This window comes from Salmo salar, chromosome 06 (assembly GCF_965601325.2).
Source record: "Salmo salar chromosome 06, fSalSal1, whole genome shotgun sequence".
NCBI classification, from domain to species: Eukaryota; Metazoa; Chordata; class Actinopteri; order Salmoniformes; family Salmonidae; genus Salmo; species Salmo salar.
In genome coordinates this window covers 49,097,835-49,168,151 of record NC_138296.1, presented here as the reverse complement: position 1 = coordinate 49,168,151, position 70,317 = coordinate 49,097,835, and the positions used below count along the sequence as shown (strand labels likewise).

Sequence of the window (70,317 nt, the reverse complement as noted above, 5' to 3'; positions counted from 1 at the left end):
GAGTGAGAGATGATGATTTAATATGATCTCGTTCTGTTTGCATCTTCTGTCTTTAATCCCATTCATGTCTATACATTTGAAATAAAATGTTGATTATAACTGATGATTAGATAGACATCAACCAGCATTTTATGACGTCTGTTTCTGAATAGTCAGGCTAACATTAACATTTGACAATTTAATACTTACGAGAGACTAAATAAACCAATGTGCTAAGGTGTTGTGATAACATTATCGTAGGCAAATACATAAATCCTAATTCCTAATAACACTACACTTCATCGTCTTGGATATGCTTTGTTAAAGGGGCAATTTATGTGATTGCCACATCCATAAATGAATGATAAACAGCCCACCTATTGATTCTTGAAGAATATATCACTTTTAAAGGCCTCATGAGCTCAGTCCACCTGTCTTACCTCAACAGAACCCAAAATGTACTTTTTATGACATTGTTTGAAACAATATATATACATCTAACAAACACTTTACAACTCTAAAATGTAGTTGAAACTATTAAGTTGATCTCATGGATGGTCATTACTTTAATCAATAGATCTCTTACAGTGGTTACTTTTCTCGAACACCATCCCTCATCTATTTACCAGAATAGTGGCTGAGTGAATACTATGGTGTTGTTTTGAACTGTAGATTCCCTATAAACAAATGAATGCAGGAAAGACTGAATGGATGAATAAATGGATGACTGAATACATGAATGAATGGGAAAAACAATATGATAATAGATGCATGTATTACGTCATTTAATTGTGTTATAAATAAATACATAGCCTTCACATATAAATCAGTCAGTAAAAATATCATCCATCAATCTATTAGCCAGCCTCAGGGACATGTCACATGTCTCCAATGATGGTTATGTGGTTGTCCAACAGACCGCTCTTTCCTTACCGCTTGACTCTGAGGTCGACTTCGTCACAGCTTGACCATGGTGTCGAGGAATTTTTAAAACTGCACCAGTTTGTAGCGAAGCTCCGCTCCCACGATCTCACATGCGCATGCGCTGTCTTCCTGGAGCGCAAACAATTACATGCATGTTTCAGTCAACTCAACCACAACAGGTGCTGCGCCAACGCATCCGACGACACAAGAAACGGCGCTTGGAAGTTCCAAGTTTCAGCGAAATTCATCCGATTTGTGGTGATCTAGAACTTGATATTGGATCCACCTTCTGTTTCAAGATGGTGTTCAGCTTGTTGAAATACGGTTCAGAGACCCTTTGCCTGAAGTAACTGACCCTCCATCTCCAGAGGATGCCCCAACACCACACCCGAGCTGTAGACAATATAAAATGGTGGTGAGTGAATTAGTTCCGTCTTAAGAAATATAACTTAGGCTACAACATGAAGGGTCATACTTACGCATCCCTCCAATTTCTTAACTAGTTCACCTGTTTTTGAACAGGTTCAGTGTTTCTTTGTTCCATGTGACAGGAGTCAGGCTGTTAAATAACTGGGCCATTTATTCTAAAGCCTCTAATGCAACCACTGAGACGTCCTCCTCCTGTATAAAAGAAAACAAGGTTTTAGGCCTTAGGAAGTCTCATAAATTCTATGGTTAAACTTCCAATTTATCATTTTGAAATTGCAATAAAATCATACACTCTAGTTTATTCTATCCAAATCTTGCTACATGATACATTTCAGTATGTTACCTGTGTGTTCTTGTAAACATGCTCTGGAAACATGCGCTCGACATTTCTTTTAGACACAGAACTAGAAATTGTCCACCCTGAAATAAAGTCATATCAATATCAAAAAGTGAACTGTATTGGAATAGTATCCATAAATGAAACATTGGTGTACAGAGAGTGAAAGCATGGGTTATATAAAACGTCGTATAATAACATAAAATAAATGTAGGTCTAATAATTAGATATATTGAGCATCAAATTGTGCACACCAAATGGCGGACAGGTGCAAAAAAATGCGCACTAGTGCATAAACTGCGTCCACCCGCACTGATCAGAATCGGAGGTGTATGAGCAGAACAGAGTCAGGTAGATACTCAACCATTTCAATCTAGCATGAATATTTGAATATTTCGTCGTTCGGAGAGAAGAGCAGGCCTATAAGAATAAACCAATTTGCCAATGTGTTGTGATAACATTATCGTAGGTTTATTAGGAAATGACCTAAATCAGAATTCCTAATACTATAACATTTCACCATCATGGACATGCTACGTTAAAGGGGCAATTTCTAGGATTGCTACATCCATTTTTTGACTTGATACACAGGCTACCCAATGATTCTTGAAGAATATATCAATTTTAAAATCCTCATGAGTTTAGTTCAACTACTGTCTTACCTCATCAGAACCCCAAGTTACAAATATTTATGCCATTGTTTGATACCATGTAAATGTAAAAAAACACACTGTATAGCTTCCAAATGTAGTTCAAACTAACCCATAACTTTAATCTCATAGATGGACATTCCTTTCATCCTTAGCTCTACGACAGTGATTACTTTTCTCCAACCCCAATCCTCAGCTATTTAGAAAAATAGTGGTTCAGTGACCGCTTTGGTGTTGTTTGAACAGCAGATTGCTCCTTTAAAAACGTCAGTCTATAAACAAATGAATGAATGAAATGATGAATAACTGAATATATAAATGAATTAATAAAAATGATGAGAGAATAATTATTTGATTTTATTGTAAAGGAATAAATACATGGCCTTCACATATAAATGTCAGTCAACCAATGTTAATAAATAAATCATTCATTCAGTAAATGTATCAGCTATCAATCTATTAGCCGGGCTCAGAAACATGTCACATGTCTCCAATGATGATTATGTGGTTCTCCAACAGACCTCTTCTTCCTCATGGCTTGACTCTGCTGTCGAGGAATTTCTTGAACTGCACCAGGTTGTCGCGAACCTCCAATCGCGTGATCTCCCATGTGCATGTGCTGTGTTCCTGGATAGCACACAATGCATATATATATATTTTTCTCACTCAACTCAACCACAGCAGGTGCTGTGCCAACGCGTCCTATGACACCACAACGACGCTTGGAAGTTCCCAGTTTCATATGTGAATTGTGGCAGTGAAATGCATCCTATTTGTGGTGATGTAGAATTTGCTCAGATGAATTTATCCTCTATTCGAGAGCATTTGATATTAGACCCACACAGTGGCGACTGGTTTTCCGAGCGTGCCCCACCTGCTTAACCACAACAACAAAAAAGTAAACATTTGTTTAACCTTTTTTGTTGTTGCTTGTTTTACTTGTTTTTTTGGCATCAATAAGTTTCACATATCAGTTTGCATACAATGTAAAAAAACAACAACAATCATTCAGTTAATAAAGCTGCATACAAACATGGTGTCTTTTTTGCTTTCTTGAGTAAGACAAGTCATCATCGATTATTGTAAGAGCTTTCATTGTCTTCTTATATGCCCCGTTTTTTAATCATTCGGTTCTGGTTAGGTGTACAGGGAAAACCCTGTGAAGAATTCTCTTGATAAGCCCCCATTTTCAGTGGGTGATTCTTAATTATGCAATTTTTTTACCTTTATTTAACTAGGCAAGTCAGTTAAGAACAAATTCTTATTTTCAATGACAGCCTAGGAACAGTGGGTTAACTGCCTTGTTCAGGGGCAGAACGACAGATTTTAACCTTGTCAGCTCGGGGATTCGAACTTGCAACTTTTCGGTTACTAGTCCAACGCTCTAATCACTAGGCTACCCTGCCGAATCAGAAAAACTTAATGAAAGTGAACAGTTTTCATACCTGTCTATGCAAAGAATTACATTGGATTAATGCATTTCATGATAACAGTAAGCAATTATTCAGCAGGAAATATTGAATATCAAAAACAAATAAGTCTATAATATAATGGTGCAGGGCTCTGTCTTATTAAATGAGGGCCATGTTCAATATAACTATGTTCAAAGTGTGGACATTTCACACCACACTTGCAGATTCTGTGTAGGGTTAACCAAAAACGTTTTTTGAAGAACCATTGTTTCAATAGGTGTTTCACAGAGACCACATTTTCCTCACAGATTTCGTCTGTAGTTAATCAGGCACTGTAATTTGAAACATATGGCTGTTCAGCGTTTACATTGCACATCCTTGAAATAAAAATAGATGTCATTAATAGAGAGACTGATAGTGTTGAATGAAGTCTAAAGTTCGGCCATTTTACCTCACTGCTTGTATTTGTATGTGTTATGGATCCCCATTAGCAAGAGTAGGGGTAAAATGAAGGCAGGTCTGGTTGCTCCTCATTACACATCACGAACCAACAAATATGATTTAAATCAACAACATAGGAATCGCTACAAATCTTATTGTATGACCTGTTAAGCACTATATTAGGCCCAGCCTTTAGATCTTTTGGTTTTCCTAAATATGGCTCCTATATTGTGATCACAACGTCCGATGGATTTGGAAACTGCTTTTAAACACATTTCTGCAGTATTAGTAAAGATGTGATCAATACATGATGATGATTTCATTCCTGTGCTGTTTGTAACTACCCGGGTAGGTTGATTGATAACCTGAACCAGGTTCCAGGCACTAGTTACCAGTTTGAAGCTTTCTCTTGAGTGGGCAGTCTGATGAAAGCCAGTCAATATTTAAATTATCTAGAAAATATACCTCTCTATTGATATCACATACATTGTCAAGCATTTCATACAAGTTATCCAGATACTGACTGTTAGCACTTGGTGTTCTATAGCAGCTTCCCACCAGAATGGGCTTCATGTGAGGCAGATGAACCTGTAGCCATATTACTTCAACAGCATTGAACATGAGATCCTCTCTAAGCTTTACAGGAATGTGGTTCTGAATATTAACAGCCACACATCCACCTTTGGCATTTCTGTCATCTCTGTAGGTCTAATAACCATGTATTGCTACCACTGTGTCATCAAAGATATTATCTAAGTGAGTGTCAGAGAGTATCAGATTATGAATGTCCTCCGTTACAAGCAAATTATTGATTTCGGAAACCAAGTTTCTTATACTACAAAGTTAACGTGGGCTATTTGTAACACTTTTCTGTGATGCTTGATTGTTTTTCTTGCTTTACTGGGAAGCTTGGCAGAGGTAGACATGCTTGTGTTATGTATGTTAGTGCAGGGTGAGCTGCACACGGTTGACTTCCTGCTAGGGTACACCACCTCAGTGCTAACAGTAGAACTCTGGTACATAGGAATATTATTACTGCATACAATAGCTGTAGGATCATTCAGGGCAGTAAGAGGGACATACTTACATGTTGTCTTCCAATGCCCCTGAGATAATGTACATTTGCTGAAGCATTATGGCAACTCAGCAACAGAATGGTAGGGATTAAATGAGCTGGGCCTGGGTAAGTCAATTCACTGTGCACCTTTTTAGTCTATTCTGCTAATATTGCTCCTATTACGTTGTTGATTGTGGAACGCAGTTTCATAGATGGGTTGGAACCATAGAATTAGGAATTCTAATAATGTAATAGTATCTCCATGGTAGGAATGGAAGTTGTACAGGTGCTCAAAATACACTGTTCAACACAGGCCAGCCCTGTCCAGTGATAAAACACACTTCATTGAAAAAATGCATTTGAATATAACAACATTTTCAGAAGATACATTTTACTTGTTTTAATGGCTTTCCTCTATAGATTAGTAGGCTATAAGACTAATTCCATTCCTACCATGGAGATACTATGACGGATCACCAGCTCAAGCTGAACCTCGGCAAGACGGAGCTGCTCTTCCTCCCGGGGAAGGACTGCCCTTTCCATGATCTCGCCATCACGGTGGACAACTCCATTGTGTCCTCCTCCCAGAGTGCTAAGAGCATCTGCCTCTAACCCTAGGAAGCTCTTTGCCACCTTCTCCTCCCTCCTGAATCCTCCTCCCCCCCCCCCCCCCTCTCTGCGAATGACTTCGTCAACCATTTTGAAAAGAAGGTCGACGACATCCGATCCTCGTTTGTTAAGTCAAACGACACCGCTGGTCCTGCTCACACTGCCCTACCCTGTGCTTTGACCTCTTTCTCCCCTCTCTCTCCAGATGAAATCTCGCGTCTTGTGACGGCCGGCCGCCCAACAACCTGCCCGCTTGACCCTATCCCCTCCTCTCTTCTCCAGACCATTTCCGGAGACCTTCTCCCTTACCTCACCTCGCTCATCAACTCATCCTTGACCGCTGGCTACGTCCCTTCCGTCTTCAAGAGAGCGAGAGTTGCACCCCTTCTGAAAAAACCTACACTCGATCCCTCCGATGTCAACAACTACAGACCAGTATATCTTCTTTCTTTTCTCTCCAAAACTCTTGAACGTGCCGTCCTTGGCCAGCTCTCTTGCTATCTCTCTCAGAATGACCTTCTTGATCCAAATCAGTCAGGTTTCAAGACTGGTCACTCAACTGAGACTGCTCTTCTCTTTGTCACGGAGGCTCTCCGCACTGCTAAAGCTAACTCTCTCTCCTCTGCTCTCATCCTTCTAGACCTATCTGCTGCCTTTGATACTGTGAACCACCAGATCCTCCTCTCCACCCTCTCCGAGTTGGGCATCTCCGGCGCGGCCCACGCTTGGATTGCGTCCTACCTGACAGGTCGCTCCTACCAGATGGCGTGGCGAGAATCTGTCTCCGCACCACGTGCTCTCACCACTGGTGTCCCCCAGGGCTCTGTTCTAGGCCCTCTCCTAGTCTCGCTATACACCAAGTCACTTGGCTCTGTCATATCCTCACATGGTCTCTCCTATCATTGCTATGCAGACGACACACAATTAATCTTCTCCTTTCCCCCTTCTGATAACCAGGTGGCGAATCGCATCTCTGCATGTCTGGCAGACATATCAGTGTGGATGACGGATTACCACCTCAAGCTGAACCTCGGCAAGACGGAGCTGCTTTTCCTCCCAGGGAAGGACAGCCCGTTCCATGATCTCGCCATCACGGTTGACAACTCCATTGTGTCCTCCTCCCAGAGTGCTAAGTACCTTGGCGTGACCCCGGACAACACCCTGTCGTTCTCCACTAACATCAAGGCGGTGACCCTATCCTGTAGGTTCATGCTCTACAACATTCGCAGAGTACGACCCTGCCTTACACAGGAAGCGGCGCAGGTCCTAATCCAGGCACTTGTCATCTCCCGTCTGGGTTGCTGCAACTCCCTGTTGGCGGGGCTCCCTGCCTGTGCCATTGAACCCCTACAACTCATCCAGAACGCCGCAGCCCGTCTGGTGTTCAACCTTCCCAAGTTCTCTCACGTCACCCCGCTCCTCCGCACACTCCACTGGCTTCCAGTTGAAGCTCGCATCTGTTACAAGACCATGGTGCTTGCCTACGGAGCTGTGAGGGGAACGGCACCTCCGTACCTTCAGGCTCTGATCAGGCCCTACACCCAAACAAGGGCACTGCGTTCATCCACCTCTGTCCTGCTAGCCCCCCTACCTCTGCGGAAGCACAGTTCCCGCTCAGCCCAGTCAAAACTGTTCGCTGCTCTGGCACCCCAATGGTGGAACAAGCTCCCTCAGGACAGCGGAGTCAATCACCACCTTCCGTAGACACCTGAAACCCCACCTCTTTAAGGAATACCTGGGATAGGATATAGTAATCCTTCTAACCCCCCCCCCCCTCCAAAAAAAAGGATATAGATGTACTATTGTAAAGTGGTTGTTCCACTGGATATCATAAGGTGAATGCACCAATTTGTAAGTCGCTCTGGATAAGAGCGTCTGCTAAATGACGTAAATGTAAAAATGTAAATGTTGTACTGCCATGTGACAAAATTTCCTGAGCATGTTTAATACAAATCTTAATGTCCACTATGGTGTTGCCACAAGGTTCAATTCTCGGGCCGACTCTTTTCTCTGTATATATCAATGATTTCGCACTTGCTGCTGGTGATTCTATGATCCACCTCTACGCAGACGACACCATTCTGTAGACATCTGGCCCGTCTATGGACACTTTGCTAACAAACATCCAAATGAGCTTCAACGCCATACAACACTCCTTCCGTGGCCTCCAACTGCTTTTAATTGCTAGTAAAACTAAGTGCATGCTCTTCAACCGATTGCTGCCGCATCTTACTGCTCGACTTGCAGCACTACGCTGGACGGGTCTGACTTAGAATACGTGGACAACAGGTATCCTAGTGGTTAGAGTGATGGACTAGTAATCGAAAGGTTGCAAGATTGAATCCCCGAGCTGACAAGGTAAAAATCTGTTCTGAGGCTCTCATTGAAAATAAGAATTTGTTCTTAACTTACTTGCCTAGTTAAATAAAGGTTAAAAAAAAATACAAATACCTAAGTGTCTGGTTAGACTCTAAACTCTCCTTCCACACTCACATTAAGCATCTCCAATCCAAAATGAAATCTAGAATTGGCTTCCTATTTCACAACAAAGCTTCTTTCACTCATGCTGCCAAACATACCCTTGTAAAACTGACTATCCTACTGATCCTTGACTTCGGGGATGTCATTTACAAAATAGCCTCCAACACTCGACTCAACAAATTGGATGCAGTCTATCACAGTGCCATCTGTTTTGTCACCAAAGTCCCATATACTACCCACCACTGCGACCTGTGTGCTCTCGTTGGCTGGCCCTTGCTACATATTCGTCGCCAAACCCACTGGCTCCAGGTCATTTATAAGTCTTTGCAAGGTAAAGCCCCGCCTTATCTCAGCTCACTGGTCACCATTGCAACACCCACCCGTAGCGTGCCCTCCAGCAGGTATATTTCACTGGTCATACCCAAAGCCAACACTTAATTTGGTCGCCTTTCCTTCCAGTTCTCTGCTGCAAATGAGGGGAATTATTTCCTAAAATCTCTGAAGCTGGAGTCTTATATCTCCCTCTCTAACTTTAAGCATCAGTTGTCAGAGCAGCTTACCGATCACTGTACCTGTACACAGCCAATCTATAATAGTGAAAAAGATCTGCAAGTTCAAATTCATGTTCTGTTGGACCACAGAAGGCTATCAGAGTTGTGTTTCAGGATGAATTCTAGGGTGTACAGGAGTTCTTTTCGAACCACTTCCCAGGCGCATTCCTTACCCACTTGCTCTTTTGCACCCCAGTGTTCTTTTGCACTCCACTCCAGTGTTAATGTTAAATCGTAATTGTAATTTTTTCGCCTCTATGGCCTGTATATTGCCTTAACTGCCTACTCTTCTACATTTTCACACACTGTACAAAGATTTTTCTATTGTGTTATTGACTGTACGTTTGTTTGTGTAACTCTGTGTTGTTGTTTGTGTCGCACTGCTTTGCTTTATCTTGGCCAGGTAGCAGTTGTAAATGAGAACTTGTTCTCAACAGGCCTACCTGGTTAAATAAAGGTGAAATAAAAAATAAATACATTAAAACACACCGACAGACTTGGATACAGAATGAGCACTCAGATTAACAATATTTAAAAGTATAATTTTTTTATTAACTTAACATTTGATGAAGGTCAACAACAGGAACGATTTTCAAATAGATAAATAAATGAAATCATAAATAGACCTACATAAATAAATAACCTTGATAAATAAATAAATACATGTATAATATTGCTGTTGGACATTGCACATTGTATGATTGTGGAATAGTAGGCTTTTAAAATCAAGCACATTTCTAAAACACAATAGTAAAAAAGATCTGCAAGTTCAAATTCATGTTCTGTTGGACCACAGAAGGCTATCAGAGTTGTGTTTCAGGATGAATTCTAGAGTGTACAGGAATTCTTTTCGAACCACTTCCCAGGCGCAGTAACTGAATTTCTGTGAAAATGAAAATAAACTGTTAGGGCAATGTAGGGTAATATTGTCCTATGTAGAGATATTATCAAAACAATGTGTCTATTTGTTTTCAACCTATATTCTACCTTTTCTTTTAGGACTGCTGCAATGTTCCCAAAGTACGTCTTCAGGCCCTGTGCCCTGATGGGATAATCACTTGTATCCACACTGCTCATCATCTGCCAGAAAGGAAGAAAGAGGCAGGCGATGAATAATAATTAAAATGTATCCATTATAGTGTATTTGCTTGCACCCTACTTTTTATTTTAGGACAGCAGCGATGCTCCTAAAGTATGTATTCAGCGCCTTTTCCCTGACTAGATAATCACGTGTATCCACACTCCCCATCATCTGACACAAGAAGAAAATAATTCAAACGTCACCATACCAGACTTAAACAGTTAAGCTATCTGTATAGGCATAGGTAGGTACTCACACATTTGCTCTCTTCAATCTGACGGTAGACAATGTTCTGAAAATACTCCAACTTCTGTTGGTCCCATATTGTCGGCAGTTCGTCAGTTCCAAACAATGTGTCGATGTTCTTCAATGTCTCATAAATAGCCTTAGCACCACTGCTGCTCAACTGAAAGGGACAACAACAATAATTTCAAATAACATAATTAGCAGTTTAAAGTTTTCTACTTTCTGATCCTAACGGTTGCAAATACGCTTTCATGCTTTAAAGAACACTTGGATATGCTCGCTTGCCCTTACCTGAGGCCCGCCGGAGGTTGCAAATGCGGTGGCTGGGAATTCCATGAAGACATTGACCTGCAGGCACTCCATAGGAAAATGACCCCCCTGAAAGAAAGAGAAAACACATGTTTCACGTTGAGCTATTCAGTTAAACTTCGTTGGATAATACATCTCAAGTCTACAGTAATTTAAAAAATGTACCATGTCTCTCAGTAGGTTGTGTGTTGATCGCACCAGCTGTCCTTGTAGCTGGCAAGGCATGGGCACCGAGAAAACTTGCACGAGGCAGAGGAAGGCGCTCATCCAAATGATCATCTGAATTGCCATTTTTAGGGTAGTTAGATGATCTGCAGCAGATGGTCATTGTTAGTTGAATATAATCCTGAAAATAATTAATTAATTGAAGCCTTAAGCAGTGATCAAATGATAGCATGTTGTTGACTTACCTGTTGCCAGTATATTGCAAAAATCCTCCAGTCAGAATGTGGTTTGTGTTCTGATCCCATATCTGCGGATTAATTTAAATAGTGAGGATTGAAAGGATGTACAAAAAGTGAAAGGGTATCTCGCTAAATTAAGAGTTAAAATGAATGAATTTGGGAAAGTTTTGCCTAGTGAACCGCAAGACCGGATTTCTCTTTTCTTGTGCTCCACTTCCTTCTCATCATGTTTCGAGTTTTCCTTCGTAGGAGGCACATTGTCCTAAGTGGGTTTAAAAAATGTAACTCATAGGCTCAAACGTGAAGGAGAGAGAGAGAGAGAGAGAGAGAGAGAGAGAGAGAGAGAGAGAGAGAGAGGAGAGAGAGAGAGAGAGAGAGAGAATATTGACCCCTTAACTTTACAATGAATGCAGTAGTGCTCTTTATGTCTTTATAAACACCAATATTTAACTAATGGCACTTTTATGGACTAAGGGAAGGCCTACAATGTTTGTTTGTTAATCACAAAACTGCTGTTTGCTTGTTTGTTTGTTTCTCTCCCTCTCTCTCTCTCTCTCTCTCTCTCTCTCTCTCTCTCTCTCTCTCTCCCTCTCTCTCTCCCTCTCTCCTCTCTCTCTCTCTCTCTCTCTCTCTCTCTCTCTCCCCTCTCTCTCTCTCTCTCTCTCTCTCTCTCTCTCTCTCTCTCTCTCTCTCTCTCCCTCTCTCTCTCTGTGTGTCTGCGTGCGTGCGTGTGTCTGTGAGAGGGAGTGAGAGATGAGGATTTAATATGATCTCGTTCTGTTGGCATCTTCTGTCTTTAATCCCATTCATGTCTATACATTTGAATTAAAATGTTGATTATAACTGATATAGATAGAAATCAACCAGCATTTTATGACGTCTGTATCTGAATAGTCAGGCTAACATTAACATTTGACTATTTATTACTTACGAGAGACTAAATAAACCAATGTGCTAAGGTGTTGTGATAACATTATCGTAGGCAAATACCTAAATCCTAATGAATGATAAACAGCCCACCTATTGATTCTTGAAGAATATATCACTTTTAAAGGCCTCATGAGCTCAGTCCACCTGTCTTACCTCAACAGAACCCCAAATGTACTTTTTATGACATTGTTTGAAACAATATACATCTAAACAAACACTTTACAGCTTGAAAATGTAGTAAACTATAATGTTGATCTCTTGGATGGTCATTACTTTAATCAATAGATCTCCGACAGCGGTTACTTTTCTCGAACCACATCCCTCATCTATTTACCAGAATAGTGGTTGAGTGACCACTATGGTGTTGTTTTGAACTGTAGATTCCCTATAAACAAATGAATGCATGAAAGACTGAATGGATGAATTAATGGAAGACTGAATACATGAATGAATGAGAAAAACAATATGTTAATAGATGCATGTATTTTGTCATTTAGTTGTGTTATAAATAAAATAAATACATAGCCTTCACATATAAATCAGTCAGTAAAAATATCATCCATCAATCTATTTGCCAGCCTCAGGGACATGTCACATGTCTCCAATGATGGTTATGTGGTTGTCCAACAGACCGCTCTTTCCTCACCGCTTGACTCTGAGGTCGACTTCGTCACAGCTTGACCATGGTGTCGAGGAATTTTTAAAACTGCACCAGTTTGTAGCGAAGCTCCGCTCCCACGATCTCACATGCGCATGCGCTGTGTTCCTGGAGCGCAAACAATTACATGCATGTTTTCAGTCAACTCAACCACAAAAGGGGCAGCGCCAACGCATCCGACGACACAAGAAACGGCGCTTGGAAGTTCCAAGTTTCAGCGAAATTCATCCGATTTGTGGTGATCTAGAACTTTTCCTCTGATTAATTTAGCCTATTTTCGAGTGCATTTGATATTGGATCCACCTTCTGTTTCAAGATGGTGTTCAGCTTGTTGAAATACGGTTCAGAGACCCTTTGCCTGAAGTAACTGACCCTCCATCTCCAGAGGATGCCCCAACACCACACCCGACCTGAAGACAATATCAAATGGTTGTGAGTGAATTCGTTCCGTCTTAATTAAGAAAAGTACTGAAAATTTAAAAAAATATCGCTTAGATTAAATCACAAGTTAAAGACCTATGCCAATTATTGTCTGCCCCCAAAATATAACTTAGGCTACAACATGAGGGATCATACTTACGCATCCCTCCAATTTCTAAACTTAACTAGTTCACCTGTTTTTGAACAGGTTCAGTGTTTCTTTGTTCCATGTGACAGGAGTTAGGCTGTTAAATAACTGGGCCATTTATTCCAAAGCCTCTAATGCAACCACAGAGACGTCCTCGCCCTGTATAAAATAAAACAAGGTTTTAGGCATTAGGAAGTCTCATAAATTCTATGGTTAAACTTCCAATTTATAATTTTGAAATTGCAATAAAATCATACACTCTAGTTTATTCTATCCATATCTTGCTACATGATACATTTCAGTATCTTACCTGTGTGTTCTTGGAAACATGCTCTGGAAACATGCGCTCGACTTTTCTTTTAGACACAAAACTGTAAAATGTCCAACCTGAAATAAAGTCATATCAATATCAAAAAGTGAACTGTTTTGGAATAGTATCCATAAATTAAACATTGTGGTACAGAGAGTGAAAGCATTGGTTACATAAAACATCCTATAATACAATAAAAATAAATGGAGGTCTAATAATGAGATATATTGAGCATCAAATTGTGCACACCAAATAGCGGACAGGTGCAAAAAAGCGCACTAGCGCATAAACTGCGTCCACCCGCACTGATCGGATGCTGGTGTGTATAAGCAGAACAGAACAGAGTCAGGTAGATACTCAACCCTTTCAAGGCTAGCATGAACATTTGAATATTTCGTCGTTCGGAGAGAAGAGCAGGCCTATAAGAATAAACCAATTTGCCAATGTGTTGTGATAACATTATCGTAGGTAAATCAATTTTACAATCCTCATGAGATTAGTTCAACTACTCTCTTACCTCATCAGAACCCCAAATTAGAAATGTTTATGCCATTTTTTGATACCATGTAAATGTTTAAAAAAAACACACACACACTGTATAGCTTCCAAATGTAGTTCAAACTAACCCATAACTTTTATCTCATAGATGGACATTCCTTTCATCCTTAGTTCTTTGACAATGGTTACTTTTCTCCAACCCCAATCCTCAGCTATTGAGAAAAATAGTGGTTCAGTGACCGCTTTGGTGTTGTTTGAACAGCAGATTGCTCCTTTAAAAAAGTCAGTCTATAAACAAACTAATGCATGAATGAATGAATGACTGAATATATAAATGAATTAATAAAAATGATGAGAGAATAATTATTTGATTTTATTGTAAAGGAATAAATACATAGCCTTCACATATAAATGTCAGTCAACCAATGTTTATAAATAAATCATTCATTCAGTAAATGTATGAGCTATCAATCTATAAGCCGGGCTCAGAAACATGTCACATGTCTCCAATGATGATTATGTGGTTCTCCAACAGACCACTTCTTCCTCATGGCTTGACTCTGCTGTCGAGGAATTTCTTGAAGTGCACCAGGTTGTCTCGAACCTCCAATCGCGTGATCTCCCGTGCGCATGCGCTGTGTTCCTGGAGAGCACAGAATATATATATACCAGACCCCGACCTACTGGCTCCCGGTCATCTATAAGTTTCTGTTAGGTAAAGCTCCGCCTTATCTCAGCTCACTGGTCACCATAACAACACCCATCCGTAGCACGCGCTCCAGCAGTTGAAGGCATTAACTTTAATCAAATCGCATTTTAATGGGAAAAAACATTAATTGCTACAGAATGTAGTAATTTCATGTCAAAACGCATATCAAATGAGATTTAGTTTTACTACAATGTAAAAACAATTTAAACTGAGCCATGTTGGTTTAAAAAGCTGACTCTTCCAAATGAAAAATGGATAACTTCGTTCGGAGCCGTTGTGTTGAACACTGTGCGATGTTTAACAGTGAGAGTGGCAGAATGGTGAACTTACTAAATGACTGAGAGTTTGACTGTGTGATATTAGGTTGCTTCTTGTGTAAATCTTTTCCGTCTGGATTTTAATGATTTGTATGTAGAGATAGCAAAAGCTCAGGTTGCCCAGCCCGGCGGAGATACAATCTTCGGCAAAATCATTCGCAAGAAGAATCCTGCAAAAATATTATTTGAAGATGACTGGTCATCCCCAAAACCAACACCTCATTTGGCCGCCTCTCCTTCCAGTTCTCTGCTGCCAGTGACTGGAACAAATTGCAAAAATCGCTGAATCTGGAGACTTATATTTCTCTCATCAGCTATTTGAGCAGCTAACGGATCCCGCCATTTGCACACACTGTATATAGACTTTCTTTTTTTCTATTGTGTTATTGACTGTACGCTTGTTTATTCCATGTGTAAATCTGTGTTGTTGTTTGTGTCGCACTGCTTTGCTTTATCTTGGCCAGGTCGCAGTTGTAAATGAGAACTTGTGCTCAACTAGCTTTCCTGCATGAATAAAGGTGAAATAAAAAATGATGAACCTTTAAAAAACTCTGTGTTGTTGTTTTTGTCGCACTGCTTTGCTTTATCTTGGCCAGTTCGCAGTTGTAAATGATAACTTGTTCTCAACTGTCCTACACGGTTAATAAATAAAGGTGAAATAAAAAATAAATTCATTAAAACACACCGACAGACTTGGATACAGAATGAGCACTCAGATTAACAATATTTAAAATAATATTTTTTTTATTAACTTAACATTTGATGAAGAGCAACAACAGGCACAATTTTCAAATAGATGAATAAATACTTTCAAAAATAGGCCTACATAAATGAATAATCTTGATAAATAAATAAATATAATAAATAAATACATGTATAATATTGCTGTTGGACATTGCACATTGCATGATTGTAGAATAGAAGGCTTTTAAAATCAAGCACAATTGTAAAACACTTTAGTAAAAAAGATCTGCAAGTTCAAATTCATGTTCTGTTGGACCACAGAAGGCTATCAGAGTTGTGTTTCAGGATGAATTCTAGAGTGTACAGGAATTCTTTTCGAACCACTTCCCAGGCGCAGTAACTGAATTTCTGTGAAAATGAAAATAAACTGTTAGGGCAATGTAGGGTAATATTGTCCTATGTAGAGATATTATCAAAACAATGTGTCTATTTGTTTTCAACCTATATTCTACCTTTTCTTTTAGGACTGCTGCAATGTTCCCAAAGTACGTCTTCAGGCCCTGTGCCCTGATGGGATAATCACTTGTATCCACACTGCTCATCATCTGCCAGAAAGGAAGAAAGAGGCAGGCGATGAATAATAATTCAAATGTATCCATTATAGTGTATTTGCTTGCACCCTACTTTTTATTTTAGGACAGCAGCGATGCTCCTAAAGTATGTATTCAGCGCCTTTTCCCTGACTAGATAATCACGTGTATCCACACTCCCCATCATCTGACACAAGAAGAAAATAATTCAAACATCACCATACCAGACTTAAACAGTTAAGCTATCTGTATAGGCATAGGTAGGTACTCACACATTTGCTCTCTTCAATCTGACGGTAGACAATGTTCTGAAAATACTCCAACTTCTGTTGGTCCCACATTGTCGGCAGTTCGTCAGTTCCAAACAATGTGTCGATATTCTTCAATGTCTCATAAATAGCCTTAGCACCACTGCTGCTCAACTGAAAGGGACAACAACAATAATATCAAATAACATAAATGGCAGTTTAAAGTTTTCTACTTTCTGATCCTAACGGTTGCAAATACGCTTTCATGCTGTAAAGAACACTTGGATATGATCGCTTGCCCTTACCTGTGGCCCTCCGGAGGTTGCAAATGCCGTGGCTGGGAATTCCATGAAGACATTGTCCTGCAGGCACTCCATAGGAAAATGACCCCCCTGAAAGAAAGAGAAAACACATGTTTCACGTTGAGCTATTCAGTTAAACTTCGTTGGATAATACATCTCAAGTCTACAGTAATTTAAAAAATGTACCATGTCTCTCAGTAGGTTGTGGGTTGATCGCACCAGCTGTCCTTGTAGCTGGCAAGGCATGGGCACCGAGAAAACTTGCACGAGGCAGAGGAAGGCGCTCATCCAAATGATCATCTGAATTGCCATTTTTAGGGTAGTTAGATGATCTGCAGCAGATGGTCATTGTTAGTTGAATATAATCCTGAAAATAATTAATTCATTGAAGCCTTAAGCAGTGATCAAATGATAGCATGTTGTTGACTTACCTGTTGCCAGTATATTGCAAAAATCCACCAGTCAGAATGTGGTTTGTGTTCTGATCCCATATCTGCGGATTAATTTAAATAGTGAGGATTGAAAGGATGTACAAAAAGTGAAAGGGTATCTCGCTAAATTAAGAGTTAAAATGAATGAATTTGGGAAAGTTTTGCCTAGTGAACCGCAAGACCGGATTTCTCTTTTCTTGTGCTCCACTTTCTTCTCATCATGTTTCGAGTTTTCCTTCGTAGGAGGCACATTGTCCTAAGTGGGTTTAAAAAATGTAACTCATAGGCTCAAACGTGAAGGAGAGAGAGAGAGAGAGAGAGAGAGAGAGAGAGAGAGAGGAGAGAGAGAGAGAGGAGAGAGAGAGAGAGAGAGGGGGGTAGAGAATATTGACCCCTTAACTTTACAATGAATGCAGTAGTGCTCTTTATGTCTTTATAAACACCAATATTTAACTAATGGCACTTTTATGGACTAAGGGAAGGCCTACAATGTTTGTTTGTTAATCACAAAACTGCTGTTTGCTTGTTTGTTTGTTTCTCTCCCTCTCTCTCTCTCTCTCTCTCCTCTCTCTCTCTCCTCTCTCTCTCTCTCTCTCTCTCCTCTCTCTCTCCTCTCTCTCTCTCTCTCTCTCTCTCTCTCTCTCCCTCTCCCCCCCCCCCCCGTGTGTCTGCGTGCGTGCGTGTGTCTGTGAGAGGGGAGTGAGAGATGAGGATTTAATATGATCTCGTTCTGTTGGCATCTTCTGTCTTTAATCCCATTCATGTCTATACATTTGAATTAAAATGTTGATTATAACTGATATAGATAGAAATCAACCAGCATTTTATGACGTCTGTATCTGAATAGTCAGGCTAACATTAACATTTGACTATTTATTACTTACGAGAGACTAAATAAACCAATGTGCTAAGGTGTTGTGATAACATTATCGTAGGCAAATACCTAAATCCTAATTCCTAATAACACTACACTTCATCGTCTTGGATATGCTTTGTTAAAGGGGCATTTTCTGCGATTGCCACATGCATAAATGAATGATAAACAGCCTACCTATTGATTCTTGAAGAATATATCACTTTTAAAGGCCTCATGAGCTCAGTCCAGCTGTCTTACCTCAACAGAACCCAAAATGTACTTTTTATGACATTGTTTGAAACAATATACATCTAAACAAACACTTTACAGCTTGAAAATGTAGTAAACTATAATGTTGATCTCTTGGATGGTCATTACTTTAATCAATAGATCTCCGACAGCGGTTACTTTTCTCGAACCACATCCCTCATCTATTTACCAGAATAGTGGTTGAGTGACCACTATGGTGTTGTTTTGAACTGTAGATTCCCTATAAACAAATGAATGCATGAAAGACTGAATGGATGAATTAATGGATGACTGAATACATGAATGAATGAGAAAAACAATATGATAATAGATGCATGTATTTCGTCATTTAGTTGTGTTATAAATAAAATAAATACATAGCCTTCACATATAAATCAGTCAGTAAAAATATCATCCATCAATCTATTTGCCAGCCTCAGGGACATGTCACATGTCTCCAATGATGGTTATGTGGTTGTCCAACAGACCGCTCTTTCCTCACCGCTTGACTCTGAGGTCGACTTCGTCACAGCTTGACCATGGTGTCGAGGAATTTTTAAAACTGCACCAGTTTGTAGCGAAGCTCCGCTCCCACGATCTCACATGCGCATGCGCTGTGTTCCTGGAGCGCAAACAATTACATGCATGTTTTCAGTCAACTCAACCACAACAGGTGCTGCGCCAACGCATCCGACGACACAAGAAACGGCGCTTGGAAGTTCCAAGTTTCAGCGAAATTCATCCGATTTGTGGTGATCTAGAACTTTTCCTCTGATTAATTTAGCCTATTTTCGAGTGCATTTGATATTGGATCCACCTTCTGTTTCAAGATGGTGTTCAGCTTGTTGAAATACGGTTCAGAGACCCTTTGCCTGAAGTAACTGACCCTCCATCTCCAGAGGATGCCCCAACACCACACCCGACCTGAAGACAATATCAAATGGTTGTGAGTGAATTCGTTCCGTCTTAATTAAGAAAAGTACTGAAAATTTAAAAAAATATCGCTTAGATTAAATCACAAGTTAAAGACCTATGCCAATTATTGTCTGCCCCCAAAATATAACTTAGGCTACAACATGAGGGATCATACTTACGCATCCCTCCAATTTCTAAACTTAACTAGTTCACCTGTTTTTGAACAGGTTCAGTGTTTCTTTGTTCCATGTGACAGGAGTTAGGCTGTTAAATAACTGGGCCATTTATTCCAAAGCCTCTAATGCAACCACAGAGACGTCCTCGCCCTGTATAAAATAAAACAAGGTTTTAGGCATTAGGAAGTCTCATAAATTCTATGGTTAAACTTCCAATTTATAATTTTGAAATTGCAATAAAATCATACACTCTAGTTTATTCTATCCATATCTTGCTACATGATACATTTCAGTATCTTACCTGTGTGTTCTTGGAAACATGCTCTGGAAACATGCGCTCGACTTTTCTTTTAGACACAAAACTGTAAAATGTCCAACCTGAAATAAAGTCATATCAATATCAAAAAGTGAACTGTTTTGGAATAGTATCCATAAATTAAACATTGTGGTACAGAGAGTGAAAGCATTGGTTACATAAAACATCCTATAATACAATAAAAATAAATGGAGGTCTAATAATGAGATATATTGAGCATCAAATTGTGCACACCAAATAGCGGACAGGTGCAAAAAAGCGCACTAGCGCATAAACTGCGTCCACCCGCACTGATCGGATGCTGGTGTGTATAAGCAGAACAGAACAGAGTCAGGTAGATACTCAACCCTTTCAAGGCTAGCATGAACATTTGAATATTTCGTCGTTCGGAGAGAAGAGCAGGCCTATAAGAATAAACCAATTTGCCAATGTGTTGTGATAACATTATCGTAGGTAAATCAATTTTACAATCCTCATGAGATTAGTTCAACTACTCTCTTACCTCATCAGAACCCCAAATTAGAAATGTTTATGCCATTTTTTGATACCATGTAAATGTTTAAAAAAAACACACACACACTGTATAGCTTCCAAATGTAGTTCAAACTAACCCATAACTTTTATCTCATAGATGGACATTCCTTTCATCCTTAGTTCTTTGACAATGGTTACTTTTCTCCAACCCCAATCCTCAGCTATTGAGAAAAATAGTGGTTCAGTGACCGCTTTGGTGTTGTTTGAACAGCAGATTGCTCCTTTAAAAAAGTCAGTCTATAAACAAACTAATGCATGAATGAATGAATGACTGAATATATAAATGAATTAATAAAAATGATGAGAGAATAATTATTTGATTTTATTGTAAAGGAATAAATACATAGCCTTCACATATAAATGTCAGTCAACCAATGTTTATAAATAAATCATTCATTCAGTAAATGTATGAGCTATCAATCTATAAGCCGGGCTCAGAAACATGTCACATGTCTCCAATGATGATTATGTGGTTCTCCAACAGACCACTTCTTCCTCATGGCTTGACTCTGCTGTCGAGGAATTTCTTGAAGTGCACCAGGTTGTCTCGAACCTCCAATCGCGTGATCTCCCGTGCGCATGCGCTGTGTTCCTGGAGAGCACAGAATATATATATACCAGACCCCGACCTACTGGCTCCCGGTCATCTATAAGTTTCTGTTAGGTAAAGCTCCGCCTTATCTCAGCTCACTGGTCACCATAACAACACCCATCCGTAGCACGCGCTCCAGCAGTTGAAGGCATTAACTTTAATCAAATCGCATTTTAATGGGAAAAAACATTAATTGCTACAGAATGTAGTAATTTCATGTCAAAACGCATATCAAATGAGATTTAGTTTTACTACAATGTAAAAACAATTTAAACTGAGCCATGTTGGTTTAAAAAGCTGACTCTTCCAAATGAAAAATGGATAACTTCGTTCGGAGCCGTTGTGTTGAACACTGTGCGATGTTTAACAGTGAGAGTGGCAGAATGGTGAACTTACTAAATGACTGAGAGTTTGACTGTGTGATATTAGGTTGCTTCTTGTGTAAATCTTTTCCGTCTGGATTTTAATGATTTGTATGTAGAGATAGCAAAAGCTCAGGTTGCCCAGCCCGGCGGAGATACAATCTTCGGCAAAATCATTCGCAAGAAGAATCCTGCAAAAATATTATTTGAAGATGACTGGTCATCCCCAAAACCAACACCTCATTTGGCCGCCTCTCCTTCCAGTTCTCTGCTGCCAGTGACTGGAACAAATTGCAAAAATCGCTGAATCTGGAGACTTATATTTCTCTCTTCAGCTATTTGAGCAGCTAACGGATCCCGCCATTTGCATACACTGTATATAGACTTTCTTTTTTTCTATTGTGTTATTGACTGTACGCTTGTTTATTCCATGTGTAAATCTGTGTTGTTGTTTGTGTCGCACTGCTTTGCTTTATCTTGGCCAGGTCGCAGTTGTAAATGAGAACTTGTGCTCAACTAGCTTTCCTGCATAAATAAAGGTGAAATAAAAAATTATGAACGTTTAAAAAACTCTGTGTTGTTGTTTTTGTTGCACTGCTTTGCTTTATCTTGTCCAGTTCGCAGTTGTAAATGATAACTTGTTCTCAACTGGCCTACACGGTTAAATAAAGGTGAAATAAAAAATAAATTCATTAAAACACACCGACAGACTTGGATACAGAATGAGCACTCAGATTAACAATATTTAAAATAATATTTTTTTTATTAACTTAACATTTGATGAAGAGCAACAACAGGCACCATTTTCAAATAGATGAATAAATACTTTCAAAAATAGGCCTACATAAATGAATAATCTTGATAAATAAATAAATATATAAATAAATAAATACATGTATAATATTGCTGTTGGACATTGCACATTGCATGATTGTAGAATAGAAGGCTTTTAAAATCAAGCACAATTGTAAAACACTTTAGTAAAAAACATCTGCAAGTTCAAATTCATGTTCTGTTGGACCACAGAAGGCTATCAGAGTTGTGTTTCAGGATGAATTCTAGAGTGTACAGGAATTCCTTTCGAACCACTTCCCAGGCGCAGTAACTGAATTTCTGTGAAAATGAAAATAAACTGTTAGGGCAATGTAGGGTAATATTGTCCTATGTAGAGATATTATCAAAACAATGTGTCTATTTGTTTTCAACCTATATTCTACCTTTTCTTTTAGGACTGCTGCAATGTTCCCAAAGTACGTCTTCAGGCCCTCTGCCCTGATGGGATAATCACTTGTATCCACACTGCTCATCATCTGCCAGAAAGGAAGAAAGAGGCAGGCGATGAATAATAATTAAAATGTATCCATTATAGTGTATTTGCTTGCACCCTACTTTTTATTTTAGGACAGCAGCGATGCTCCTAAAGTATGTATTCAGCGCCTTTTCCCTGACTAGATAATCACGTGTATCCACACTCCCCATCATCTGACACAAGAAGAAAATAATTCAAACATCACCATACCAGACTTAAACAGTTAAGCTATCTGTATAGGCATAGGTAGGTACTCACACATTTGCTCTCTTCAATCTGACGGTAGACAATGTTCTGAAAATACTCCAACTTCTGTTGGTCCCACATTGTCGGCAGTTCGTCAGTTCCAAACAATGTGTCGATATTCTTCAATGTCTCATAAATAGCCTTAGCACCACTGCTGCTCAACTGAAAGGGACAACAACAATAATTTCAAATAACATAATTAGCAGTTTAAAGTTTTCTACTTTCTGATCCTAACGGTTGCAAATACGCTTTCATGCTGTAATGACCACTTGGATATGATCGCTTGCCCTTACCTGTGGCCCGCCGGAGGTTGCAAATGCCGTGGCTGGGAATTCCATGAAGACATTGTCCTGCAGGCACTCCATAGGAAAATGACCCCCCTGAAAGAAAGAGAAAACACATGTTTCACGTTGAGCTATTCAGTTAAACTTCGTTGGATAATACATCTCAAGTCTACAGTAATTTAAAAAATGTACCATGTCTCTCAGTAGGTTGTGTGTTGATCGCACCAGCTGTCCTTGTAGATGGCAAGGCATGGGCACCGAGAAAACTTGCACGAGGCAGAGGAAGGCGCTCATCCAAATGATCATCTGAATTGCCATTTTTAGGGTAGTTAGATGATCTGCAGCAGATGGTCATTGTTAGTTGAATATAATCCTGAAAATAATTAATTAATTGAAGCCTTAAGCAGTGATCAAATGATAGCATGTTGTTGACTTACCTGTTGCCAGTATATTGCAAAAATCCTCCAGTCAGAATGTGGTTTGTGTTCTGATCCCATATCTGCGGATTAATTTAAATAGTGAACATTGAAAGGATGTACAAAAAGTGAAAGGGTATCTCGCTAAATTAAGAGTTAAAATGAATGAATTTGGGAAAGTTTTGCCTAGTGAACCGCAAGACCGGATTTCTCTTTTCTTGTGCTCCACTTCCTTCTCATCATGTTTCGAGTTTTCCTTCGTAGGAGGCACATTGTCCTAAGTGGGTTTAAAAAATGTAACTCATAGGCTCAAACGTGAAGGAGAGAGAGAGAGAGAGAGAGAGAGAGAGAGAGAGAGAGAGAGAGAGAGAGAGAGAGAGAGAGAGAGAGAGAGAGAGAATATTGACCCCTTAACTTTACAATGAATGCAGTAGTGCTCTTTATGTCTTTATAACACCAATATTTAACTAATGGCACTTTTATGGACTAAGGGAAGGCCTACAATGTTTGTTTGTTAATCACAAAACTGCTGTTTGCTTGTTTGTTTGTTTCTCTCTCTCTCTCTCTCTCTCTCTCTCTCTCTCTCTCTCTCCTCTCTCTCTCTCTCTCTCTCTCTCTCTCCCTCCTCTCTCTCTGTGTGTCTGCGTGCGTGTGTGTGTCTGTGAGAGGGAGTGAGAGATGAGGATTTAATATGATCTCGTTCTGTTGGCATCTTCTGTCTTTAATCCCATTCATGTCAATACATTTGAATTAAAATGTTGATTATAACTGATATAGATAGAAATCAACCAGCATTTTATGACGTCTGTATCTGAATAGTCAGGCTAACATTAACATTTGACTATTTATTACTTACGAGAGACTAAATAAACCAATGTGCTAAGGTGTTGTGATAACATTATCGTAGGCAAATACCTAAATCCTAATTCCTAATAACACTACACTTCATCGTCTTGGATATGGTTTGTTAAAGGGGCATTTTCTGCGATTGCCACATGCATAAATGAATGATAAACAGCCTACCTATTGATTCTTGAAGAATATATCACTTTTAAAGGCCTCATGAGCTCAGTCCACCTGTCTTACCTCAACAGAACCCAAAATGTACTTTTTATGACATTGTTTGAAACAATATACATCTAAACAAACATTTTACAGCTTGAAAATGTAGTAAACTATAATGTTGATCTCTTGGATGGTCATTACTTTAATCAATAGATCTCCGACAGCGGTTACTTTTCTCGAACCACATCCCTCATCTATTTACCAGAATAGTGGTTGAGTGACCACTATGGTGTTGTTTTGAACTGTAGATTCCCTATAAACAAATGAATGCATGAAAGACTGAATGGATGAATTAATGGATGACTGAATACATGAATGAATGAGAAAAACAATATGATAATAGATGCATGTATTTTGTCATTTAGTTGTGTTATAAATAAAATAAATACATAGCCTTCACATATAAATCAGTCAGTAAAAATATCATCCATCAATCTATTTGCCAGCCTCAGGGACATGTCACATGTCTCCAATGATGGTTATGTGGTTGTCCAACAGACCGCTCTTTCCTCACCGCTTGACTCTGAGGTCGACTTCGTCACAGCTTGACCATGGTGTCGAGGAATTTTTAAAACTGCACCAGTTTGTAGCGAAGCTCCGCTCCCACGATCTCACATGCGCATGCGCTGTGTTCCTGGAGCGCAAACAATTACATGCATGTTTTCAGTCAACTCAACCACAACAGGTGCTGCGCCAACGCATCCGACGACACAAGAAACGGCGCTTGGAAGTTCCAAGTTTCAGCGAAATTCATCCGATTTGTGGTGATCTAGAACTTTTCCTCTGATTAATTTAGCCTATTTTCGAGTGCATTTGATATTGGATCCACCTTCTGTTTCAAGATGGTGTTCAGCTTGTTGAAATACGGTTCAGAGACCCTTTGCCTGAAGTAACTGACCCTCCATCTCCAGAGGATGCCCCAACACCACACCCGACCTGAAGACAATATCAAATGGTTGTGAGTGAATTCGTTCCGTCTTAATTAAGAAAAGTACTGAAAATTTTAAAAAATATCGCTTAGATTAAATCACAAGTTAAAGACCTATGCCAATTATTGTCTGCCCCCAAAATATAACTTAGGCTACAACATGAGGGATCATACTTACGCATCCCTCCAATTTCTAAACTTAACTAGTTCACCTGTTTTTGAACAGGTTCAGTGTTTCTTTGTTCCATGTGACAGGAGTTAGGCTGTTAAATAACTGGGCCATTTATTCCAAAGCCTCTAATGCAACCACAGAGACGTCCTCGGCCTGTATAAAAGAAAACAAGGTTTTAGGCATTAGGAAGTCTCATAAATTCTATGGTTAAACTTCCAATTTATAATTTTGAAATTGCAATAAAATCATACACTCTAGTTTATTCTATCCATATCTTGCTACATGATACATTTCAGTATCTTACCTGTGTGTTCTTGGAAACATGCTCTGGAAACATGCGCTCGACTTTTCTTTTAGACACAAAACTGTAAAATGTCCAACCTGAAATAAAGTCATATCAATATCAAAAAGTGAACTGTTTTGGAATAGTATCCATAAATGAAACATTGTGGTACAGAGAGTTAAAGCATTGGTTACATAAAACGTCCTATAATACAATAAAATAAATAGAGGTCTAATAATGAAATATATTGAGCATCAAATTGTGCACACCAAATAGCGGACAGGTGCAAAAAAGCGCACTAGCGCATAAACTGCGTCCACCCGCACTGATCGGATGCTGGTGTGTATAAGCAGAACAGAACAGAGTCATGTAGATACTCAACCATTTCAAGGCTAGCATGAATATTTGAATATTTCGTCGTTCAGAGAGAAGAGCAGGCATATAAGAATAAACCAATTTGCCAATGTGTTGTGATAACATTATCGTAGGTAAATCAATTTTACAATCCTCATGAGTTTAGTTCAACTACTCTCTTACCTCATCAGAACCCCAAATTAGAAATGTTCATGCCATTTTTTGATACCATGTAAATGTAAAAAAAACACACACACTGTATAGCTTCCAAATGTAGTTCAAACTAACCCATAACTTTTATCTCATAGATGGACATTCCTTTCATCCTTAGTTCTTTGACAATGGTTACTTTTCTCCAACCCCAATCCTCAGCTATTGAGAAAAATAGTGGTTCAGTGACCGCTTTGGTGTTGTTTGAACAGCAGATTGCTCCTTTAAAAAAGTCAGTCTATAAACAAACTAATGCACGAATGAATGAATGACTGAATATATAAATGAATTAATAAAAATGATGAGAGAATAATTATTTGATTTTATTGTAAAGGAATAAATACATAGCCTTCACATATAAATGTCAGTCAACCAATGTTTATAAATAAATCATTCATTCAGTAAATGTATGAGCTATCAATCTATAAGCCGGGCTCAGAAACATGTCACATGTCTCCAATGATGATTATGTGGTTCTCCAACAGACCACTTCTTCCTCATGGCTTGACTCTGCTGTCGAGGAATTTCTTGAACTGCACCAGGTTGTCTCGAACCTCCAATCGCGTGATCTCCCGTGCGCATGCGCTGTGTTCCTGGAGAGCACAGAATATATATATACCAGACCCCGACCTACTGGCTCCCGGTCATCTATAAGTTTCTGTTAGGTAAAGCTCCGCCTTATCTCAGCTCACTGGTCACCATAACAACACCCATCCGTAGCACGCGCTCCAGCAGTTGAAGGCATTAACTTTAATCAAATCGCATTTTAATGGGAAAAAACATTAATTGCTACAGAATGTAGTAAATTCATGTCAAAACGCATATCAAATGAGATTTAGTTTTACTACAATGTAAAAACAATTTAAACTGAGCCATGTTGGTTTAAAAAGCTGACTCTTCCAAATGAAAAATGGATAACTTCGTTCGGAGCCGTTGTGTTGAACACTGTGCGATGTTTAACAGTGAGAGTGGCAGAATGGTGAACTTACTAAATGACTGAGAGTTTGACTGTGTGATATTAGGTTGCTTCTTGTGTAAATCTTTTCCGTCTGGATTTTAATGATTTGTATGTAGAGATAGCAAAAGCTCAGGTTGCCCAGCCCGGCGGAGATACAATCTTCGGCAAAATAATTCGCAAGAAGAATCCTGCAAAAATATTATTTGAAGATGACTGGTCATCCCCAAAACCAACACCTCATTTGGCCGCCTCTCCTTCCAGTTCTCTGCTGCCAGTGACTGGAACAAATTGCAAAAATCGCTGAATCTGGAGACTTATATTTCTCTCACTAACTTTAAACATCAGCTATTTGAGCAGCTAACGGATCCCGCCATTTGCACACACTGTATATAGACTTTCTTTTTTTCTATTGTGTTATTGACTGTACGCTTGTTTATTCCATGTGTAAATCTGTGTTGTTGTTTGTGTCGCACTGCTTTGCTTTATCTTGGCCAGGTCGCAGTTGTAAATGAGAACTTGTGCTCAACTAGCTTTCCTGCATGAATAAAGGTGAAATAAAAAATGATGAACCTTTAAAAAACTCTGTGTTGTTGTTTTTGTCGCACTGCTTTGCTTTATCTTGGCCAGTTCGCAGTTGTAAATGATAACTTGTTCTCAACTGTCCTACACGGTTAATAAATAAAGGTGAAATAAAAAATAAATTCATTAAAACACACCGACAGACTTGGATACAGAATGAGCACTCAGATTAACAATATTTCAAATAATATTTTTTTTATTAACTTAACATTTGATGAAGAGCAACAACAGGCACAATTTTCAAATAGATGAATAAATACTTTCAAAAATAGGCCTACATAAATGAATAATCTTGATAAATAAATAAATATATAAATAAATAAATACATGTATAATATTGCTGTTGGACATTGCACATTGCATGATTGTAGAATAGAAGGCTTTTAAAATCAAGCACAATTGTAAAACACTTTAGTAAAAAACATCTGCAAGTTCAAATTCATGTTCTGTTGGACCACAGAAGGCTATCAGAGTTGTGTTTCAGGATGAATTCTAGAGTGTACAGGAATTCTTTTCGAACCACTTCCCAGGCGCAGTAACTGAATTTCTGTGAAAATGAAAATAAACTGTTAGGGCAATGTAGGGTAATATTGTCCTATGTAGAGATATTATCAAAACAATGTGTCTATTTGTTTTCAACCTATATTCTACCTTTTCTTTTAGGACTGCTGCAATGTTCCCAAAGTACGTCTTCAGGCCCTGTGCCCTGATGGGATAATCACTTGTATCCACACTGCTCATCATCTGCCAGAAAGGAAGAAAGAGGCAGGCGATGAATAATAATTCAAATGTATCCATTATAGTGTATTTGCTTGCACCCTACTTTTTATTTTAGGACAGCAGCGATGCTCCTAAAGTATGTATTCAGCGCCTTTTCCCTGACTAGATAATCACGTGTATCCACACTCCCCATCATCTGACACAAGAAGAAAATAATTCAAACATCACCATACCAGACTTAAACAGTTAAGCTATCTGTATAGGCATAGGTAGGTACTCACACATTTGCTCTCTTCAATCTGACGGTAGACAATGTTCTGAAAATACTCCAACTTCTGTTGGTCCCACATTGTCGGCAGTTCGTCAGTTCCAAACAATGTGTCGATATTCTTCAATGTCTCATAAATAGCCTTAGCACCACTGCTGCTCAACTGAAAGGGACAACAACAATAATATCAAATAACATAAATGGCAGTTTAAAGTTTTCTACTTTCTGATCCTAACGGTTGCAAATACGCTTTCATGCTGTAAAGAACACTTGGATATGATCGCTTGCCCTTACCTGTGGCCCTCCGGAGGTTGCAAATGCCGTGGCTGGGAATTCCATGAAGACATTGTCCTGCAGGCACTCCATAGGAAAATGACCCCCCTGAAAGAAAGAGAAAACACATGTTTCACGTTGAGCTATTCAGTTAAACTTCGTTGGATAATACATCTCAAGTCTACAGTAATTTAAAAAATGTACCATGTCTCTCAGTAGGTTGTGTGTTGATCGCACCAGCTGTCCTTGTAGATGGCAAGGCATGGGCATCGAGAAAACTTGCACGAGGCAGAGGAAGGCGCTCATCCAAATGATAATCTGAATTGCCATTCTTAGGGTAGTTAGATGATCTGCAGCAGATGGTCATTGTTAGTTGAATATAATCCTGAAAATAATTAATTCATTGAAGCCTTAAGCAGTGATCAAATGATAGCATGTTGTTGACTTACCTGTTGCCAGTATATTGCAAAAATCCTCCAGTCAGAATGTGGTTTGTGTTCTGATCCCATATCTGCGGATTAATTTAAATAGTGAGGATTGAAAGGATGTAGAAAAAGTGAAAGGGTATCTCGCTAAATTAAGAGTTAAAATGAATGAATTTGGGAAAGTTTTGCCTAGTGAACCGCAAGACCGGATTTCTCTTTTCTTGTGCTCCACTTCCTTCTCATCATGTTTCGAGTTTTCCTTCGTAGGAGGCACATTGTCCTAAGTGGGTTTAAAAAATGTAACTCATAGGCTCAAACGTGAAGGAGAGAGAGAGAGAGAGAGAGAGAGAGAGAGAGAGAGAGAGAGAGAGAGAGAGAGAGAGAGTGAGAGAGAGAGAGAGAGAGAATATTGACCCCTTAACTTTACAATGAATGCAGTAGTGCTCTTTATGTCTTTATAAACACCAATATTTAACTAATGGCACTTTTATGGACTAAGGGAAGGCCTACAATGTTTGTTTGTTAATCACAAAACTGCTGTTTGCTTGTTTGTTTGTTTCTCTCCCTCTCTCTCTCTCTCTCTCTCTCTCTCTCTCTCTCTCTCTCTCTCTCTCTCTCTCTCTCTCTCCCTCTCTCTCTCTCTCTCTCTCTCTCCCTCTCTCTCTCTCCCTCTCTCTCTCTCTCTCTCTCTCTCTGTGTGTCTGCGTGCGTGCGTGTGTCTGTGAGAGGGAGGGATAGATGAGGATTTAATATGATCTCGTTCTGTTGGCATCTTCTGTCTTTAATCCCATTCATGTCTATACATTTGAATTAAAATGTTGATTATAACTGATATAGATAGAAATCAACCAGCATTTTATGACGTCTGTATCTGAATAGTCAGGCTAACATTAACATTTGACTATTTATTACTTACGAGAGACTAAATAAACCAATGTGCTAAGGTGTTGTGATAACATTATCGTAGGCAAATACCTAAATCCTAATTCCTAATAACACTACACTTCATCGTCTTGGATATGCTTTGTTAAAGGGGCATTTTCTGCGATTGCCACATGCATAAATGAATGATAAACAGCCTACCTATTGACTCTTGAAGAATATATCACTTTTAAAGGCCTCATGAGCTCAGTCCACCTGTCTTACCTCAACAGAACCCAAAATGTACTTTTTATGACATTGTTTGAAACAATATACATCTAAACAAACACTTTACAGCTTGAAAATGTAGTAAACTATAATGTTGATCTCTTGGATGGTCATTACTTTAATCAATAGATCTCCGACAGCGGTTACTTTTCTCGAACCACATCCCTCATCTATTTACCAGAATAGTGGTTGAGTGACCACTATGGTGTTGTTTTGAACTGTAGATTCCCTATAAACAAATGAATGCATGAAAGACTGAATTGATGAATTAATGGATGACTGAATACATGAATGAATGAGAAAAACAATATGATAATAGATGCATGTATTTTGTCATTTAGTTGTGTTATAAATAAAATAAATACATAGCCTTCACATATAAATCAGTCAGTAAAAATATCATCCATCAATCTATTTGCCAGCCTCAGGGACATGTCACATGTCTCCAATGATGGTTATGTGGTTGTCCAACAGACCGCTCTTTCCTCACCGCTTGACTCTGAGGTCGACTTCGTCACAGCTTGACCATGGTGTCGAGGAATTTTTAAAACTGCACCAGTTTGTAGCGAAGCTCCGCTCCCACGATCTCACATGCGCATGCGCTGTGTTCCTGGAGCGCAAACAATTACATGCATGTTTTCAGTCAACTCAACCACAACAGGTGCTGCGCCAACGCATCCGACGACACAAGAAACGGCGCTTGGAAGTTCCAAGTTTCAGCGAAATTCATCCGATTTGTGGTGATCTAGAACTTTTCCTCTGATTAATTTAGCCTATTTTCGAGTGCATTTGATATTGGATCCACCTTCTGTTTCAAGATGGTGTTCAGCTTGTTGAAATACGGTTCAGAGACCCTTTGCCTGAAGTAACTGACCCTCCATCTCCAGAGGATGCCCCAACACCACACCCGACCTGAAGACAATATCAAATGGTTGTGAGTGAATTCGTTCCGTCTTAATTAAGAAAAGTACTGAAAATTTAAAAAAATATCGCTTAGATTAAATCACAAGTTAAAGACCTATGCCAATTATTGTCTGCCCCCAAAATATAACTTAGGCTACAACATGAGGGATCATACTTACGCATCCCTCCAATTTCTAAACTTAACTAGTTCACCTGTTTTTGAACAGGTTCAGTGTTTCTTTGTTCCATGTGACAGGAGTTAGGCTGTTAAATAACTGGGCCATTTATTCCAAAGCCTCTAATGCAACCACAGAGACGTCCTCGCCCTGTATAAAATAAAACAAGGTTTTAGGCATTAGGAAGTCTCATAAATTCTATGGTTAAACTTCCAATTTATAATTTTGAAATTGCAATAAAATCATACACTCTAGTTTATTCTATCCATATCTTGCTACATGATACATTTCAGTATCTTACCTGTGTGTTCTTGGAAACATGCTCTGGAAACATGCGCTCGACTTTTCTTTTAGACACAAAACTGTAAAATGTCCAACCTGAAATAAAGTCATATCAATATCAAAAAGTGAACTGTTTTGGAATAGTATCCATAAATGAAACATTGTGGTACAGAGAGTGAAAGCATTGGTTACATAAAACGTCCTATAATACAATAAAATAAATAGAGGTCTAATAATGAAATATATTGAGCATCAAATTGTGCACACCAAATAGCGGACAGGTGCAAAAAAGCGCACTAGCGCATAAACTGCGTCCACCCGCACTGATCGGATGCTGGTGTGTATAAGCAGAACAGAACAGAGTCAGGTAGATACTCAACCATTTCAAGGCTAGCATGAATATTTGAATATTTCGTCGTTCGGAGAGAAGAGCAGGCCTATAAGAATAAACCAATTTGCTAATGTGTTGTGATAACATTATCGTAGGTAAATCAATTTTACAATCCTCATGAGTTTAGTTCAACTACTCTCTTACCTCATCAGAACCCAAAATTAGAAATGTTTATGCCATTTTTTGATACCATGTAAATGTTTAAAAAAAACACACACACTGTATAGCTTCCAAATGTAGTTCAAACTAACCCATAACTTTTATCTCATAGATGGACATTCCTTTCATCCTTAGTTCTTTGACAATGGTTACTTTTCTCCAACCCCAATCCTCAGCTATTGAGAAAAATAGTGGTTCAGTGACCGCTTTGGTGTTGTTTGAACAGCAGATTGCTCCTTTGCAAAAGTCAGTCTATAAACAAATGAATGCATGAAAGAATTAAAGGATGAATGACTGAATATATTAATGAATTAATAAAAATGATGAGAGAATAATTATTTGATTTTATTGTAAAGGAATAAATACATAGCCTTCACATATAAATGTCAGTCAACCAATGTTTATAAATAAATCATTCATTCAGTAAATGTATGAGCTATCAATCTATAAGCCGGGCTCAGAAACATGTCACATGTCTCCAATGATGATTATGTGGTTCTCCAACAGACCACTTCTTCCTCATGGCTTGACTCTGCTGTCGAGGAATTTCTTGAACTGCACCAGGTTGTCTCGAACCTCCAATCGCGTGATCTCCCGTGCGCATGCGCTGTGTTCCTGGAGAGCACAGAATATATATATACCAGACCCCGACCTACTGGCTCCCGGTCATCTATAAGTTTCTGTTAGGTAAAGCTCCGCCTTATCTCAGCTCACTGGTCACCATAACAACACCCATCCGTAGCACGCGCTCCAGCAGTTGAAGGCATTAACTTTAATCAAATCGCATTTTAATGGGAAAAAACATTAATTGCTACAGAATGTAGTAATTTTATGTCAAAACGCATATCAAATGAGATTTAGTTTTACTACAATGTAAAAACAATTTAAACTGAGCCATGTTGGTTTAAAAAGCTGACTCTTCCAAATGAAAAATGGATAACTTCGTTCGGAGCCGTTGTGTTGAACACTGTGCGATGTTTAACAGTGACAGTGGCAGAATGGTGAACTTACTAAATGACTGAGAGTTTGACTGTGTGATATTAGGTTGCTTCTTGTGTAAATCTTTTCCGTCTGGATTTTAATGATTTGTATGTAGAGATAGCAAAAGCTCAGGTTGCCCAGCCCGGCGGAGATACAATCTTCGGCAAAATCATTCGCAAGAAGAATCCTGCAAAAATATTATTTGAAGATGACTGGTCATCCCCAAAACCAACACCTCATTTGGCCGCCTCTCCTTCCAGTTCTCTGCTGCCAGTGACTGGAACAAATTGCAAAAATCGCTGAATCTGGAGACTTATATTTCTCTCACTAACTTTAAACATCAGCTATTTGAGCAGCTAACGGATCCCGCCATTTGCACACACTGTATATAGACTTTCTTTTTTTCTATTGTGTTATTGACTGTACGCTTGTTTATTCCATGTGTAAATCTGTGTTGTTGTTTGTGTCGCACTGCTTTGCTTTATCTTGGCCAGGTCGCAGTTGTAAATGAGAACTTGTGCTCAACTAGCTTTCCTGCATGAATAAAGGTGAAATAAAAAATGATGAACCTTTAAAAAACTCTGTGTTGTTGTTTTTGTCGCACTGCTTTGCTTTATCTTGGCCAGTTCGCAGTTGTAAATGATAACTTGTTCTCAACTGGCCTACACGGTTAATAAATAAAGGTGAAATAAAAAATAAATTCATTAAAACACACCGACAGACTTGGATACAGAATGAGCACTCAGATTAACAATATTTCAAATAATATTTTTTTTATTAACTTAACATTTGATGAAGAGCAACAACAGGCACAATTTTCAAATAGATGAATAAATACTTTCAAAAATAGGCCTACATAAATGAATAATCTTGATAAATAAATAAATATATAAATAAATAAATACATGTATAATATTGCTGTTGGACATTGCACATTGCATGATTGTAGAATAGAAGGCTTTTAAAATCAAGCACAATTGTAAAACACTTTAGTAAAAAACATCTGCAAGTTCAAATTCATGTTCTGTTGGACCACAGAAGGCTATCAGAGTTGTGTTTCAGGATGAATTCTAGAGTGTACAGGAATTCTTTTCGAACCACTTCCCAGGCGCAGTAACTGAATTTCTGTGAAAATGAAAATAAACTGTTAGGGCAATGTAGGGTAATATTGTCCTATGTAGAGATATTATCAAAACAATGTGTCTATTTGTTTTCAACCTATATTCTACCTTTTCTTTTAGGACTGCTGCAATGTTCCCAAAGTACGTCTTCAGGCCCTGTGCCCTGATGGGATAATCACTTGTATCCACACTGCTCATCATCTGCCAGAAAGGAAGAAAGAGGCAGGCGATGAATAATAATTAAAATGTATCCATTATAGTGTATTTGCTTGCACCCTACTTTTTATTTTAGGACAGCAGCGATGCTCCTAAAGTATGTATTCAGCGCCTTTTCCCTGACTAGATAATCACGTGTATCCACACTCCCCATCATCTGACACAAGAAGAAAATAATTCAAACATCACCATACCAGACTTAAACAGTTAAGCTATCTGTATAGGCATAGGTAGGTACTCACACATTTGCTCTCTTCAATCTGACGGTAGACAATGTTCTGAAAATACTCCAACTTCTGTTGGTCCCACATTGTCGGCAGTTCGTCAGTTCCAAACAATGTGTCGATATTCTTCAATGTCTCATAAATAGCCTTAGCACCACTGCTGCTCAACTGAAAGGGACAACAACAATAATTTCAAATAACATAATTAGCAGTTTAAAGTTTTCTACTTTCTTATCCTAACGGTTGCAAATACGCTTTCATGCTGTAATGACCACTTGGATATGATCGCTTGCCCTTACCTGTGGCCCGCCGGAGGTTGCAAATGCCGTGGCTGGGAATTCCATGAAGACATTGTCCTGCAGGCACTCCATAGGAAAATGACCCCCCTGAAAGAAAGAGAAAACACATGTTTCACGTTGAGCTATTCAGTTAAACTTCGTTGGATAATACATCTCAAGTCTACAGTAATTTAAAAAATGTACCATGTCTCTCAGTAGGTTGTGGGTTGATCGCACCAGCTGTCCTTGTAGATGGCAAGGCATGGGCATCGAGAAAACTTGCACGAGGCAGAGGAAGGCGCTCATCCAAATGATCATCTGAATTGCCATTTTTAGGGTAGTTAGATGATCTGCAGCAGATGGTCATTGTTAGTTGAATATAATCCTGAAAATAATTAATTCATTGAAGCCTTAAGCAGTGATCAAATGATAGCATGTTGTTGACTTACCTGTTGCCAGTATATTGCAAAAATCCACCAGTCAGAATGTGGTTTGTGTTCTGATCCCATATCTGCGGATTAATTTAAATAGTGAGGATTGAAAGGATGTAGAAAAAGTGAAAGGGTATCTCGCTAAATTAAGAGTTAAAATGAATGAATTTGGGAAAGTTTTGCCTAGTGAACCGCAAGACCGGATTTCTCTTTTCTTGTGCTCCACTTCCTTCTCATCATGTTTCGAGTTTTCTTTCGTAGGAGGCACATTGTCCTAAGTGGGTTTAAAAAATGTAACTCATAGGCTCAAACGTGAAGGAGAGAGAGAGAGAGAGAGAGAGAGAGAGAGAGAGAGAGAGAGAGAGAGAGAGAGAGAGAGAGAGAGAGAGAGAGAGAATATTGACCCCTTAACTTTACAATGAATGCAGTAGTGCTCTTTATGTCTTTATAAACACCAATATTTAACTAATGGCACTTTTATGGACTAAGGGAAGGCCTACAATGTTTGTTTGTTAATCACAAAACTGCTGTTTGCTTGTTTGTTTCTCTCCCTCTCTCTCTCTCTCTCTCTCTCTCTCTCTCTCCCTCTCTCTCTCTCCTCTCTCTCTCTCTCTCTCTCTCTCTCTCTCTCTCTCTCCCTCTCTCTCTCTGTGTGTCTGCGTGCGTGCGTGTGTCTGTGAGAGGGAGGGAGAGATGAGGATTTAATATGATCTCGTTCTGTTGGCATCTTCTGTCTTTAATCCCATTCATGTCTATACATTTGAATTAAAATGTTGATTATAACTGATATAGATAGAAATCAACCAGCATTTTATGACGTCTGTATCTGAATAGTCAGGCTAACATTAACATTTGACTATTTATTACTTACGAGAGACTAAATAAACCAATGTGCTAAGGTGTTGTGATAACATTATCGTAGGCAAATACCTAAATCCTAATTCCTAATAACACTACACTTCATCGTCTTGGATATGCTTTGTTAAAGGGGCATTTTCTGCGATTGCCACATGCATAAATGAATGATAAACAGCCTACCTATTGATTCTTGAAGAATATATCACTTTTAAAGGCCTCATGAGCTCAGTCCACCTGTCTTACCCCAACAGAACCCAAAATGTACTTTTTATGACATTGTTTGAAACAATATACATCTAAACAAACACTTTACAGCTTGAAAATGTAGTAAACTATAATGTTGATCTCTTGGATGGTCATTACTTTAATCAATAGATCTCCGACAGCGGTTACTTTTCTCGAACCACATCCCTCATCTATTTACCAGAATAGTGGTTGAGTGACCACTATGGTGTTGTTTTGAACAGTAGATTCCCTATAAACAAATGAATGCATGAAAGACTGAATGGATGAATTAATGGATGACTGAATACATGAATGAATGAGAAAAACAATATGATAATAGATGCATGTATTTTGTCATTTAGTTGTGTTATAAATAAAATAAATACATAGCCTTCACATATAAATCAGTCAGTAAAAATATCATCCATCAATCTATTTGCCAGCCTCAGGGACATGTCACATGTCTCCAATGATGGTTATGTGGTTGTCCAACAGACCGCTCTTTCCTCACCGCTTGACTCTGAGGTCGACTTCGTCACAGCTTGACCATGGTGTCGAGGAATTTTTAAAACTGCACCAGTTTGTAGCGAAGCTCCGCTCCCACGATCTCACATGCGCATGCGCTGTGTTCCTGGAGCGCAAACAATTACATGCATGTTTTCAGTCAACTCAACCACAACAGGTGCTGCGCCAACGCATCCGACGACACAAGAAACGGCGCTTGGAAGTTCCAAGTTTCAGCGAAATTCATCCGATTTGTGGTGATCTAGAACTTTTCCTCTGATTAATTTAGCCTATTTTCGAGTGCATTTGATATTGGATCCACCTTCTGTTTCAAGATGGTGTTCAGCTTGTTGAAATACGGTTCAGAGACCCTTTGCCTGAAGTAACTGACCCTCCATCTCCAGAGGATGCCCCAACACCACACCCGACCTGAAGACAATATCAAATGGTTGTGAGTGAATTCGTTCCGTCTTAATTAAGAAAAGTACTGAAAATTTAAAAAAATATCGCTTAGATTAAATCACAAGTTAAAGACCTATGCCAATTATTGTCTGCCCCCAAAATATAACTTAGGCTACAACATGAGGGATCATACTTACGCATCCCTCCAATTTCTAAACTTAACTAGTTCACCTGTTTTTGAACAGGTTCAGTGTTTCTTTGTTCCATGTGACAGGAGTTAGGCTGTTAAATAACTGGGCCATTTATTCCAAAGCCTCTAATGCAACCACAGAGACGTCCTCGCCCTGTATAAAATAAAACAAGGTTTTAGGCATTAGGAAGTCTCATAAATTCTATGGTTAAACTTCCAATTTATAATTTTGAAATTGCAATAAAATCATACACTCTAGTTTATTCTATCCATATCTTGCTACATGATACATTTCAGTATCTTACCTGTGTGTTCTTGGAAACATGCTCTGGAAACATGCGCTCGACTTTTCTTTTAGACACAAAACTGTAAAATGTCCAACCTGAAATAAAGTCATATCAATATCAAAAAGTGAACTGTTTTGGAATAGTATCCATAAATGAAACATTGTGGTACAGAGAGTGAAAGCATTGGTTACATAAAACGTCCTATAATACAATAAAATAAATAGAGGTCTAATAATGAAATATATTGAGCATCAAATTGTGCACACCAAATAGCGGACAGGTGCAAAAAAGCGCACTAGCGCATAAACTGCGTCCACCCGCACTGATCGGATGCTGGTGTGTATAAGCAGAACAGAACAGAGTCAGGTAGATACTCAACCATTTCAAGGCTAGCATGAATATTTGAATATTTCGTCGTTCGGAGAGAAGAGCAGGCCTATAAGAATAAACCAATTTGCTAATGTGTTGTGATAACATTATCGTAGGTAAATCAATTTTACAATCCTCATGAGTTTAGTTCAACTACTCTCTTACCTCATCAGAACCCAAAATTAGAAATGTTTATGCCATTTTTTGATACCATGTAAATGTTTAAAAAAAACACACACACTGTATAGCTTCCAAATGTAGTTCAAACTAACCCATAACTTTTATCTCATAGATGGACATTCCTTTCATCCTTAGTTCTTTGACAATGGTTACTTTTCTCCAACCCCAATCCTCAGCTATTGAGAAAAATAGTGGTTCAGTGACCGCTTTGGTGTTGTTTGAACAGCAGATTGCTCCTTTAAAAAAGTCAGTCTATAAACAAATGAATGCATGAAAGAATTAAAGGATGAATGACTGAATATATTAATGAATTAATAAAAATGATGAGAGAATAATTATTTGATTTTATTGTAAAGGAATAAATACATAGCCTTCACATATAAATGTCAGTCAACCAATGTTTATAAATAAATCATTCATTCAGTAAATGTATGAGCTATCAATCTATAAGCCGGGCTCAGAAACATGTCACATGTCTCCAATGATGATTATGTGGTTCTCCAACAGACCACTTCTTCCTCATGGCTTGACTCTGCTGTCGAGGAATTTCTTGAACTGCACCAGGTTGTCTCGAACCTCCAATCGCGTGATCTCCCGTGCGCATGCGCTGTGTTCCTGGAGAGCACAGAATATATATATACCAGACCCCGACCTACTGGCTCCCGGTCATCTATAAGTTTCTGTTAGGTAAAGCTCCGCCTTATCTCAGCTCACTGGTCACCATAACAACACCCATCCGTAGCACGCGCTCCAGCAGTTGAAGGCATTAACTTTAATCAAATCGCATTTTAATGGGAAAAAACATTAATTGCTACAGAATGTAGTAATTTTATGTCAAAACGCATATCAAATGAGATTTAGTTTTACTACAATGTAAAAACAATTTAAACTGAGCCATGTTGGTTTAAAAAGCTGACTCTTCCAAATGAAAAATGGATAACTTCGTTCGGAGCCGTTGTGTTGAACACTGTGCGATGTTTAACAGTGACAGTGGCAGAATGGTGAACTTACTAAATGACTGAGAGTTTGACTGTGTGATATTAGGTTGCTTCTTGTGTAAATCTTTTCCGTCTGGATTTTAATGATTTGTATGTAGAGATAGCAAAAGCTCAGGTTGCCCAGCCCGGCGGAGATACAATCTTCGGCAAAATAATTCGCAAGAAGAATCCTGCAAAAATATTATTTGAAGATGACTGGTCATCCCCAAAACCAACACCTCATTTGGCCGCCTCTCCTTCCAGTTCTCTGCTGCCAGTGACTGGAACAAATTGCAAAAATCGCTGAATCTGGAGACTTATATTTCTCTCACTAACTTTAAACATCAGCTATTTGAGCAGCTAACGGATCCCGCCATTTGCACACACTGTATATAGACTTTCTTTTTTTCTATTGTGTTATTGACTGTACGCTTGTTTATTCCATGTGTAAATCTGTGTTGTTGTTTGTGTCGCACTGCTTTGCTTTATCTTGGCCAGGTCGCAGTTGTAAATGAGAACTTGTGCTCAACTAGCTTTCCTGCATGAATAAAGGTGAAATAAAAAATGATGAACCTTTAAAAAACTCTGTGTTGTTGTTTTTGTCGCACTGCTTTGCTTTATCTTGGCCAGTTCGCAGTTGTAAATGATAACTTGTTCTCAACTGGCCTACACGGTTAATAAATAAAGGTGAAATAAAAAATAAATTCATTAAAACACACCGACAGACTTGGATACAGAATGAGCACTCAGATTAACAATATTTCAAATAATATTTTTTTTATTAACTTAACATTTGATGAAGAGCAACAACAGGCACAATTTTCAAATAGATGAATAAATACTTTCAAAAATAGGCCTACATAAATGAATAATCTTGATAAATAAATAAATATATAAATAAATAAATACATGTATAATATTGCTGTTGGACATTGCACATTGCATGATTGTAGAATAGAAGGCTTTTAAAATCAAGCACAATTGTAAAACACTTTAGTAAAAAACATCTGCAAGTTCAAATTCATGTTCTGTTGGACCACAGAAGGCTATCAGAGTTGTGTTTCAGGATGAATTCTAGAGTGTACAGGAATTCTTTTCGAACCACTTCCCAGGCGCAGTAACTGAATTTCTGTGAAAATGAAAATAAACTGTTAGGGCAATGTAGGGTAATATTGTCCTATGTAGAGATATTATCAAAACAATGTGTCTATTTGTTTTCAACCTATATTCTACCTTTTCTTTTAGGACTGCTGCAATGTTCCCAAAGTACGTCTTCAGGCCCTGTGCCCTGATGGGATAATCACTTGTATCCACACTGCTCATCATCTGCCAGAAAGGAAGAAAGAGGCAGGCGATGAATAATAATTAAAATGTATCCATTATAGTGTATTTGCTTGCACCCTACTTTTTATTTTAGGACAGCAGCGATGCTCCTAAAGTATGTATTCAGCGCCTTTTCCCTGACTAGATAATCACGTGTATCCACACTCCCCATCATCTGACACAAGAAGAAAATAATTCAAACATCACCATACCAGACTTAAACAGTTAAGCTATCTGTATAGGCATAGGTAGGTACTCACACATTTGCTCTCTTCAATCTGACGGTAGACAATGTTCTGAAAATACTCCAACTTCTGTTGGTCCCACATTGTCGGCAGTTCGTCAGTTCCAAACAATGTGTCGATATTCTTCAATGTCTCATAAATAGCCTTAGCACCACTGCTGCTCAACTGAAAGGGACAACAACAATAATTTCAAATAACATAATTAGCAGTTTAAAGTTTTCTACTTTCTGATCCTAACGGTTGCAAATACGCTTTCATGCTGTAATGACCACTTGGATATGATCGCTTGCCCTTACCTGTGGCCCGCCGGAGGTTGCAAATGCCGTGGCTGGGAATTCCATGAAGACATTGTCCTGCAGGCACTCCATAGGAAAATGACCCCCCTGAAAGAAAGAGAAAACACATGTTTCACGTTGAGCTATTCAGTTAAACTTCGTTGGATAATACATCTCAAGTCTACAGTAATTTAAAAAATGTACCATGTCTCTCAGTAGGTTGTGTGTTGATCGCACCAGCTGTCCTTGTAGATGGCAAGGCATGGGCACCGAGAAAACTTGCACGAGGCAGAGGAAGGCGCTCATCCAAATGATCATCTGAATTGCCATTCTTAGGGTAGTTAGATGATCTGCAGCAGATGGTCATTGTTAGTTGAATATAATCCTGAAAATAATTAATTAATTGAAGCCTTAAGCAGTGATCAAATGATAGCATGTTGTTGACTTACCTGTTGCCAGTATATTGCAAAAATCCTCCAGTCAGAATGTGGTTTGTGTTCTGATCCCATATCTGCGGATTAATTTAAATAGTGAGGATTGAAAGGATGTAGAAAAAGTGAAAGGGTATCTCGCTAAATTAAGAGTTAAAATGAATGAATTTGGGAAAGTTTTGCCTAGTGAACCGCAAGACCGGATTTCTCTTTTCTTGTGCTCCACTTCCTTCTCATCATGTTTCGAGTTTTCTTTCGTAGGAGGCACATTGTCCTAAGTGGGTTTAAAAAATGTAACTCATAGGCTCAAACGTGAAGGAGAGAGAGAGAGAGAGAGAGAGAGAGAGAGAGAGAGAGAGAGAGAGAGAGAGAGAGAGAGAGAGAGAGAGAGAGAGAGAGAGAATATTGACCCCTTAACTTTACAATGAATGCAGTAGTGCTCTTTATGTCTTTATAACACCAATATTTAACTAATGGCACTTTTATGGACTAAGGGAAGGCCTACAATGTTTGTTTGTTAATCACAAAACTGCTGTTTGCTTGTTTGTTTGTTTCTCTCCCTCTCTCTCTCTCTCTCTCTCTCTCTCTCTCTCCCTCTCTCTCTCTCTCTCTCTCTCTCTCTCTCTCTCTCCCTCTCTCTCTCTGTGTGTCTGCGTGCGTGCGTGTGTCTGTGAGAGGGAGGGAGAGATGAGGATTTAATATGATCTCGTTCTGTTGGCATCTTCTGTCTTTAATCCCATTCATGTCTATACATTTGAATTAAAATGTTGATTATAACTGATATAGATAGAAATCAACCAGCATTTTATGACGTCTGTATCTGAATAGTCAGGCTAACATTAACATTTGACTATTTATTACTTACGAGAGACTAAATAAACCAATGTGCTAAGGTGTTGTGATAACATTATCGTAGGCAAATACCTAAATCCTAATTCCTAATAACACTACACTTCATCGTCTTGGATATGCTTTGTTAAAGGGGCATTTTCTGCGATTGCCACATGCATAAATGAATGATAAACAGCCTACCTATTGATTCTTGAAGAATATATCACTTTTAAAGGCCTCATGAGCTCAGTCCACCTGTCTTACCTCAACAGAACCCAAAATGTACTTTTTATGACATTGTTTGAAACAATATACATCTAAACAAACACTTTACAGCTTGAAAATGTAGTAAACTATAATGTTGATCTCTTGGATGGTCATTACTTTAATCAATAGATCTCCGACAGCGGTTACTTTTCTCGAACCACATCCCTCATCTATTTACCAGAATAGTGGTTGAGTGACCACTATGGTGTTGTTTTGAACTGTAGATTCCCTATAAACAAATGAATGCATGAAAGACTGAATGGATGAATTAATGGATGACTGAATACATGAATGAATGAGAAAAACAATATGATAATAGATGCATGTATTTTGTCATTTAGTTGTGTTATAAATAAAATAAATACATAGCCTTCACATATAAATCAGTCAGTAAAAATATCATCCATCAATCTATTTGCCAGCCTCAGGGACATGTCACATGTCTCCAATGATGGTTATGTGGTTGTCCAACAGACCGCTCTTTCCTCACCGCTTGACTCTGAGGTCGACTTCGTCACAGCTTGACCATGGTGTCGAGGAATTTTTAAAACTGCACCAGTTTGTAGCGAAGCTCCGCTCCCACGATCTCACATGCGCATGCGCTGTGTTCCTGGAGCGCAAACAATTACATGCATGTTTTCAGTCAACTCAACCACAAAAGGGGCAGCGCCAACGCATCCGACGACACAAGAAACGGCGCTTGGAAGTTCCAAGTTTCAGCGAAATTCATCCGATTTGTGGTGATCTAGAACTTTTCCTCTGATTAATTTAGCCTATTTTCGAGTGCATTTGATATTGGATCCACCTTCTGTTTCAAGATGGTGTTCAGCTTGTTGAAATACGGTTCAGAGACCCTTTGCCTGAAGTAACTGACCCTCCATCTCCAGAGGATGCCCCAACACCACACCCGACCTGAAGACAATATCAAATGGTTGTGAGTGAATTCGTTCCGTCTTAATTAAGAAAAGTACTGAAAATTTAAAAAAATATCGCTTAGATTAAATCACAAGTTAAAGACCTATGCCAATTATTGTCTGCCCCCAAAATATAACTTAGGCTACAACATGAGGGATCATACTTACGCATCCCTCCAATTTCTAAACTTAACTAGTTCACCTGTTTTTGAACAGGTTCAGTGTTTCTTTGTTCCATGTGACAGGAGTTAGGCTGTTAAATAACTGGGCCATTTATTCCAAAGCCTCTAATGCAACCACAGAGACGTCCTCGCCCTGTATAAAATAAAACAAGGTTTTAGGCATTAGGAAGTCTCATAAATTCTATGGTTAAACTTCCAATTTATAATTTTGAAATTGCAATAAAATCATACACTCTAGTTTATTCTATCCATATCTTGCTACATGATACATTTCAGTATCTTACCTGTGTGTTCTTGGAAACATGCTCTGGAAACATGCGCTCGACTTTTCTTTTAGACACAAAACTGTAAAATGTCCAACCTGAAATAAAGTCATATCAATATCAAAAAGTGAACTGTTTTGGAATAGTATCCATAAATTAAACATTGTGGTACAGAGAGTGAAAGCATTGGTTACATAAAACATCCTATAATACAATAAAAATAAATGGAGGTCTAATAATGAGATATATTGAGCATCAAATTGTGCACACCAAATAGCGGACAGGTGCAAAAAAGCGCACTAGCGCATAAACTGCGTCCACCCGCACTGATCGGATGCTGGTGTGTATAAGCAGAACAGAACAGAGTCAGGTAGATACTCAACCCTTTCAAGGCTAGCATGAACATTTGAATATTTCGTCGTTCGGAGAGAAGAGCAGGCCTATAAGAATAAACCAATTTGCCAATGTGTTGTGATAACATTATCGTAGGTAAATCAATTTTACAATCCTCATGAGATTAGTTCAACTACTCTCTTACCTCATCAGAACCCCAAATTAGAAATGTTTATGCCATTTTTTGATACCATGTAAATGTTTAAAAAAAACACACACACACTGTATAGCTTCCAAATGTAGTTCAAACTAACCCATAACTTTTATCTCATAGATGGACATTCCTTTCATCCTTAGTTCTTTGACAATGGTTACTTTTCTCCAACCCCAATCCTCAGCTATTGAGAAAAATAGTGGTTCAGTGACCGCTTTGGTGTTGTTTGAACAGCAGATTGCTCCTTTAAAAAAGTCAGTCTATAAACAAACTAATGCATGAATGAATGAATGACTGAATATATAAATGAATTAATAAAAATGATGAGAGAATAATTATTTGATTTTATTGTAAAGGAATAAATACATAGCCTTCACATATAAATGTCAGTCAACCAATGTTTATAAATAAATCATTCATTCAGTAAATGTATGAGCTATCAATCTATAAGCCGGGCTCAGAAACATGTCACATGTCTCCAATGATGATTATGTGGTTCTCCAACAGACCACTTCTTCCTCATGGCTTGACTCTGCTGTCGAGGAATTTCTTGAAGTGCACCAGGTTGTCTCGAACCTCCAATCGCGTGATCTCCCGTGCGCATGCGCTGTGTTCCTGGAGAGCACAGAATATATATATACCAGACCCCGACCTACTGGCTCCCGGTCATCTATAAGTTTCTGTTAGGTAAAGCTCCGCCTTATCTCAGCTCACTGGTCACCATAACAACACCCATCCGTAGCACGCGCTCCAGCAGTTGAAGGCATTAACTTTAATCAAATCGCATTTTAATGGGAAAAAACATTAATTGCTACAGAATGTAGTAATTTCATGTCAAAACGCATATCAAATGAGATTTAGTTTTACTACAATGTAAAAACAATTTAAACTGAGCCATGTTGGTTTAAAAAGCTGACTCTTCCAAATGAAAAATGGATAACTTCGTTCGGAGCCGTTGTGTTGAACACTGTGCGATGTTTAACAGTGAGAGTGGCAGAATGGTGAACTTACTAAATGACTGAGAGTTTGACTGTGTGATATTAGGTTGCTTCTTGTGTAAATCTTTTCCGTCTGGATTTTAATGATTTGTATGTAGAGATAGCAAAAGCTCAGGTTGTCCAGCCCGGCGGAGATACAATCTTCGGCAAAATCATTCGCAAGAAGAATCCTGCAAAAATATTATTTGAAGATGACTGGTCATCCCCAAAACCAACACCTCATTTGGCCGCCTCTCCTTCCAGTTCTCTGCTGCCAGTGACTGGAACAAATTGCAAAAATCGCTGAATCTGGAGACTTATATTTCTCTCACTAACTATAAACATCAGCTATTTGAGCAGCTAACGGATCCCGCCATTTGCACACACTGTATATAGACTTTCTTTTTTTCTATTGTGTTATTGACTGTACGCTTGTTTATTCCATGTGTAAATCTGTGTTGTTGTTTGTGTCGCACTGCTTTGCTTTATCTTGGCCAGGTCGCAGTTGTAAATGAGAACTTGTGCTCAACTAGCTTTCCTGCATGAATAAAGGTGAAATAAAAAATGATGAACCTTTAAAAAACTCTGTGTTGTTGTTTTTGTCGCACTGCTTTGCTTTATCTTGGCCAGTTCGCAGTTGTAAATGATAACTTGTTCTCAACTGTCCTACACGGTTAATAAATAAAGGTGAAATAAAAAATAAATTCATTAAAACACACCGACAGACTTGGATACAGAATGAGCACTCAGATTAACAATATTTCAAATAATATTTTTTTTATTAACTTAACATTTGATGAAGAGCAACAACAGGCACAATTTTCAAATAGATGAATAAATACTTTCAAAAATAGGCCTACATAAATGAATAATCTTGATAAATAAATAAATATATAAATAAATAAATACATGTATAATATTGCTGTTGGACATTGCACATTGCATGATTGTAGAATAGAAGGCTTTTAAAATCAAGCACAATTGTAAAACACTTTAGTAAAAAACATCTGCAAGTTCAAATTCATGTTCTGTTGGACCACAGAAGGCTATCAGAGTTGTGTTTCAGGATGAATTCTAGAGTGTACAGGAATTCTTTTCGAACCACTTCCCAGGCGCAGTAACTGAATTTCTGTGAAAATGAAAATAAACTGTTAGGGCAATGTAGGGTAATATTGTCCTATGTAGAGATATTATCAAAACAATGTGTCTATTTGTTTTCAACCTATATTCTACCTTTTCTTTTAGGACTGCTGCAATGTTCCCAAAGTACGTCTTCAGGCCCTGTGCCCTGATGGGATAATCACTTGTATCCACACTGCTCATCATCTGCCAGAAAGGAAGAAAGAGGCAGGCGATGAATAATAATTAAAATGTATCCATTATAGTGTATTTGCTTGCACCCTACATTTTATTTTAGGACAGCAGCGATGCTCCTAAAGTATGTATTCAGCGCCTTTTCCCTGACTAGATAATCACGTGTATCCACACTCCCCATCATCTGACACAAGAAGAAAATAATTCAAACATCACCATACCAGACTTAAACAGTTAAGCTATCTGTATAGGCATAGGTAGGTACTCACACATTTGCTCTCTTCAATCTGACGGTAGACAATGTTCTGAAAATACTCCAACTTCTGTTGGTCCCACATTGTCGGCAGTTCGTCAGTTCCAAACAATGTGTCGATATTCTTCAATGTCTCATAAATAGCCTTAGCACCACTGCTGCTCAACTGAAAGGGACAACAACAATAATTTCAAATAACATAATTGGCAGTTTAAAGTTTTCTACTTTCTGATCCTAACGGTTGCAAATACGCTTTCATGCTGTAATGACCACTTGGATATGATCGCTTGCCCTTACCTGTGGCCCGCCGGAGGTTGCAAATGCCGTGGCTGGGAATTCCATGAAGACATTGTCCTGCAGGCACTCCATAGGAAAATGACCCCCCTGAAAGAAAGAGAAAACACATGTTTCACGTTGAGCTATTCAGTTAAACTTCGTTGGATAATACATCTCAAGTCTACAGTAATTTAAAAAATGTACCATGTCTCTCAGTAGGTTGTGGGTTGATCGCACCAGCTGTCCTTGTAGCTGGCAAGGCATGGGCACCGAGAAAACTTGCACGAGGCAGAGGAAGGCGCTCATCCAAATGATCATCTGAATTGCCATTTTTAGGGTAGTTAGATGATCTGCAGCAGATGGTCATTGTTAGTTGAATATAATCCTGAAAATAATTAATTCATTGAAGCCTTAAGCAGTGATCAAATGATAGCATGTTGTTGACTTACCTGTTGCCAGTATATTGCAAAAATCCACCAGTCAGAATGTGGTTTGTGTTCTGATCCCATATCTGCGGATTAATTTAAATAGTGAGGATTGAAAGGATGTAGAAAAAGTGAAAGGGTATCTCGCTAAATTAAGAGTTAAAATGAATGAATTTGGGAAAGTTTTGCCTAGTGAACCGCAAGACCGGATTTCTCTTTTCTTGTGCTCCACTTCCTTCTCATCATGTTTCGAGTTTTCTTTCGTAGGAGGCACATTGTCCTAAGTGGGTTTAAAAAATGTAACTCATAGGCTCAAACGTGAAGGAGAGAGAGAGAGAGAGAGAGAGAGAGAGAGAGAGAGAGAGAGAGAGAGAGAGAGAGAGAGAGAGAGAGAGAGAGAGAGAATATTGACCCCTTAACTTTACAATGAATGCAGTAGTGCTCTTTATGTCTTTATAAACACCAATATTTAACTAATGGCACTTTTATGGACTAAGGGAAGGCCTACAATGTTTGTTTGTTAATCACAAAACTGCTGTTTGCTTGTTTGTTTCTCTCCCTCTCTCTCTCTCTCTCTCTCTCTCTCTCTCTCTCCCTCTCTCTCTCTGTGTGTCTGCGTGCGTGCGTGTGTCTGTGAGAGGGAAGGAGAGATGAGGATTTAATATGATCTCGTTCTGTTGGCATCTTCTGTCTTTAATCCCATTCATGTCTATACATTTGAATTAAAATGTTGATTATAACTGATATAGATAGAAATCAACCAGCATTTTATGACGTCTGTATCTGAATAGTCAGGCTAACATTAACATTTGACTATTTATTACTTACGAGAGACTAAATAAACCAATGTGCTAAGGTGTTGTGATAACATTATCGTAGGCAAATACCTAAATCCTAATTCCTAATAACACTACACTTCATCGTCTTGGATATGCTTTGTTAAAGGGGCATTTTCTGCGATTGCCACATGCATAAATGAATGATAAACAGCCTACCTATTGATTCTTGAAGAATATATCACTTTTAAAGGCCTCATGAGCTCAGTCCACCTGTCTTACCTCAACAGAACCCAAAATGTACTTTTTATGACATTGTTTGAAACAATATACATCTAAACAAACACTTTACAGCTTGAAAATGTAGTAAACTATAATGTTGATCTCTTGGATGGTCATTACTTTAATCAATAGATCTCCGACAGCGGTTACTTTTCTCGAACCACATCCCTCATCTATTTACCAGAATAGTGGTTGAGTGACCACTATGGTGTTGTTTTGAACTGTAGATTCCCTATAAACAAATGAATGCATGAAAGACTGAATGGATGAATTAATGGATGACTGAATACATGAATGAATGAGAAAAACAATATGATAATAGATGCATGTATTTTGTCATTTAGTTGTGTTATAAATAAAATAAATACATAGCCTTCACATATAAATCAGTCAGTAAAAATATCATCCATCAATCTATTTGCCAGCCTCAGGGACATGTCACATGTCTCCAATGATGGTTATGTGGTTGTCCAACAGACCGCTCTTTCCTCACCGCTTGACTCTGAGGTCGACTTCGTCACAGCTTGACCATGGTGTCGAGGAATTTTTAAAACTGCACCAGTTTGTAGCGAAGCTCCGCTCCCACGATCTCACATGCGCATGCGCTGTGTTCCTGGAGCGCAAACAATTACATGCATGTTTTCAGTCAACTCAACCACAACAGGTGCTGCGCCAACGCATCCGACGACACAAGAAACGGCGCTTGGAAGTTCCAAGTTTCAGCGAAATTCATCCGATTTGTGGTGATCTAGAACTTTTCCTCTGATTAATTTAGCCTATTTTCGAGTGCATTTGATATTGGATCCACCTTCTGTTTCAAGATGGTGTTCAGCTTGTTGAAATACGGTTCAGAGACCCTTTGCCTGAAGTAACTGACCCTCCATCTCCAGAGGATGCCCCAACACCACACCCGACCTGAAGACAATATCAAATGGTTGTGAGTGAATTCGTTCCGTCTTAATTAAGAAAAGTACTGAAAATTAAAAAAATTATCGCTTAGATTAAATCACAAGTTAAAGACCTATGCCAATTATTGTCTGCCCCCCAAATATAACTTAGGCTACAACATGAGGGATCATACTTACGCATCCCTCCAATTTCTAAACTTAACTAGTTCACCTGTTTTTGAACAGGTTCAGTGTTTCTTTGTTCCATGTGACAGGAGTTAGGCTGTTAAATAACTGGGCCATTTATTCCAAAGCCTCTAATGCAACCACAGAGACGTCCTCGCCCTGTATAAAATAAAACAAAGTTTTAGGCATTAGGAAGTCTCATAAATTCTATGGTTAAACTTCCAATTTATAATTTTGAAATTGCAATAAAATCATACACTCTAGTTTATTCTATCCATATCTTGCTACATGATACATTTCAGTATCTTACCTGTGTGTTCTTGGAAACATGCTCTGGAAACATGCGCTCGACTTTTCTTTTAGACACAAAACTGTAAAATGTCCAACCTGAAATAAAGTCATATCAATATCAAAAAGTGAACTGTATTGGAATAGTATCCATAAATGAAACATTGTGGTACAGAGAGTGAAAGCATTGCTTACATAAAACGTCCTATAATACAATAAAAATAAATGGAGGTCTAATAATGAGATATATTGAGCATCAAATTGTGCACACCAAATAGCGGACAGGTGCAAAAATGCGCACTAGCGCATAAACTGCGTCCACCCGCACTGATCGGATGCTGGTGTGTATAAGCAGAACAGAACAGAGTCAGGTAGATACTCAACCATTTCAAGGCTAGCATGAATATTTGAATATTTCGTCATTCGGAGAGAAGAGCAGGCCTATAAGAATAAACCAATTTGCCAATGTGTTGTGATAACATTATCGTAGGTAAATCAATTTTACAATCCTCATGAGTTTAGTTCAACTACTCTCTTACCTCATCAGAACCCAAAATTAGAAATGTTCATGCCATTTTTTGATACCATGTAAATGTAAAAAAAAAAAAAACACACACTGTATAGCTTCCAAATGTAGTTCAAACTAACCCATAACTTTTATCTCATAGATGGACATTCCTTTCATCCTTAGTTCTTTGACAATGGTTACTTTTCTCCAACCCCAATCCTCAGCTATTGAGAAAAACAGTGGTTCAGTGACCGCTTTGGTGTTGTTTGAACAGCAGATTGCTCCTTTAAAAAAGTCAGTCTATAAACAAACTAATGCATGAATGAATGAATGACTGAATATATAAATGAATTAATAAAAATGATGAGAGAATAATTATTTGATTTTATTGTAAAGGAATAAATACATAGCCTTCACATATAAATGTCAGTCAACCAATGTTTATAAATAAATCATTCATTCAGTAAATGTATGAGCTATCAATCTATAAGCCGGGCTCAGAAACATGTCACATGTCTCCAATGATGATTATGTGGTTCTCCAACAGACCTCTTCTTCCTCATGGCTTGACTCTGCTGTCGAGGAATTTCTTGAACTGCAGCAGGTTGTCGCGAACCTCCAATCGCGTGATCTCCCGTGCGCATGCGCTGTGTTCCTGGAGAGCACAGAATATATATATATATACCAGACCCCGACCTACTGGCTCCCGGTCATCTATAAGTTTCTGTTAGGTAAAGCTCCGCCTTATCTCAGCTCACTGGTCACCATAACAACACCCATCCGTAGCACGCGCTCCAGCAGTTGAAGGCATTAACTTTAATCAAATCGCATTTTAATGGGAAAAAACATTAATTGCTACAGAATGTAGTAATTTCATGTCAAAACGCATATCAAATGAGATTTAGTTTTACTACAATGTAAAAACAATTTAAACTGAGCCATGTTGGTTTAAAAAGCTGACTCTTCCAAATGAAAAATGGATAACTTCGTTCGGAGCCGTTGTGTTGAACACTGTGCGATGTTTAACAGTGAGAATGGCAGAATGGTGAACTTACTAAATGACTGAGAGTTTGACTGTGTGATATTAGGTTGCTTCTTGTGTAAATATTTTCCGTCTGGATTTTAATGATTTGTATGTAGAGATAGCAAAAGCTCAGGTTGCCCAGCCCGGCGGAGATACAATCTTCGGCCAAATCATTCGCAAGAAGATTCCTGCAAAAATATTATTTGAAGATGACTGGTCATCCCCAAAACCAACACCTCATTTGGCCGCCTCTCCTTCCAGTTCTCTGCTGCCAGTGACTGGAACAAATTGCAAAAATCGCTGGAGACTTATATTTCTCTCACTAACTTTAAACATCAGCTATTTGAGCAGCTAACGGATCCCGCCATTTGCACACACTGTATATAGACTTTCTTTTTTTCTATTGTGTTATTGACTGTACGCTTGTTTATTCCATGTGTAAATCTGTGTTGCTGCTTTGCTTTATCTTGGCCAGGTCGCAGTTGTAAATGAGAACTTGTGCTCAACTAGCTTTCCTGCATAAATAAAGGTGAAATAAAAAATTATGAACGTTTAAAAAACTCTGTGTTGTTGTTTTTGTTGCACTGCTTTGCTTTATCTTGGCCAGTTCGCAGTTGTAAATGATAACTTGTTCTCAACTGGACTACACGGTTAAATAAAGGTGAAATAAAAAATAAATTCATTAAAACACACCGACAGACTTGGATACAGAATGAGCACTCAGATTAACAATATTTAAAAGAATATTTTTTTAATTAACTTAACATTTGATGAAGAGCAACAACAGGCACCATTTTCAAATAGATGAATAAATACTTTCAAAAATAGGCCTACATAAATGAATAATCTTGATAAATAAATAAATATATAAATAAATAAATACATGTATAATATTGCTGTTGGACATTGCACATTGCATGATTGTAGAATAGAAGGCTTTTAAAATCAAGCACAATTGTAAAACACTTTAGTAAAAAACATCTGCAAGTTCAAATTCATGTTCTGTTGGACCACAGAAGGCTATCAGAGTTGTGTTTCAGGATGAATTCTAGAGTGTACAGGAGTTCTTTTCGAACCACTTCCCAGGCGCAGTAACTGAATTTCTGTGAAAATGAAAATAAACTGTTAGGGCAATGTAGGGTAATATTGTCCTATGTAGAGATATTATCAAAACAATGTGTCTATTTGTTTTCAACCTATATTCTACCTTTTCTTTTAGGACTGCTGCAATGTTCCCAAAGTACGTCTTCAGGCCCTCTGCCCTGATGGGATAATCACTTGTATCCACACTGCTCATCATCTGCCAGAAAGGAAGAAAGAGGCAGGCGATGAATAATAATTCAAATGTATCCATTATAGTGTATTTGCTTGCACCCTACTTTTTATTTTAGGACAGCAGCGATGTTCCTAAAGTATGTATTCAGCGCCTTTTCCCTGACTAGATAATCACGTGTATCCACACTCCCCATCATCTGACACAAGAAGAAAATAATTCAAACGTCACCATACCAGACTTAAACAGTTAAGCTATCTGTATCGGCATAGGTAGGTACTCACACATTTGCTCTCTTCAATCTGACGGTAGACAATGTTCTGAAAATACTCCAACTTCTGTTGGTCCCACATTGTCGGCAGTTCGTCAGTTCCAAACAATGTGTCGATATTCTTCAATGTCTCATAAATAGCCTTAGCACCACTGCTGCTCAACTGAAAGGGACAACAACAATAATATCAAATAAAATAAATGGCAGTTTAAAGTTTTCTACTTTCTGATCCTAACGGTTGCAAATACGCTTTCATTCTGTAAAGAACACTTGGATATATGCTCGCTTGCCCTTACCTGTGGCCCGCCGGAGGTTGCAAATGCCGTGGCTGGGAATTCCATGAAGACATTGTCCTGCAGGCACTCCATAGGAAAATGACCCCCCTGAAAGAAAGAGAAAACACATGTTTCACGTTGAGCTATTCAGTTAAACATAGTTGGATAATACATCTCAAGTCTACAGTTATTAAAAAATTGTACCATATCTCTCAGTAGGTTTTGGGTTGTTCGCACCAGCTGTCCTTTTAGCTGGCAAGGCATGGGCATCGAGAAAACTTGCACGAGGCAGAGGAAGGCGCTCATCCAAGTGATAATCTGAATTGCCATTTTTAGGGTAGTTAGATGATCTGCAGCAGATGGTCATTGTTAGTTGAGTAAAATCCTGAAAATAATTAATCAATTGATGCCTGAAGCAATGATCAAATGATAGCATGTTGTTGACTTACCTGTTGCCAGTATATTGCAAATTTCCTCAAATCAGAAATGTGGTTTGTGTTCTGATCCCATATCTGCGGATTCATTTAAATAGTGAGGATTGAAAGGATGTAGAAAAAGTGAAAGGGTATCTCGCTAAATTAAGAGTTAAAATGAATGAATTTGGGAAAGTTTTGCCTAGTGAACCGCAAGACCGGATTTCTCTTTTCTTGTGCTCCACTTCCTTCTCATCATGTTTCGAGTTTTCCTTCGTAGGAGGCACATTGTCCTAAGTAGATTAAGAAAATGTAACTCATAAGCTCAAACGTTGCTAAGAAAGACAAGGAGAAGAAGAAGGGGGGAGGGAGAGAGAGAGAGAGAGAGAGAGAGAGAGAGAGAGAGTATCGACCCCTTAACTTAACAATGAATGCAGTAGACCTCTTCATGTCTTTATAAACACCAATATTAAACTATTGGAACTTTTATGGACTCAGGGAAGGCCTACTACAATGTTTGTTTGTTAATCACAAAACTGCAATTGGCTCGTTTGTTTGTTTCTCACTCTATCTCTCTCTCTCTCTCTCTCTGTGTGTGTGTGTCTGTGTGCGTGTGTCTGTGAGAGAGGGAGTGAGAGACGATGATTTGATATGATCTGGTTCTGTTTGCATCTTCTGTTTTTAATACCATTCACTATTCATTTGAATTATACTGTTGATAATAACTGATGATTAAATAGAAATCAACCAGCATTTTATAACGTCTGTATCTGAATAATCAGGCTAACATTAACATTTGACTATTTATTACTTACGAGAGACTAAATAAACAATGTGCTAAGGTGTTGTGATAACATTATCGTAGGCTTAGTAGAAAAATACCTAAATCCTAATTCCTAATGACACTACATTTCATCATCTTGGATATGCTTAGTTAAAGGGGCAATTTCTGTGATTGCCTACATTCATAAATTAATGATAAACAGCCCACCTATTGACTCTTTAAGAATATATCACTTTTAAAGGCCTCATGAGCTCAGTCCACCTGTCTTACCTCAACAGAACCCAAAATGTACTTTTTATGACATTGTTTGAAACAATATACATCTAAACAAACACTTTACAGCTTGAAAATGTAGTAAACTATAATGTTGATCTCTTGGATGGTCATTACTTTAATCAATAGATCTCTGACAGCGGTTACTTTTCTCGAACCACATCCCTCATCTATTTACCAGAATAGTGGTTGAGTGACCACTATGGTGTTGTTTTGAACTGTAGATTCCCTATGAACAAATGAATGCATGAAAGACAATGGATGAATAAATGGATGACTGAATATATAAATGAATGAAAAAAACAATATGATAATAGATGCATGTTTATGTCATTTAATTGTATTATAAATAAATAAATACATAGCCTTCACATATAAATAAATCAGTCAGTCAGTAAAATATTATCCGTCAATCTATTTGCCAGCCTCAGGGACATGTTACATGTCTCCAATGATGGTTATGTGGTTGTCCAACAGACCGCTCCTTCCTCACGGCTTGACTCTGAGGCCGACTTCGTCACAGCTTGACCATGGTGTCGAGGAATTTTTAAAACTGCACTAGTTTGTAGCGAAGCTCCGCTCCCACGATCTCACATGCGCTGTGTTCCTGGAGAGCAAACAAGACATGCATGTTTTCAGTCAACTCAACCACAACAGGTGCTGCGCCAACGCATCCGACGACACAAGAAACGGCGCTTGGAAGTTCCAAGTTTCAGCGAAATTCATCCGATTTGTGGTGATCTAGAACTTTTCCTCTGATTAATTTACCCTATTTTCGAGTGGATTTGATGTTGGATCCACCTTCTGTTTCAAGATGGTGTTCAGCTTGTTGAAATACGTTTTCAGAGACCCTTTGCCTGAAGTAACTGACCCTCCATCTCCAGAGGATGCCCCAACACCACACCCGACCTGAAGACAATATAAAATGGTTGTGAGTGAATTAGTTCCGTCTTAAGAAAAGTACTGAAAAAAAAAATATCGCTTAGATTAAATCACAAATGAAAGATCTATGCCAATTATTGTCTGGCCCCCAAATATAACTTAGGCTACAACATGAGGGATCATACTTACGCATCCCTCCAATTTCTTAACTTAACTAGTTCACCTGTTTTTGAACAGGTTCAGTGTTTCTTTTTTCCATATGACAGGAGTCAGGCTGTTAAATAACTGGGCCATTTATTCCAAAGCCTCTAATGCAACCACAGAGACGTCCTCGGCCTGTATAAAAGAAAACAAGGTTTTAGGCATTAGGATGTCTCATAAATTCCATGGTTAAACTTCCAATTTATCATTTTAAAATTGCAAAAAGTCATACACTCTAGTTTATTCTATCCATATCTTGCTACATGATACATTTCACTATCTTACCTGTGTGTTCTTTTCTATTTCTATGTTTAAGTTGTAGTTTGTCTATTTCTATGTTGGGATTGTTTGGGGTTGATCTCTAATTGGAGGCAGCTGATCCTCATTGCCTCTGATTAAAGATCATATTTAAGTAGGGGTTTTTCTCATTGTTGTTTGTGGGTTATTATCTTTTGAGTTGTGTGTTTTCCTCTCTGCGTCACGGTTTGTTTTTTTGTGTTTCAAGTTATTTATGTATTGCATTAAGTTTCACGTTTAAATATGTGTAACTACGAGCACACTGCATTTAGGCCCGCTTCTTCGAACAGTCGTGACAATATGGCTGTTCAGCATTTACATTGCACATCCTTGAAATAAAAATAGATGTTATTAATAGAGAGACTGATAGTGTTGAATGAAGTCTATAGTTCGGCCATTTTACCTCACTGCTTGTATTTGTATGTGTTACGGATCCCCATTAGCTGCTGCTGAGACAGCAGCTACTCTTGTTGGGGTCCAGCAAAATGAAGGCAGGTCTGGATGCTCCTCTTTACACATCACAAACCAACAAATATTATTTAAATCAACAACATAGGAATCGCTACAAATCTTATTGTATAACCTGTTATGCACTATATTAGGCCCAGCCTTTGGATCTTTTGGTTTTCCTAAATATGGCTACTATATTGTGATCACGTCGTCCGATGGATTTGTATACTGCTTTTAAACAAATTTCTGCAGTATTAGTAAAGATGTGATCAATACATGTTGATGATTTCATTCTTTGCTGTTTGTAACTACCCGGGTAGGTTGATTGATAACTTAACCAGGTTGCAGGCACTAGTTACCAGTTTGAAGCTTTCTCTTGAGTGGGCAGCCTGATGAAAGCCAGTCAATATTTAAATCACCTAGAAAATATACCTCTCTATTGATATCACATACATTGTCAAGCATTTCATACATGTTATCCAGATACTGACTGTTAGCACTTGGTGGTCTATAGCAGCTTCCCACCAGAATGGGCTTTATGTGAGGCACATGATCCTGTAGCCATATTACTTCAACATAATTTAACATGAGATCCTCTCTAAGCTTTACAGGAACATTTCTGTCTTCTCTGTAGATCTTATAACCATGTATTGCTAGCACTGTGTCACGTCGGTTGAAAGGAGAGGACCAAAGTGCAGCGTGGTGTGTCGCTGTAGGCCGTCTCTGTTGGCTCCGGACTGTAGGCCGTCTCTGTCGGCTCCGGACTGTAGGCCGTCTCTGTCGGCTCCGGACTGTAGGCCGTCACTGTCGGCTCCGGACTGTAGGCCGTCACTGTCGGCTCCGGACTGTAGGCCGTCACTGTCGGCTCCGGACTGTAAACTGTCGCCGGAAGCTCTGGACGGGGAACTGTCGCCAGAAGCTCTGGATGGGGAACTGTCGCCGGAAGCTCTGGACGGGGGACTGTCGCCAGAAACTCTGGACGGGGGACTGTCGCCGGAAGCTCTGGACGGGGAATGCACACTCGAGGCCTGATGCGTGGGGCTGGCTTTGGAGGCGCCAGACTAGTAACACGCACCACAGGGCTAGTGCGAGGAGCAGGAACAGGACGTACTGGACTGGACTGGGCAGGGGCACTGGAGGCCTGATGCGTGGGCCTGGCTTTGGAGGCGCCAGACTAGTAACACGCACCACAGGGCTAGTGCGAGGAGCAGGAACAGGACTCACCAGGCTGGGGAGACATGCAGGAGGCCTGGCTCTGGGAGCAGGCACAGGACTCCCCAGGCTGGGGAGACCTACTGGAGGCCTGGTCCGTGGAGGAGGCACAGGATAGACTGGGCTGTGGGGGAGCACTGGAGATCTGGTGCGTAGGCTTGACACCACTCTTCCAGGCTCAATGCCCACTTTCGCCCGGCACGGGCGGAGTGCAGGCATAGGACGAACTGAGCCCTCCCAGCGCCCCGGAGACACAGTACGCAGAGCCGGCGCAGGATACCCTGGGCCGAAACGTCGCACTGGAGACCAGACGCGCTGAGCTGGCACAATCTGCCCTGGCTGGATGCCCACTCTCGCATGGCACTTTGGGGGGGCCTTCATATAGCGCTCCGGGGTATGAGCGCATACTGGAGACACCGTGCGCTTCACCGCATAACACGGTGCCTGACCAGTACCACGCTGCTTCCGGTAAGCACGGGGAGTTGGCTCAGGTCTATCGCCTGACTCTGCCAATCTCTCCGTATGCCCCCCCCCCCTCTCGGGCTTCCTTGCCAGCCCTGTTCCCGCATAACGTTGGCTCCCCTCTCCTGCTGCCTCTGCTCTCCTGGCTGCCTCCACCTGCTCCCATGGGAGGTGATCCCTTCCAGCCAGGATCTCCTCCCATGTGTAGGATCCCTTGCCATCCAGGATATCCTCACATGTCCAGGAGTCTTTTTTACCACGCTGCTTGGTCCGTTGGTGGTGGGAAGTTCTGTCACGTCAAGGTGCAGCGTGGTGAGCATACATATTCTTTTTATTAGAAAAGACGCCGAACAAAACAAAAAACACTTCCCAAAAAAACGTGAAGCTAAAGGCTATGTGCCATAAACAAAGTCAACTTCCCACAACACAAGAAGGGAAAAGGGCTACCTAAGTATGGTTTCCAATCAGAGACAACAATAGACAGCTGTCCCTGATTGAGAACCATACCCGGCCAAAACATAAAAAATAAAGAACATAGAAAAAGGAACATAGAATGCCCACCCTAGTCACACCCTGGCCTACCCAAAATAGAGAATAACAAACCTCTCTATTGCCAGGGCATGACACACTGTGTCATCAAAGGTATTATCGAAGTGAGTTTCAGAGATTGTCAGAATATGAATGTCCTCTGTTACTAGCAAATTATTGATTTCGTTAACCATGTTTCTTATACTACAAAGTTAACGTGGGCTATTTTAAACACTTTTCTGGGATGCTTGATTGTTTTTCTTGCTTTACTGGGAAGCTTGGCAGAAGCAGACATGCTTTGGTTATTTATGTTAGTGGAGGGTGAGCTGCAGAATGTGGACTTCCTGCTAGGGTACACCACCTCAGTGCTAACAGTAGAACTCTGGTACATAGGAATATGATTACTGCATACAATAGCTGTAGGATCATTCAGAGCAGTAAGAGGGACATACTTACATGTTGTCTTCCAATGCCCCTGGGATAATGTACATTTGCTGAAACATTATGATAACTTAGTGACACAATGGTAGGGACTAAATGAGCTGGGCCTGGGTTAGTGAATTCACTGTGCACCTTTTCAGTCTATTCGGCAAATATTGCTCCTATTACGTTATTGATTGTGGAACGCAGTTTCATAGATGGGTTGGAAACATAGAATTAAGAATTATAATAATTTAATAGTATTTCCATGGTAGGAACGGAAGTTGTATAGGTGCTCAAAGTACACTATTCAAAACAGGCCAGCCCTGTCCAGTGATAAAACACACCTCATTGAAAAAATTCATTTGAATATACAGTTGAAGTCAGAAGTTGACATACACTTAGATTGGAGTCATTAAAACTAGTTTTTCAACCACTCCACAAATTTCTTGTCAGCAATCTGTAGTTTTGGCAAGTCAGTTAGGACATCTACTTTGTGCATGACACAAGCAATTCTTCCAACAATTGTTAACAGACAGATTATTTCACTTATAATTCACTGTATCGCAATTCCAGTGGGTCAGAAGTTTACATACACTAAGTTGACTGAGCCGTTAAACAGCTTGGAAAATTCCAGAAAATTATGTAATGGCTTTAGAAGGTTCTGATAGGCTAGTTGACATCATTTGAGTCAATTGGAGGTGTACCTGTGGATGTATTTCAAGGCCCACCGGGGAAAATCAAAATAAATCAGCCAAAACCTCCCCCAAAAAATTGTAGACCTCCACAAGTCTGGTTCATCCTTGGGAGCAATTTCCAAACGACTGAAGGTACCACATTCATCGTTACAAACAATAGTACGCAAGTATAAACACTATGGGAACTAGAGGTCGACCGATTATGATTTTTCAACGCCGATACCAATGCCGATTATTGGAGGGCCAAAAAGCCGATACCGATTAATCGGCCGATTATTATTATGTTTTTTTTAAATATATGTATATATATACACACACACACACACACACACACACACACACACACACACACACTCTGTCACGGTCGTCGTTGGAAATGGAGGACCAAAACGCAGCAGGTATGTGTTTGTTCATTTTGAACATTTATTAAATCAAAATGAACACAAAAACAACAAAACTAACTCACGAACAACGAAACAGTCTTGAAAGGCTCACTCGGCAAAACAAGAAACAATCTCCCACAAATACACAGACAAACACACCCAACTAATATAGGACTTCCAATCAAAGGCAACACCACACAGCTGCCTTTAATTGGAAGTCCACCCCAATTAACTCAACATAGAAATAGATCAACCAGACTACACATAGAAATACATCAACATAGACCATAACTCAAAACCCGGAAATAATAAATCAAACGCCCTCCTAACTAACACACCACCTTGAACCACATAAAACAAATACCCTCTGCCACGTCCTGACCAAACTAAAATAATAATTAACCCTTATACTGGCCAGGACGTGACACACACACACACACACACACACACACACACACACACACACACACACACACACACACACACACACACACACACACACACACACACACACACACACACACACACACACACACACACACACACAGCTCTGAAGTGACAACAATACTGTAGAGTCTGCTTAGGAGACAAATACTCTCAACTGTTTGAATAATAAAAATAGAGTTTAAGTTACCTGTGATGAATGCTGAAAACAAAAACTGTAATTTCGATATGCAGGAAATCCTATTTTAATAATGGGCATGGTAAGAATTGACTACCAAAGTGCGAGTCACAATTCCCATGACACCTTCTAGCAAAATCTGAAAAGCGGTTCCTTCATTTATTCCATAGGATATTTTTAGATTAACTTAAAATAAGGTCTGTGTTTGGTTTAGGCTTACACCACCGTGCCAATTTTATAACTGTGTAGATATCCATAGGATATAACTCTGCACAATATAAGCGAAGATAATTATTTTTGTAGAGTGGATTTATGAAAATATGTTGACAAACGTTACCTAGTGAGATTTACACGGGTATCAAAACGCAGAGGCGGTTTAAGCACAAAACACAGACCTTATTTGAAGTAGATCAAGACATTCTCTATGGAAGACATGAACGGTAAAATAACGAAGGAACCCCTTTCAAGTTCAGCCGCAAGTTATTACAGGAATTATGATGCGTCGACTATTTCTCTCTAAACCATATATCTTTGACTATTACGAGCCTGCTGCTGCCTACCACCGCTCAGTCAGACTGCTCTATCAAATATCAAATCATAGACTTAACTATAATATAATAAACCTTAGGTCACTAACATGGTCAAATCTGGAAACTATCATCTCGAAAACATTATTCTTTCAGTGACATACGGAACCGTTCCGTATTTTATCTAACGGGTGGCATCCATAAGTCTAAATATTCCTGTTACATCGCACAACCTACAATGTTATTTCATAGTTCCATAAAATTCTGGCAAATTAGTTCGCAACGAGACAGATTCTGTATACCCTGATTCTGCGTGCAACGAACGCAAGAGAACTGACACAATTTCACCTGGTTAATATTGCCTGCTAACCTGGATTCTTTTAGCTAAATATGCAGGTTTAAAAATATATACTTCTGTGTATTGATTTTAAGAAAGGCATTGATGTTTATGGTTAGGTACAGTCGTGCAACGATTGTGCTTTTTTTTCGCAAATGCGCTTTTGTTAAATCATCCCCGTTTGGCGAAGTCGGCTGTCTTTGTTAGGAAGAACTAGTCTTCACAGTTCGCAACAAGCCAGGCAGCCCAAACTGCTGCATATACCCTGACTCTGTTTGCAAGAGAAGTGACACATTTTCCCTAGTTAAAAGAAATTCATGTTAGCAGGCAATATTAACTAAATATGCAGGTTTAAAAATATATACTTGTGTATTGATTTTAAGAAAGACATTGATGTTTATGGTTAGGTACACGTCGGAGCAAAGACAGTCCTTTTTCGCGAATGCGCACCACATCGATTATATGCAAAGCAGGACAGGCTAGATAAACTAGTAATATCATCAACCATGTGTAGTTAACTAGTGTTTATGATTGATTGATTGTTTTTTTATAAGATAAGTTTAATGCTAGCTAGCAACTTACCTTGGCAACGTAAAGCAGGTGGTTAGAGCGTTGGGCTAGTTAACGTAAGGTTGCATCCCCAAGCTGACAAGGTAAAAATCTGTCGTTCTGCCCCTGAACAAGGCAGTTAACCCTAGGCCGTCATTGAAAATAAGAATGTGTTCTTAACTGACTTGCCTAGTTAAATAAAGGTTTTTTTAAAAAAGGGCAAATCGGTGGCCAAAAATACCGATTACCGATTGCTATGAAAACTTGAAATCGGCCCTAATTAATCGGCCATTCCGATTAATCGGTCGACCTCTAATGGGAACACGCAGCGGTCATACCTCTGAGGAAGGAGACGCGTTCTGTCTCCTAGAGATGAACATATTTTGCTGCAAAAAGTGAAAATCAATCCCAGAACAACAGCAAAGGACCTTGTGAAGATGCTGAAGGAAACAGGTACAAAAGTATCTATATCCACAGTAAAACGAGTCCTATATCAACATAAACGAAAGGCCGCTCAGCAAGGAAAAAGCCACTGCTCCAAAACCGCCATAAAAAAGCTGAAGAACACCATCCCGACCGTGAAGCACGGCGGTGGCAGCATCATGTTGTGGGGGTGCTTTGCTGCAGGAGAGACTGGTGCACTTCACAAAATAGATGGCATCATGAGTCTGGAAAATAATGTGGATATATTGAAGCAACATCTCAAGACATCAGTCAGGAAGTTAAAGCTTGGTCGCAAATGGGTCTTCCAAATGTACAATGACCCCAAGCATACTTCCAAAGTTGTGGCAAAATGGCTTAAAGACAACAAAGTCAAGGTATTGGAATGGCCATCACAAAGCCCTGACCTCAATTCCATAGAAAATGTGTGGGCAGACCTGAAAAAGCTTGTGCGAGGAAGGAGGCCTACAAACCTGACTCAGTTACACCGGCTCTGTCAGGAGGAATCGGCCAAAATTCACAAAATTAATTGTGGAAGGCTACCCGAAACGTTTGACCCAAGTTAAACAATTTAAAGGCAATGCTACCAAATACTAATTGAGTGCAGGTAAACTTCTGACCCACTGGGAATGTGATGAAAGAAATAGAGCTGAAATAAATCATTCTCTCTACTATTATTCTGATATTTCACATTCTTAAAATAAGGTGGTGATCCTAACTGACCTAAAACAGGGATTATCGCTAATAGCCTAGCCAATATTTACAGTTGGAGTCGGGTGTTTACACACACCTTAGCCAAATACATTTAAACTCAGTTTTTCACAATTCCTGACGTTTAATCCGAGTAAATATTACTCGGATTAAACGTCAGGAATTGTGAAAAACTGAGTTTAAATGTATTTGGCTAAGGTGTGTGTAAACACCCGACTCCAACTGTAAATATTGGCTAGGCTATTAGCGATAATAGGCTATACGCGAGCTACGCTTTCAAGTGCTAATAACTTTGCGTGAACCGACTAAAAAAAGTCTGATAACAATATTGTCAAAAGTCGAAATAAAACCCATACTTCTTAAGAAATGTAGCCATATAAGACATTAATTTAGTGGGTTTCCTTCAAAGTTAGTCCGAAATATTGTTCCGCAGCTCCGGAAAGTCCTCTGCTGTTGCGCATCAAATGAAAAGGGAATGGGAGACGTCAGCGTCACTACTCTGATCTTTCTACTTTCATTTTCAAAATGACGTAACCAACGTTCACCCTACAGTTGTCTGCTGGTGATGCAATGTTCACAAGCAACGACTACATGATTTGTTGGAACTTTCTATTTGTCGTGTTCTTTTCAAGGGGAAAATTAAAAATAATACGTGACTATAGTTCTTTGGTTTAGGCTACAATATCAGGATATTTTCCCTTAATTGTGTTGACAGGCCTATAACCTACTGTTGTGTGTGTGTTTGTGTGTGTGTGTGTGTGTCATGGCGTTGTGCACGTTTTCGAATCACTATGCAAGGTCAAATCTTGGCATTGGTTTATTTTTCCCTTTTTCTGTATAATATTAGGATTAATTTATAATGTACAAAGCCTGTACAACTGTAACGATCATATACTGTAAGGAAGTAGTCACCAAAACTGTCTGCAGGTCCTGGAGACCAGAAGGAGGAGGTGCAGGCTTTTGTTCTAACCCAGTACGAACACACCTGTTCCATCAGGGTCTTGATAAAATGTCATAGATGGTTTCATCCTGAAATGTCATGTTATGGGCTAAAATATGATATGTGACCTAATTATTCTGCTGGGCTCACATTTATTCATTAAGCTCTCAGAGTAAGAGTGCTGATCTAGGATCAGGACGCCCTCTGTCCATTCATTATAATCTAAAAGGAAAAACTTGTCCTGGATCACCACTCCTACTCTCTGAGATTATTTATCAATACGGGCCTTGGTGTTACTTGATGTAGCCTTAATTGGCATTATGTATAAAATATGTAATCTATTGGGGACCAGCCATGAGGATGAATCATAAGAGTAACAAGTGAATCGAGATACCAAGGAGTCAGAGAGCAATATTTCCCATCACATATACAGTGGGGGAAAAAAAGTATTTGATCCCCTGCTGATTTTGTACGTTTGCCCACTTAGAAAGAAATGATCAGGCTATACTTTTAATGGTAGGTTTATATGAACAGTGAGAGACAGAATAACAACAAAAAAATCCAGAAAAACGCATTTCAGAAATGTTATAAAATGATTTCCATTTTAATGAGGGAAATAAGAATTTGACCCCTCTGCAAAACATGACTTAGTACTTGGTGGCAAAACCCTTGTTGGCAATCACAGAGGTCAGACATTTCTTGTAGTTGGCCACCAGGTTTGCGCACATCTCAGGAGGGATTTTGTCCCACTCCTCTTTGCAGATCTTCTCCAAGTCATTAAGGTTTCGAGGCTGACGTTTGGCAACTCGAACCTTCAGCTCCCTCCACAGATTTTCTATGGGATTAAGGTCTGGAGACTGGCCAGGCCACTCCAGGACCTTAATAATGTGCTTCTTCTTGAGCTACTCCTTTGTTGCCTTGGCCGTGTGTTTTGGGTCATTGTCATGCTGGAATACCCATCCACGACCCATTTTCAATGCCCTGGCTGAGGGAAGGAGGTTCTCACCCAAGATTTGACAGTACATGGCCCCGTCAAATGATGCGGTGAAGTTGTCCTGTCCCCTTAGCAGAAAAACACCCCCAAAGCATAATGTTTCCACCTCCATGTTTGACGGTGGAGATGGTGTTCTTGGGGTCATAGGCAGCATTCCTCCTCCTCCAAACACGGTGAGTTGAGTTGATGCCAAAGAGCTCCATTTTGGTCTCATCTGACCACAACACTTTCACCAGTTGTCCTCTGAATCATTCAGATGTTCATTGGCAAACTTCAGACGGGCATGTATATGTATTCTTGAGCAGGGGACCTTGCGGGCGCTGCAGGATTTCAGTCCTTCACGGCGTAGTGTGTTACCAATTGTTTTCTTGGTGACAATGGTCCCAGCTGCCTTGAGATCATTGACAAGATCCTCCCGTGTAGTTCTGGACTGATTCCTCACCGTTCTCATGATCATTGCAACCCCACGAGGTGAGATCTTGCCTGGAGCCCCAGGCCGAGGGATATTGACAGTTCTTTTGTGTTTCTTCCATTTGCGAATAATCGCACCAAATGTTGTCACCTTCTCACCAAGCTGCTTGGCGATGGTCTTGTAGCCCATTCCAGCCTTGTGTAGGTCTACAATCTTGTCCCTGACATCCTTGGAGAGCTCTTTGGTCTTGGCCATGGTGGAGAGTTTGGAATCTGATTGATTGATTGCTTCTGTGGACATGTGTCTTTTTTACAGGTAACAAGCTGCGGTTAGGAGCACTCCCTTTAAGAGTGTGCTCCTAATCTCAGCTCGTTACCTGTATAAAAGACACCTGGGAGCCAGACATTTTTCTGATTGAGAGGGGGTCAAATACTTATTTCCCTCATTAAAATGCAAATCAATTTATAACATTTTTGACATGTGTTTTTCCGGATATTTCTGTTGTTATTCTGTCTCTCACTGTTCAAATAAACCTACCATTAAAATTATAGACTGAATCTTTCTTTATCAGTGGGCAAACATACAAAATCAGCAGGGGATTAAATACTTTCTTCCCCTCACTGTATCATCAATTTATTGCCTATAGTTGTACAATTCTAAGTTTAGGGGTGTGGGGAATTGGAACAGTAGTAACCATGGCAATAACAGTAGCAACAGGCCTGCAGCCACAACACATCTTTGCTGTGTGACCATGTCCAATGTGCTGAAGTGGCTGACGTCTTCATCAGTCTTCATTCTTATGTCGCATATGTCGCAGACAAGTCTGCAGTGGACGCATTTTGAGGTTTTCCCAGCTGTTTTACAAAAGTTGTGTGACGTCATCAGTTTCACCTGAGTCTTCTCCCCAGTAATCATGCACACTTTTGGCCGACGTATCGAATTGGATAGGGAATATGTAGTTTGGAGAGCGTTTGCACAATGGGAAGACGTAGCCGAGAATATTGAAGACGTAGAATGTTGATGTCTGGCCTACGTATAAACGACGTAGTACTGTAGAATTTAGAATGTGCAAGACGTCAATGAGCATATAATGTCTAAACTGCATCATCCCAATGCATACATCTGAACCGGCCTTCTTTATTTTATCTGATTTTTGTGAGATCCGGAATTCATTTCAGAGTCCATGGACAAGTTTGGACAGCACAGTAGAGAACAGATGAGTACAGTTCATCACAGTAGAGTGTACAGTACAGTAAAGTAAAGAAAAATAAAGTATAATTATGTACAGTAGAGTAGCAAACAGCACAGTAGAGTGTAGCCTACTTTACTCTAATGTACTAAACTGTATTGCACTCTACTGAATTAATATCTACTGTACCATACTGTACTCTACTGAATAAAACTCTACCGTCCTCTACCCTACTATACTTTACTGTATTATACTGTCCTCTATTGTATTGAACTGTGCCATACCCTACTGTGCTGTTCAATCTTTTGAGACATGGGCTAGATGTCTATGACTTGTTCAGATTTGGTCTGGTCCGGACAAGACAAATTTGTACTTTTTATAGGGCGTAGCTCATTACATTTTGGTCATTCAGCAGATGATTTCATCTACAGCGACTTACAGCGCATTCAACTAAGGTACAGTGCATTGGGAAAGTATTCAGACCCCTTGACTTTTTTCACATTTTACTACATTACAGCCTCATTTTAAAATGAATGAAACAATTCCTCATCAATCTAGACACAATACCCCATCATGACAAAGTGAAAACAGGTTTTTAAAAATGTTACAAATGTATTAAAAAAAAAAAAATTCTATCCAACTACTGTTGGATGTTACATAAATGTTACATGTTTCAATCTTCAGTTGGCTCTTCTTTCCTATATTAAATGGATTTAAAATGTATTATTATTCTTCATTGAGAATGTATATGCAGTTGAAATTTGGCCATTGAATCAATTACCAACAAAATACATATTTTAAAAATACATATTTTCAATGTCTGTAAATGTTATATTTTCAATGTTCATTCAGGTTAGAAAATTAACCAGATTTCAACTTCTGGAAAATATGTATTTTCAACATTTGGAAAATATGCATTTTCAACATTTGGAAAATATGTATTTTCAATGTCCAGAAAATACACCTTTTCTACTTTCAACAATCTGAAAATACGTTTTTTAAATGCTGGGAAAATAGGTATTCTCAACAGAACCCTGAATAAATCTAACTTCTTTCAGACTTCTTTTCAAAGTCATTTTGCTTACTAGGTACATTGGGCAGACTTGTCCTACCAAGTTAAGTCACAACAACACTGTTTACCACATGTGACATCATCAGGCCTAACCAAGGCTATTTTTATTATGCCTACATGTAAATATGTTAGATTAAGGCCATCAGACTGTTAAATAGCCATCACTAGCCGGTCTCCACCCAGAGCCCTGCCCTGAGCTTAGTCAATGTAACTAGCCAGCTACCACAAAGGGCTAAGGGTGGCTACTTTGAAGAATTTGTTTAACACCTTTTTTGGTTACTACATGATTCCATATGTGTTATTTCATAGTTTTGATGTGTTCACAATTATTGTACATTGTATAAAATAGTACAAATAACGAAAAACCCTTGAATGAGTAGGTGTGTCCAAACTTTTGACTGGTACTGTATACATATACTCCGGACTCTGACATTCCTCGTACTAATATTTCTATATTTCCTATGTCCATTCTTTTACTTTTAGATTTGTGTATATTGTTGTGTATTGTTAGGTATTAGTGCACTGGTAGAGCTAGGAACACAGGCATTTCGCTAAACCCGTTATAACATCTGCTAAATATGTGCATGCGACAAATTTAATTTGACAAAAAACTTATTTCAGCTGTAGTGGCCACATTTATTTAAATGAAATACATTTCTTCATTACAATAAACACTTCGTATCAGGTTGCAATAATAAATATAGTATGCAATGGCCTTCATAAATACAAAAAACAAATGCAGGAAAACATTGTTACATTGTGTTTATGTCACGCCCTGACCTGAGAGAGACAGTTTATTTCTCTATTTTGTTAGCTCAGGGTGTGGGTTGGGCATTCTATGTCATTATATTTCCATGTTTTGGCCAGGTATGGTTTCCAATCAGAGGCAGCTGTCTATCGTTATCTCTGATTGGGAATCATACTTAGGCAGCCTTTTTCCCACCTGGTTTTGTGGGTAGTTGTTTTCCGTTTAGTTGTCCGTTGCCTGACGGAACTGTTTGCTTTGATTTTGTTTCTTTGTTTAAGTGTTTCGTTATATGAATAAATATGAGCACTTATCACGCTGAGTTTTGGTCCCCTTCTTATTACGACAAAAGCCATCACAGAACTACCCACCAAAAACGGACCAAGCAGCGTGCCCAGGAGGAGCAGGGATCCTGGGCTCGGGAGAAGAGAGAATGGAGGACGTCCTGGACCTGGGAGGAGGTAATGGCAGGAGACAAGACCCTGCCATGGAAGCAGGTGGAGACGGCGCAAGCGGAACGGCGACATTACGAGG

At 39.1% G+C, this 70,317-nt stretch overlaps 8 protein-coding genes across 8 annotated transcripts; all 8 read right to left on the bottom strand.

The window, feature by feature from the left end:
* Positions 1-9,645: 9,645 nt before the first annotated feature.
* On the bottom strand, positions 9,646-10,797 carry LOC106597870 (interferon alpha-7-like). The gene is made up of 5 exons (XM_014188992.1): positions 10,672-10,797; positions 10,489-10,575; positions 10,208-10,357; positions 9,858-9,950; positions 9,646-9,753 (listed from the first exon to the last, which is right to left on the bottom strand). Exons 1-5 carry the CDS (start codon positions 10,795-10,797, stop codon positions 9,646-9,648), a joined length of 564 nt encoding a protein of 187 aa, XP_014044467.1.
* A 5,087-nt stretch (positions 10,798-15,884) lies between these two features.
* Positions 15,885-17,036, bottom strand: LOC145879757 (interferon alpha-7-like). The gene is made up of 5 exons (XM_082976121.1): positions 16,911-17,036; positions 16,728-16,814; positions 16,447-16,596; positions 16,097-16,189; positions 15,885-15,992 (listed from the first exon to the last, which is right to left on the bottom strand). Exons 1-5 carry the CDS (start codon positions 17,034-17,036, stop codon positions 15,885-15,887), a joined length of 564 nt encoding a protein of 187 aa, XP_082832247.1.
* Positions 17,037-22,160: 5,124 nt separating this feature from the next.
* LOC123743554 (interferon alpha-7-like) lies at positions 22,161-23,312 on the bottom strand. The gene is made up of 5 exons (XM_045721314.2): positions 23,187-23,312; positions 23,004-23,090; positions 22,723-22,872; positions 22,373-22,465; positions 22,161-22,268 (listed from the first exon to the last, which is right to left on the bottom strand). Exons 1-5 carry the CDS (start codon positions 23,310-23,312, stop codon positions 22,161-22,163), a joined length of 564 nt encoding a protein of 187 aa, XP_045577270.1.
* Positions 23,313-28,398: 5,086 nt separating this feature from the next.
* On the bottom strand, positions 28,399-29,550 carry LOC123743553 (interferon alpha-7-like). Its single transcript, XM_045721313.2, has 5 exons — positions 29,425-29,550; positions 29,242-29,328; positions 28,961-29,110; positions 28,611-28,703; positions 28,399-28,506 (listed from the first exon to the last, which is right to left on the bottom strand). The coding sequence occupies exons 1-5, from the start codon at positions 29,548-29,550 to the stop codon at positions 28,399-28,401; spliced, it is 564 nt and encodes a 187-aa protein (XP_045577269.1).
* Positions 29,551-34,703: 5,153 nt separating this feature from the next.
* On the bottom strand, positions 34,704-35,855 carry LOC123743555 (interferon alpha-7-like). Its single transcript, XM_045721315.2, has 5 exons — positions 35,730-35,855; positions 35,547-35,633; positions 35,266-35,415; positions 34,916-35,008; positions 34,704-34,811 (listed from the first exon to the last, which is right to left on the bottom strand). Exons 1-5 carry the CDS (start codon positions 35,853-35,855, stop codon positions 34,704-34,706), a joined length of 564 nt encoding a protein of 187 aa, XP_045577271.2.
* A 5,114-nt stretch (positions 35,856-40,969) lies between these two features.
* LOC123743454 (interferon alpha-7-like) lies at positions 40,970-42,121 on the bottom strand. The gene is made up of 5 exons (XM_082976120.1): positions 41,996-42,121; positions 41,813-41,899; positions 41,532-41,681; positions 41,182-41,274; positions 40,970-41,077 (listed from the first exon to the last, which is right to left on the bottom strand). Exons 1-5 carry the CDS (start codon positions 42,119-42,121, stop codon positions 40,970-40,972), a joined length of 564 nt encoding a protein of 187 aa, XP_082832246.1.
* Positions 42,122-47,224: 5,103 nt separating this feature from the next.
* LOC106594533 (interferon alpha-7-like) lies at positions 47,225-48,376 on the bottom strand. The gene is made up of 5 exons (XM_082976119.1): positions 48,251-48,376; positions 48,068-48,154; positions 47,787-47,936; positions 47,437-47,529; positions 47,225-47,332 (listed from the first exon to the last, which is right to left on the bottom strand). Exons 1-5 carry the CDS (start codon positions 48,374-48,376, stop codon positions 47,225-47,227), a joined length of 564 nt encoding a protein of 187 aa, XP_082832245.1.
* Positions 48,377-53,417: 5,041 nt separating this feature from the next.
* LOC123743453 (interferon alpha-7-like) lies at positions 53,418-54,571 on the bottom strand. Its single transcript, XM_082976118.1, has 5 exons — positions 54,446-54,571; positions 54,263-54,349; positions 53,980-54,129; positions 53,630-53,722; positions 53,418-53,525 (listed from the first exon to the last, which is right to left on the bottom strand). The coding sequence occupies exons 1-5, from the start codon at positions 54,569-54,571 to the stop codon at positions 53,418-53,420; spliced, it is 564 nt and encodes a 187-aa protein (XP_082832244.1).
* Between the last annotated feature and the right edge of the window lie 15,746 nt (positions 54,572-70,317).

Coding starts and splice junctions, on each gene's coding strand:
- LOC123743453 (XM_082976118.1), bottom strand. CDS start 54,571: ATGGCAATTCAGATTATCACTTGGATGAGCGCCTTCCTCTGCCTCGTG. Junction 54,350..54,445: donor AAAACCTACTGAGAGATATG/GTACAATTTTTT, acceptor TCTTTCTTTCAG/GGGGGTCATTTTCCTATGGA. Junction 53,723..53,979: donor AGATTGAAGAGAGCAAATGT/GTGAGTACCTAC, acceptor CCTTTCTGGCAG/ATGATGAGCAGTGTGGATAC.
- LOC123743555 (XM_045721315.2), bottom strand. CDS start 35,855: ATGGCAATTCAGATGATCATTTGGATGAGCGCCTTCCTCTGCCTCGTG. Junction 35,416..35,546: donor CAACCTCCGGCGGGCCACAG/GTAAGGGCAAGC, acceptor TGTCCCTTTCAG/TTGAGCAGCAGTGGTGCTAA. Junction 35,009..35,265: donor AGATTGAAGAGAGCAAATGT/GTGAGTACCTAC, acceptor CCTTTCTGGCAG/ATGATGAGCAGTGTGGATAC.
- LOC123743553 (XM_045721313.2), bottom strand. CDS start 29,550: ATGGCAATTCAGATTATCATTTGGATGAGCGCCTTCCTCTGCCTCGTG. Junction 29,329..29,424: donor ACAACCTACTGAGAGACATG/GTACATTTTTTA, acceptor TCTTTCTTTCAG/GGGGGTCATTTTCCTATGGA. Junction 28,507..28,610: donor CAGCAGTCCTAAAAGAAAAG/GTAGAATATAGG, acceptor TCATTTTCACAG/AAATTCAGTTACTGCGCCTG.
- LOC145879757 (XM_082976121.1), bottom strand. CDS start 17,036: ATGGCAATTCAGATGATCATTTGGATGAGCGCCTTCCTCTGCCTCGTG. Junction 16,597..16,727: donor CAACCTCCGGAGGGCCACAG/GTAAGGGCAAGC, acceptor TGTCCCTTTCAG/TTGAGCAGCAGTGGTGCTAA. Junction 15,993..16,096: donor CAGCAGTCCTAAAAGAAAAG/GTAGAATATAGG, acceptor TCATTTTCACAG/AAATTCAGTTACTGCGCCTG.
- LOC123743454 (XM_082976120.1), bottom strand. CDS start 42,121: ATGGCAATTCAGATGATCATTTGGATGAGCGCCTTCCTCTGCCTCGTG. Junction 41,682..41,812: donor CAACCTCCGGCGGGCCACAG/GTAAGGGCAAGC, acceptor TGTCCCTTTCAG/TTGAGCAGCAGTGGTGCTAA. Junction 41,275..41,531: donor AGATTGAAGAGAGCAAATGT/GTGAGTACCTAC, acceptor CCTTTCTGGCAG/ATGATGAGCAGTGTGGATAC.
- LOC106597870 (XM_014188992.1), bottom strand. CDS start 10,797: ATGGCAATTCAGATGATCATTTGGATGAGCGCCTTCCTCTGCCTCGTG. Junction 10,576..10,671: donor ACAACCTACTGAGAGACATG/GTACATTTTTTA, acceptor TCTTTCTTTCAG/GGGGGTCATTTTCCTATGGA. Junction 10,358..10,488: donor CAACCTCCGGCGGGCCTCAG/GTAAGGGCAAGC, acceptor TGTCCCTTTCAG/TTGAGCAGCAGTGGTGCTAA.
- LOC106594533 (XM_082976119.1), bottom strand. CDS start 48,376: ATGGCAATTCAGATGATCATTTGGATGAGCGCCTTCCTCTGCCTCGTG. Junction 48,155..48,250: donor ACAACCTACTGAGAGACATG/GTACATTTTTTA, acceptor TCTTTCTTTCAG/GGGGGTCATTTTCCTATGGA. Junction 47,937..48,067: donor CAACCTCCGGCGGGCCACAG/GTAAGGGCAAGC, acceptor TGTCCCTTTCAG/TTGAGCAGCAGTGGTGCTAA.
- LOC123743554 (XM_045721314.2), bottom strand. CDS start 23,312: ATGGCAATTCAGATGATCATTTGGATGAGCGCCTTCCTCTGCCTCGTG. Junction 23,091..23,186: donor ACAACCTACTGAGAGACATG/GTACATTTTTTA, acceptor TCTTTCTTTCAG/GGGGGTCATTTTCCTATGGA. Junction 22,873..23,003: donor CAACCTCCGGCGGGCCACAG/GTAAGGGCAAGC, acceptor TGTCCCTTTCAG/TTGAGCAGCAGTGGTGCTAA.